Source organism: Lepisma saccharinum, chromosome 21 (genome assembly GCF_977018435.1).
Source record: "Lepisma saccharinum chromosome 21, izLepSacc3.1, whole genome shotgun sequence".
In the NCBI taxonomy this organism is placed as follows: Eukaryota; Metazoa; Arthropoda; class Insecta; order Zygentoma; family Lepismatidae; genus Lepisma; species Lepisma saccharinum.
Genome location: NC_139249.1, coordinates 42,910,568 through 42,982,656, shown reverse-complemented (window position 1 = coordinate 42,982,656; position 72,089 = coordinate 42,910,568). Strand labels below are relative to the sequence as shown.

Genomic DNA, 72,089 nt, shown 5'->3' with positions numbered 1-72,089 from the left:
ACGGGAAATGTTCAGAATGTACCGACAAATTTGCAATTCTCGATTTGTACATTCGATTTCTTTCTGCTGTAATTGTTTACGGATTGCTGACACTAAACTGCGACTCGAACGTTTCTGATACTAGCAATGTACACCACTCTATCTCATTCTTGCTCAATCAACACCTTCCCACTTTCAGCGTAATATCGGCGAAGTTAAAGTTTTCGCCACCGGAGCGCTGCTTTCGTGCCCTTCTACAGTACAAGGATCTCCCATGTTACACAGGCAAAATCTTCTTACAAAATCACACGAAACTTCGAGCACTGACCATATCAAATTTTCAGGTTTTCTACCCTGATCCATACAGGCGCTGGTGGATCCACGGGGAGGGCGAAAGGGGCCTCGCACCCTAAGGGCTTATTATTTTTTAAAAAAATGTAATAGGGGTGAGAAAAGTAAATGGAAAGGGCTAATTTTTTGTGGGCGATAGAACTACAACATTATGTTTTTAACCGGTTATAAATTCTAGTGAAACATTAGAATTTGAATGAATACATCAACTATTTAGTATTTTAAATAAACCGAGCAGTAGGCGTCTGATTTTAGAATACTCAGGAAGTCAAACAACAATGAAACGTTCTCTTACAGAAGTTCTCAAGCATATACACAATTTTTGACTTCAAATAATTTAGCGTTTCGAGAACATCGAGAAACATTATACACAGCAGAAACAACAGATAATTAAGGAAACTTCACGTATTTGGTGAAATTTCTTTCGAAATATGACCAATTATCACAAGAACATTTCAGACGTACACAATAAAATGAGATTCATAATAAATATTCACGTTCTGAAATTCAAAATGAACTGATACAGTTAAAGAGCAACGATGTCAAAATGGCTATATTAAAAAAAGTAGCCAGATATTTACTTTCTTTAAGTTCGAAACTTCTTTTACATTCTAGATTATTTTGAAAGTCAACGTGACCTAACTCAAAACAGCACAACAGTGTATAACATGCAACAGTTATTGTTTATTATTGAAGCTCGTTACAGTAGCTATGAAACTACATCCAAAAACTGACGAACAGACACGCATAAGAATTATATTGTACAAAATCTTCAGTTCCGGAATTCCATTGAAAAGTGGAGATATGCTGGCAGGATAGTACGTAAGTTTCTGAATTTTATTATTTTTCAGTCGCTTTTCTGTAATTTCTGGCTAAAAGGGACGATGCGAATTTAGTGATGGTGTGAATAAATTAAGGAAAAGGCACTTAATAAAGACACCCATGCCCAAATCGAGATTCGAATGCTCCATTAATTTGGATTATTTTACTTGGCTTTTCTGCCAATTTCGGCTACTCTCGAAGATGAAGACGATGGGACAGTCACAAAGAACACACATTCCCAGGCCGGCATTCGAGCCAGGGACCCGCTTTTTGTTTTCGTTTTTTTTTTTTTTTAATTAAAATCACTTTATAAGTTACGTTTCCACCCAATATCTCATGGATTCTTGTTATTCGGATGGCAAGAAAAACTGTAGGATCTCTCCCGACAAGGTTTTTCCCTACCGTTTGGTAGGAGACCACGTGGAAGTTCCACCTAGGACAATGGGCCTGCCTCTGCGTTGGTGGCCCTATACTAGGTGTGATAGTACCAGGCGCATCCAGAAAGTAAGTTTCCCTATTTTTTTTTTAAAAAAAAAACACCCCGTTTCAGGAAACCATTTATTGGCAACAGGTACAGCAAAGGTTCAGCTATTTTTCAACATAGCAACCACCAGAATTGAGACACTTGTCGTATCGTGGTATCAACTTTTGGATCCCACTGTCGTAGAACTCTGCCGCCTGTGAATGGAACCAGCGTGTGACAGACGTCTTCAGCTCTTCGTCGTTGCCAAAACGCTCACAGGAGGACAGGAATTTCTTGAGGTGCAAGAAAACGTGAAAATCGCTGGGAGCCAGATCAGGACTGTAATGTGGATGATCAAACAACTCCCAGCCAAATTCCGTCAAAACAGCTGCTGTGCGCCGAGCCGTATGTTGACTAGCATTGTCATGGAGGAGCACAACACCTGCAGTAAGCATGCCACGGCTCTTGTTTTGAATGGCACGTCGCAATTTCCTTAGTGTTTCACAGTAATGTTCAGCGTTCACCGTTTCACCTCTGGGGAGGAAGTCAATGAGCAAAATGCCCTTCCTGTCCCAAAACACGGTGCACATCACTTTCTGTACCGACAGCGTCTGTTTAAATTTCTTCTTGACCGGAGATCCACTATGCCGCCAATGCATTGACTGCTGCTTGGTTTCCAGGGTGAAGTGCGAAATCCACGTCTCATCGCCCGTGACGATCCTGTCGAGGAAATCATCGCCGTCATCATGGTACCGTTGCAGGAATGTCAGTGCTGCTCCTGAACGTTTCATTTTGTGTTCGGGTGTCAGGTTTTTCGGCACCCACCTGGCACACAATTTTTTGAACAGCAGGCGCTGCGTGACAATCTCATGCAACACGGATCGTGATATCTGCGGAAAAAGGCTACTCAACTCCGTAATCGTGAAGCGACGGTTCTCTACGATGCGCTGCCGCACCAGCTCAACCAGATCATCAGTGATGAGGAACGGACGCCCACTGCGCTCTTCATCATGGACACTTTGACAACCTTCCGAAAACTGCCGACACCAGCGACGCACCATCTGCTTACTCATAATGTTCGGCCCATAGACCTCACAGAGCTGACGATGAATGTCAATTGGCGCAATGCTTTGTGCATTCAGAAACTTTATCACCGACCGAACCTCGCATGCGGCGGGAGAAGGAATACGAGCTTCCACTTCGGACCACTGCTGCCTCGCTACTGGCGCCGGGCGGGATCTGTCCGCCTGGCATATGATTGATACGTCTTAGCTCTGCTGCGCATGCGCAATTTACACGGCTCATTATGTTTACTTTCACGGGAAAAAATAGGGAAACTTACTTTCTGGATGCGCCTCGTACATGAGGTTCTCCGAGCTAGTACGAGTTCGTCTGCTCTGGAATATCGCTGGGTCGGGAAGGTCCTATGTTTACTCAGCATCCATCCACTGTTGTTATACTGGGGTGAACTTGCCCAGGTTGCCACAGTACAATTTCAGTAATAACAGTAATCCCTGAGATTTTCCCATGTCACTTCAGGCAAATGTAGGTGTGTAATGAAATAAGTCTTGATAGACAGTGTGTGTGTGTGTGTAGGTATGCAAATAGTAGGTATGTAATGTAAGACCACTAACGGTTTTTTCTTTTGGGTCTACGAAGTAATTCCTAAATTTTGTAGGTTAGCTTCAGTGATAGGTATTTCAAGTGCTTTGTATAATTTTTATTACATTAGATTTATGTATGTCAGTATTTGCAAACTCAAAAGGAAGAATGGTGTATTACAAGAGATCGCTGTGAACATGAAAGCGAGATCTTGTTATGCACAGATGCAATCGACATTTATATCGAGAGAATTTTCCAAGCGCTATATCAAGTCGATTGCAGTTGGTTCTCCGGCGCAAGGCTGTAAGGTACAAATGGCCTTGCATCCCTCTTCCAACTGAAAAAAAGAGGCCCTCACAGATGGTAGAGACGTTGACGGCGTTGTGAGGCTTTGAACCGACATCTACCTGTACCCACAATAGTTGGCCTCATCTTTTCAGATCTTAAGAGACATAGATTGCCCAAGAACCACATCAGATGGAAAGCACATCAGACGTCTAACTTCACGGCCTGAAAATCAACAACGCAAGGATCCATTCCAGGTCCCGAATTGTGAAATCTAAACTTGGAGCCATCTCTCAAAAAAAATTAGGAAGTGTTTCGGAGATCAAAAGCACAATAGATTTTGCAGATCACGTAATAATTCTTATGGAAGGTAATTCAAGAACAGAGTTGGAAAGATAGACCAGCATTGCGATAAACTCTCCCGAGCACTTCTGTGATACGGCGAAATAAACGATTGCCACCCAGAAGACCCACTTTATAATCTTAAAGGGTAAGCTAAATGCAAATAAACACCCACAGATAAAACTCAGAGAAAAATCTTAGAAGAGTAAAGGAAGCCAAATATCTAGGTGTGAAATTACAAGAAATGCAACGATGACATGCATTACGTAACTTCAAAGCTGAGCCTGTAATAAATAAATTGGAAGCAACAGGTTCGAACACATTCAGACTCCCTATGTCGCTTACAAACCCATACATAATCATAATCTACAACGCGATAGTTTCTTCCGACGGACCAATCTGAAAATACTACCTAAAATATACAACATATGTAACAAAAATAACATCATCACAAATGAAGACCAAATAATCAAACACAGAACCGCCATATACTGGTGCAAGGAAGGCCAAGAAGAGAGAATTTACAAAGTAAATGGCAGATATGTCTCTACCATTGCAGAATTAACTTCCAGATCATCGAGGAGTGGAAGGAAGAATTGACTAACAGCCTCCACGGCAGGAGATTGTGCCAATTCTTCCCATGTATAACAGAGTCTGATAACGACAGATTGCTGTCGTTGACGTCTCCAACGATGTCACTTACTGTAAAAAGTCGACCGGATTCACAGTTTCCAAATTCCTCAGCACACAAAATAACTCATGTTTAAGTGCTGCATCATATGAGCGATGCTTCTATCTCTTCATTTTTACTGTCCGTTTGATGTGCACTTTGTGACCTCTCAGATGGCGCAGTGGTGGCGTCGTCGCCTTGTAATCAAGAGGTCCCGGGTTCGATACCCGGTGGAGGCACAAGTGGTTCGGATCCCACTCTAAACTGTAGGTCCAGTCCCGATTAGCCTTACTGTGCATAAAGTGGACTTAAAACACCAAATCAATCAATCACAATGATGTGCACTTTGCAAAAGCTGGATCACTGACCACCTATTTACAGGATGATCAGCATAAGAACAAATCACGGAGCTCACTACTAATAATAGACTGACTCAGTGTTGCGAAATGTTAATTGTTCTAACACAACAAATTTAAAGGAATCAAAATTTCGTTAAGGGTGATTTTTTTTACCAATACTTGTACTTCGGTAAAACATCGAGGAGAAAACTTGATTACTGAAATTTGCAAATACTTCTTTCTATATTACTCTAATGCCATGGTTTATTTACCAACAGGGTTAGAATTCAGGCGCCAACCCCTTTTCCTCCGGAGCACTGGCGTAATCAGGATTTTTTTTCGGAAGGGGGTGGGATTGTAACGGTGGCGGGTGCTTTCTGGGGTGGTTGCATATACAATACGATATTTCATATTTTTAGAATTTTCCTCGGGGTATTTTACGGGGGTATTTTAAGGAGGCTTTGCATTTGCCACTCTGGTTATTCACCCGAGTTCTTCACTACTTTTATTTGAAAGTGTTGATTTTCTCAAAATTTCGGAGGGGGTTGTAGCCCCTTCAGCGTACGCCAGTGCTCAGGAGCCAGCTCTTTTCTTTCATTTGCAAATATGGTCTAAGAAAGCCATGAATCCAACTATGATAAAGCTACACATTTTGAAATATGATCTTACAACATTTAATTCATTAATTTGAGTGGATTAGAAGTAATTAATTCTTGCACGAGAGTGCCCCTCCTCAAGAATTCTCAACTGGTAACAATATGAAAAACTATGCAATAATTCTAATATGGCCGACTCTACCATAGCGCCACAGATTTTAAAATTTGGCTAGCAACAGTGAAAATAATAGATATAATGGAATGTTTATTATTGTGATGTAATGTTACACTTGATACAGAAACCACACAAACATTAAAAAACATATACTGTTCTCCTTATTTTAAAAAAATGTAATGGAAATTTCAATAAGCGAACTAGAAATATTAAAAAAAAAACATTTTTTAGCACTGAATTTGAAAATTCAGGCGGCATGTGAAAATTTTCAGGAGTTCTTTATATTTCTACTCCTGATGAACACGCCATCGAATCCAAGGTTCATCTAAATTTTCAAGATCAAAGATCCGAGAAAAAGGTGCACCTGGAATTCGAAGAAATACGGCGGTATTTAAATTTCATAAAACCTTTGCTGACGTATGCCTGAAGATTTTGTGTCTGCAGTTAAGAACGGAACGGAACTTTGCATTCTGATCTCGCCCAGGCCCCGCAATATGTTGCTACGCCAATGAATAACAATGTACAGTACTATTCCGCCCTGGGCCCCTTACAAGAGCTAATCCATAGAACATAATCGTCTCCTGCTATTGTTCATATAAAACAGTGCAAGTGTAAGTTCGATGAGGTACCAGACTCTGAAATTCGCCCCTCCCAAAAGTAATTTCTGGATCCGCCACTGGATCCATATCACAAATGTTTAAATAGACACTCTCCTCTTAGATTTTAGAAGTATTTTGCCAGTTGTGTGGAGGGGTTGGATAAGACGTTCTGAAGTGCGTTTTAAATTATAGAGTGGGAAGTTTATCACACAAAATTGTTAAAATGATTCTTCTTGCTTCGGATAAATAACGGTAAACGTAATAATTTACATAAGTGTGCATAATTGCGACATAGCATAAAATACTTCAGCATATAGGATTCTATGTTTCTATTATAGCATACTCGTGCAGTGGGATCCATGAGTATTACCTTGCAAATTGTCCATCACCATGTTCGTGCAATTTATTTCACCCAATAAGAGCTTCAAGAATTAAAAGAAAACTCAAAACAAGCTGTTGAAAAGTTCTGCACCAGGACACATAAAAATCCATCCCTTAAAAACACATAGGATGTAAGAGAAAAATTAATGAAAATGGTCATGGACAATTTGCACGGTAATACTCATTGATCCCACTGTACCTACTTAATTTAATTCACGAATAACACAGGTTTTATTTTCATTTTTCTAGTTTTACTTCAGAAAGAGTAAGATAATTACTCGTTGTTTTAGTGTTTGTCTTAATAAATACGTCATTGTTTCCAGTCTTATCACTTTTTGTTGTTGCTACTCTTACTGTGGAGGCGTGTTTTAACGTGTTACGATGAGGGAATTTCTAGATTCGAATCATGGATACAATATGGATTTATGTATGTTTCTCACATTATATTTTCAATCAATTCATAATCAACATCGTTGTATTTAACTCAGAGAGGAAGAGCAAGGAGATAATGAAACTAAATTAGAAATAGAAGCTTTCGGTATTTGGCTCCCATTACTAAAACCCTGTGTACTGATTTTCGTGAAATTTGTTCTAAACGCACGGGCATGAAATTATGCGGGCGGGTGGCACAAGTTCGCTCTGTTGCCAAGTCTGAGCACAACCCCGTGTGTTCGGAGGTTTAAGACAATGAAAGATCTCATTGCAGAGTTGGTCTTCGTAATCCATATAATAGGGGAGAGTTGCCGAAATTGGACCGTTGCCTAAGTTAGACCGCCTTTGTTTTGCCTATAGACGAGTATTTTAAACAGGTGAGTTGGCACTACTGGTTGGCGTCAGTGCCATGTACAAATGACTGAATGGTCAGTGAACTAGAGACGTTCGACGAAGTAGGAGTGCTGTTATTGTGTTTCCATTGTTGGTGTTGCAATTATTGTGCTTCGTATCTTAAGCTCTTGTGTAGACTAGAGCTAAGTAAACAAATGTCCTGTAGTGTATTATAAAAGTGCCATTCATTAACCACTAACTACATGTGGTAAAACTATGGTTTAGTTACGTATGTTCGTGTAGCGTCGTATTTTTATTAACGGGGTATAATTGCCTAAGTTGGACCACCACGAGCTTCCCAAATTGGACCGGGGAAAGTATGCTCTGTAGACAGAGGTGGAATTGCAAATGGCTATAGCAGCATACAATAAGGGGGACTATGGCTTGAACGAGTATAGTAGAAGGTATGTTTTTTTTTTTTTGTTTTACAGCTGACCGAATATTCAACGTGGATGAGTCAGGTTTCACCACAGTCCAGAAACGCCCACAAAAAGTTGTAGCAAAGAAAGGAAATCACAGGTAGGTGCTGTTACAAGCGGCAGAACGTGGAGGAAATACCACAATGGTGTGTGCAGTGAGTGCTGCAGGTGTCTAGGTACCGTAGACATACATACGTACATGCCTTTTGTGAGCGGTCCAACCTAAGCAACCTGTGGTCCAAGTTAGAAAACCAGCTGCCTATAATGGACCAATGTCACTACTTTCGTTTATGTACAAATTGGCACTAACCAAAAATAGTGTATTTCAAGTGGTCACCTTGTGAGGCTACACAGCAATGAAATCTTTTTAATGAAGTTTAACATCACACGTTTCAAGACTCCTTCCACCCATCAGAAAATTCACACTTTGGAGCAGTGTTACATACCGTTCTTCAAATGATATGTACAGCTCCACTATACACGCAAATGATCGAAGACATTTTCCTATATCATTACATGTTTCAAAGTTCTTTATGATAAATATAGTTCTTAAGTCTTGATTTATGTATTGTTCTTTCTTTTGGCTGCCGGTTCGCCAAGTTGATATAAAGCTGAATATTCTGTTGTTGTTTTTTTTAATTATTGCACCAAAACTAATATGTTCAGTGATTTCCTACATTGAACTTCCTTTTCAGCCTTACACAGAGTTATTCGTTCGATGGCGCTGCACATGGACATTCCACACCGCGAGAGGCGTAAATAACATCCCCACAACCCCCGCGCCGCTGGGGGGGGGGGCGCAGTAAAAATGATAATTAACAAAGACCGATAGTTTACAAAAGTTTTCCTTTCGGTGTTAAAATATATTTTGAACCAAACATATCAAAATTTAATCTTAGACTGCTTGTCAAAGATGATCGTAACATCAAAGAAAAATGCGGAAATAGCCGAAGCATCTGCATTACGAAAGAAAATGTCTTCATTCCACTTTGTCTTAATGCTTGTATTCCAAAGTAAAATCTTGGAACATGTAAATGTTGTTTCCAATACTTTTCAAAATCCCAGCATATTCCTTGATGGGGCATGCAGCCTTCTACAAAAGTCTGTACGTGGTCTAAATGAGCATCGGAATATTTTTGGGATGTTAGAAAATGAAGCTAATGAAATGGCCAAAAGATGGCAAACGTCAATTTCTACCAAACGGAAAAGAAAAGCAAGAAACGTCTTCAACGAACTGACAGAAGATGGCTTTCTCGACCCATTGGTTTGTTTAAAAGTAAAGAGTATCTATATATTCTAGTAAATAAAGTAAACAATAGATTTCAGAGTATGAAACAAATCAAAGAAAGTTTCATCTTTTTAAGACCCACGGCCCTAACGAAACACACCGATAGTTAGTAAAATCCGCTACTAATTTCTGGGAGAAATATGAAGAAGATGTATGTTGCACTATAGGTACAGAAATTGTTTGTTTTCTGGATGTACTGTCAACTGAAATCAAAAAAATAAACACGTCGAGCATCAACGAAGTTGTAGAATTCCTCTTGATAGAAAACAAAAATTCTGGCTAGTGTCATTCCCGACGTATGCACTGCTTATATGCTGTATTTGACCCTACCTGTGTCGTGATCATCAGCTGAGAGGTCATTTTCCAAGCTGACATTGATCAAAAATTACTTGAGAAGCAAAATGACAAGAATGAGGTGTCGCTGTTTAGTATCGAAAGCGACCGGGCTCGAAAACTGGACTTGATCAAACTAGCACAAGAATGGTAATGGCCATTTAACAATACCGTAATTGTTGTATACAGTGTATTTTATAATATACCTACGTAAATATATTAAAATTACATGTATGTATTTTCATCTTTGTACATACATAACATAAATGAATTAATATTTTAGAAAAAGTTTGTTTTAAAAAAACGAGCAGAAGGTTGCGGGGACACAGAGCGTGTTAGTTACGTTACTGCACAGCGCAATAGGTACGATAGGATTACCCATGCACTGATGGAAGAAGTAATTGGAAAAAAAAAAACAGTTAGTTGTAAATTCACGGAAGACGCTTCAAGAGGGATCAACGTTTGTACGCTTCGTCTTGTCCGGCATTACAGGCTATTTCGCCCGCAGAGGGGGGCCATGAGGGGAACTTGCCCACCTGAGATATAAGGAAACAGTTAATGTAATTCGAATGGTGAAATTGTAAAGATATTTTCTAACAACAAAATATTGTTTTCTGTGACTTACAGGTCGTAAGTTACAGCAACCATTATTATTATCATCATCATCATCATTGTTATTATTAATTTTTGCAGTACTCTTCGGCACGTAAAAATATGGAGTAGAGGTACCATGAAGGACAGTAGATTAAGTGGTGTCTGACTCCGATTGATATCTGTGCATTGTGGAAAAGTACAAAAAGAAATAGAACTGTTCAGTAGCGTACGCAGGATTTCATCAAGGGGGGTGTTATTTCGAAAACTTTCTACAAATCACATTACCATTGTTTTATTATACTTTAATTAATAATAATAATAATAATAATAAATTAATTAATAATTCTTATAATTAGTTTAATTACTACTAATAATTACTACTAATGCAGCTGTTATTTATGAAAGAAATAGAACAAAATTACATTTCTTTTGTTTCAAAATAATTGTCTAGTCAACGGTTATTTGTATATGATAAGTGAGACATTTTAAGTGTGAAGAAAATCCATAAAAACAAGCAAATATATTAAATTTATTTAAATAATCGAAATATGAAACTCATTCAAGGAGCCGCGCTGGTCTAGTCTGACAACTTCGTGGGATATCCGGGTTCGATTCCCGGAATTGGTTGGAATTTACCCAGCCTTGTCTCCGCACCCAGCCTCATAGCAATGGGTACCTGAGAGCAACCTTGGCGGATGAAGGCTGCCGGAGCATGGTGCTGATCACATCACCTGCAAAATAGTTCGAGATCGAGAATCTTTGGGGACCACCACACCACTATGTGTGCCTTCATGGCACGGTGCTATATGCACGGGGGAATTTACATTACCTTTACCTATGGAACTCGCCCAGGATGATGATGAAGCGCGAGAATACATGTTGCTAAATTCCACTGAGTCTATGTTTTCGTTGAAAAGTAAGTTTATAGACATTCCAACATTATGTAATGATGTGGATGTAGACTCAGCATCACTTGAGAGTTCACAAGGGGATGCGAATTCAGTACCGGGAAGAACGATTGCAATAAGGTCGACACACTGCGACGAAGCAAGGAATTTTCACAATTCTCGCGAGAGTCACTGCGCGACTTTTTGCAAGAAAATTGCAAAATTGAATTTTGCGGTCGCTTAGATTGTGTTTGGAATGTTGTGTTTTTCTTCATGCTGCATGGGAATAATAATTCAAATTATTATTATTATTATTATTATTATTATTATTATTATTACTGTCGCAGATCTTTGACTGTGATAAATTAGACATTTTTAATTTTTTTCTACAGCATTTTCCATAATATTTCAAAAGCTCAAGGGGGGGGGTTAAACCCGGTAACCCCCCCCTTGCGTACGCCACTGGAACTGTTCATCAACAAAGTGATAGGCTAGATGTTTATATAAAAGAAGAAAAGCGAATCCACTTTCTGTCTAAATAGTAGACTCGAGTCTGAACTTGTATACAACGCCAAAGGAATTTCAATTCAATTTAAATTTTGTGATTTGTAAAGTAGTAGTAGTAGTGGTAACTAATAATAATTGTTATTGTTATTATTATAAGAATAGCAATAATAATAAAAATAATAAACGTTTCTATGACTGCTCCCCTGAGAAAAAATCCTGCGGGCACCCTTGATTACAGGATCAACAACTGTCACATTCTAACAAGTATCTAATTTCCGTGTCAACGTGGATCGTGTACTGTTTAGTAGAGGAAATATACAGTTTCGCCCGGAAATAATTGCAACACAAATGTTTCTTTGTGCCAGATTGTGCAGAATGGTACCTATAGTGAATAATATATTAAAAATCCGCTTTCCAAATGTTGGGGAAAATCCGCCATCTTGGAAAATGGCGGCAAAAATTGAACTTAGAAATTTTAAAAAATTAATATCTCGAAAACGGTACATTGTACACAAACAGTGAACATAACCAAAATGAAAGAACAGAACATTTGCTAAATTATGGTTTTTGTTTGATAGAGCTACCATAAATCTTAATTGAATTAGAAAGATTCAAATATTTTCCTTAATTTTTAGAATTAGCGTAAAAGTTGGTCTCTGACAAAACAAAAACATCAAATATGTAAGAAACTATGTAATTTACGTCCTACAGTCACTGAACCAAATTCATAGCTTATGATTTCCTCTAGAGATTGGATTTTGTTTGTGACTTTAGAGTCAGGGGTTGAGGAGATATGTAGTTTAATGCAGTCCTGTGTTTCCCTAAATTTACGTGTTCCATTTCCTATGATATTGGTTGATTGATTTGATTTTTTTACTTCACTTTTGTGTCACTTTTGGCTAATTTGCGAAGATGGAAATGAGTGATGATATGATGAAATTGATGAATGGACACACAAACATCCATGCCCAGGCCGGGATTCGAATCAGAGACTTCTGGCGTCGTAGCGCGATTAAGATATTGGTGAGAACGTAATGCATTGTTTTATGCAGTGTTTCGTTTACGTGGCGTTTGTTACTTACATGTTGCTTTTGTTGTTGAAAAATGTATGCACACAGTGGCGGCGATTAGGTGCCTTAACTGTGCGGGGAGGGTGCAAGGATAGTTTACTTTCTACTGACCGCAATTAGAGAGAAGCGTATTGAAAATGCAATTCGGACCATTATGTATGTAAATTCCATGGCACGTACTTACGTCGCAGTGTTAATCCCACCCCTCTTCAATTTCCCCTGCACTCGATTTTGCTTGTACGCACATTGCACGTACGCAATAACCGTTTTACTTTTATTGTGCGTATATCATCCTTGACGTAGATCTCTTCAAAGAGGGGAGGGAGAGAGAGAAAGCATGCAACACACACAAACAAAGTCACAGACAGATATTATCCTTCGTTCTTCGTGTGTTATCCTCAGTAAAGTAGTATATTTGATGTTAAAACTAGTTAAAACTATTATTATTATTATTATCTTGCTTATTTTTGTTGTTATGCCAAAAATTCTCCCCCTGGAAATATTTGGTGGGAATTTTTTTAGGACAAGATTGTTGGTGTGTGGAAATCCTCCTTGCCCCCCTTCCATGATTTCGCACAATCTCAACGAATGAAATAAATTTGGTCAGTATTACTGCTACAACTATTTTTCTTCAACCACCACAGATTATTACTACCACAAAAAAGTTACCAGCCAATGGGAATGCTTAAAACAGTTGTAGCACAGACTGTGGTTGTAGCAGCAAGCAAAATAAATATGGCAGTCGCCGGATGTTCCAATCTACGAAAATGCGTCTAGAATGTCCAATACTCTCTGGTGGTATGTAGAAATGTCTCAAGGTAGATAGAGATTAGGTAAAGCCATCCGAAGATTGCCGATCTTGCACGAACGCGTGACGTCACCAGAGAGGGAGTGAGCTCGGCTGAAGCAGACGGCCCCTAGCATTTATATGGGAGATTCAGAGAGCGAAAGTATATTATTACTTTTAGGAGGGGGAAAATATTAATTTTCATCCTCCAAGATGGTATTGAGGCATCCTTTTAATGATTAGTAACATAATTGAAAACGCGCTACATTTAAAAGGGGGCAAAGTACATGTGAAAAAATGTATTTTGAAAATCCATATTCCTGAAACTTTCTGACCGATGCGCTAGAAAGAAAGTTGCGTGTTCTCCTTTAGAATTTCGTCATTTTACAAATCGAATTAAATTTTAACAAAAACATGGAATTCTAAAGAAGAATTAAAGAGTTTAAAAAAATAATTGATTAATAGACTTAGTTTATTTTACTTCGCTTATCTGTCACATATGACTAATCGCAAAGATGAGGATGCGTGATGATATGATGAAATTGATGAAACCTGGGGGCCCTTGGCATCGTAAAGCGTTGTGCTAACCACTTCGCCACGGAGGTCAGCATTACAAGGAAATAAACAGAAAATGACAATCATATGGCACCTATGTTTTAATATGCGAGAAACATTTGCGAGGAGGTTATTGAAGTAACAAATAATTATTACTGGACGTTCTGATGAAAATTATTAATATATCTGAAATATCGAGAATTGACCTTGCAGTCTCTAAATGTACTTTTAGGGTTACGCAAAACCTTTACTCAAAATTGCTAGTGTAAATTTATAAGCTATTAAAATTTAAAACTTATTCCTGTTCGAAAAAAGAAACTGCCAAGTCAAATTTCGTATAAATACATATATTTTTCTTTCATGAGACCAGGACAGTATTTGGAGGGGACGGTGGCTTGGGAAGGCTATACCCCCGGATCTCGATCTGCAGGGACGTCGTTAGGGGGGGGGGGGCCTGGGGGGGCTTTGGCCCCGGCAGTTGTAACTCTGGCCCCCGCAAACAAAATTTTGATCGATTAAAAATTATCCTAAATTAATACTACATATTATTTTCTGGTAAATTTGTAGCAGAGTTGGAAACACTGTTCCGAAGAAAATCTTCGGAAGCAAATGTAGGACAGCAAAATTCCACCCTTTCCTTGCTTACCAGATTATAACCAAGGTCATAAAATCTGCCTGCTTCGAGGTTACTACCCTTGCCCTAAGTTCCTGGAAACCAGAGATCCGACCCTTTTGTTCCAATACAGATGGAATCAAAGACTCCGCCGTGGCCGAGCGGTCAACAGTAGGTGGTCGAGCGACATAGGCTATGGAGAGCGTTCTCCAGTACTGACATTGTTCTGAGATTTAAAATTGCTCTATGCTTCAGCTTCAGAGCCACAGATTAGCTTTGTGTTCTTGGTTGCGAGGAAGGTCTGCTATCGGGTTCCTACGGTCACTGTGTATTTGTTCGTGTGTGGGAAGAGTTCTAGCGTTGTTGTGCATTTCCATCTTGAATGGATAAATTTATCAAAACCGGATATTTTAAAACTATCTCAAAACATGTGGAAGATGACGGCAATGAAGAGGGTGTTGGTCCAAGTTCTGACGTTCCAAAGTTAGACAAAACAAGTGAATGTACTAATGTGAAAACAATTACTGATCTTGGGGTAGATATTCCTAGGCAACCACTTTTGCAAAACTATCCAAATACTACGTTCGGAAAGCGAAAGCGGTCATTTCAAAAACACTGGTTTGCATCTGCGCCGTGGCTAGAATATAGTGTGGAACTTGACACATGCTTTTGTTTTCCATGCCGTAAATTTGGCACAGATTTAGGATATGCAGAATCAAGTTTCAGGAAAATAGGGATTCGCAACTGGAAGAAACCATGTGAAAAGATTAAGAAAACGAGGAACGTCCTATCATCTAAAATGCATGGAACTGTGGGCGAATTACAAAGTGAGTACCAATCAGTTTTGTAAAACAATTATATGTGTGTGTGTGTGTGTGTTCGTAGTTTAACTTAAATAATGAAATATGTATATGTCTGTATATCGAGTGTTCAAATTGAAAAAATGCTGAGGAGAAAAGTCATATCAGCTTCCCTTTTCAAATTTTGAGATTTGTACCTAAAACATACGGACTGATGGTTCAAAGTAAATAACACAAATTTTCCAATTAATGTACAAGAGTTCAGTAATCACAGATGTCGTCTCAGTGGACTTTTATTTCATATCAGAATTATTTTTCTTAGAGGAAGGCAAATTAATCAGGAAATATTTTCTCATCAAATACATATTGTAATTTGCAAACCAACAACAGTATTAATTTTAATGTAAAATTCAGTACAGAAACTGACAATTTATATGCTGATATTAATGTAATATTTACTTGAAGTTGAAAGAAATGATTACGTCAAATTCTTAGCAATAGCAAAATATGATCGAGAATATTTAAGAGGAAAATTCTTTAGCTGGTCAGGAGTTAAATTAAAAATTTCAATTTGAACACTGGATGTACTTGGATTTTCGTTTCCTGATTTTACATTACTTTACTGACACTTCTAGCTAATGTCAAAGATATGCCTGGGTTCGATATCTAGTGGACGCACATAGTGGTTTGGATCCAACTTTAAACTGTACGTCCAGTCCCGATTGGCCTATCTGGTCATGAAGAGGACTTAACCCTTAATTGGCCGTTGTATCTTGTGGGATACACTTCATTCGATGCGTTCTTAAACGATCTCTGCGCTTGAGTTGAGCAAACGGGCAGTGTGGATCGTGAGATACGTGCGTTTTGATGATTCTAGTCGTGTGCCATCTGTTGGATGTTTGTAAAACTGCATGCACAGTTGCATGGAGAGGGACTTGGCGTCTTGCATTAGGAACTCCAACAATGGCGTGGTAAGTTTATTTCTTGTTGACCTATTTTTATTTTGTTTTGTAAGACGTGAGCATGAAATAAATGTGTATTGAAGTTATTAGAAAACTTCTAATAGTTACAATACTTGAAATTGTTACCAAGTACGTTGTGAGCCAGTTCTTTCTTTGTGTGTATCTACAGGGATACATTGCCCAAAAAAGGACAATTTTACCTTATCATATTCTATGCAAATACAGAAGGAAATACATGTAGGATGCATGTTCTCTTGAACATTCTTTGTACTCTATCATTGCTTTTACTCAGTATAAATGTCGTATTTTATGTTGTTGTAATTTGTAGGGTTATTTTCTAATATACAAATGTTCTTTTACATATAAAGATATGTAGAAATATAGTATCATTGTAAAATAAATTGCATCATCGTGTCTCGTTCTTTTTTCTCGCTTTAGTTTCTCAATATTTTCTTTTTCGTTTTTACTAGAATATTATGACAGCACTTACGTTGACTCCACTTTGAACAACATGAATAGTTACACCATTTCTAAAATAATAATTTCCAATAGAGTAAGTATGTGCATTTGAATGAAATGAAAAATGTTTTGTCTGCATTTTACATTTGTTTTCATACAACTGCCTCTTCTTTCACAGGGTATTACAATACCACCACGGAAGTTTTATGGCCACCATGGAATACTGGTTCCTCCTTGAAATCCTAATGTGTCAGATATTGGATCCTCATCTAGCGACAAGATTGATATTTCTTGCGATGACAATGACATTGATCCAGATTATGCTCCACCACCAGAACTGTCATCTCTTGGTGAGGAACAAAGTTCCAGTGAGGATGAACTAACATCACCCCCACAAAGCAACAAAACTGACCAAATCGGAAGAGGGAAGAAGAACGTAAAAGCATGGATTTGTGATAATTTCAGATAATGTCACATTTTATTTTCAAATTTGAAAATTGAAAACCAGTAAATGTATCATGTGAAGAGATACATCAATTTTGACACAGGATGACTTTAGTACATCTTGTATTTCTTTCAACGATTAGAAATTACAATTATCCAAAATAAATTCAAACAATAACATAATTTCTTATTTCAATTTCAATTCTTCGAAAATAAGAAAATCTTTATCTACGATGACTCAAGAATTTGTTTCCAGATTCAAGCCGTGTTTTCAGAGGTGTTCTGTACAATGCTATGAGCATAACTGTCAGATCCACACCACCCATGTGGACAGAATAAACTATGACTCTGGCTAGCTCTTGTATATCCAAGGATCGTCGTGATGTCGAAGCAACAGAAAAAAGTTTGAAAACATTGAAAACTTTCAGGATGGACATAGCTAATGGTCTCATTCACTCACATACGCTAAATCAAGGAAGACCATCTCAAACAGACTTACCACAGAAATAAGTAAAGCATCCAATAGCACCACGTCCACTTCAAGATATAAGATATGACAGTGTTGGGCATTGGCCAAAAATTACAGAGAAAGGTCGTTGCAGATTATGTGTGAATGGTCAAACTACTATTGCGTGTGAAAAATGTGACGTGAGATTATGTCTCGTGACAGGTTCAAAAACAAGGAACTGCTTTACAGCATTTCACCAAAAGTAGGTAGAAGATAAATAACAAGCATATGTCTGTAAAACGTTATGTAATCGGTGATTGTAGCACATTATTATAACATAAAAATACTTAATTTTACGTTTCTCTTCATTTTCTTAGTAAATATATTTTTGAATATTCATTATACTAACAAAGAAATTTGGAACGATTATATTTTATATGGTACGATTCTAAAAATGTAGGAGCACTGTTTACCTATGTATAATTACATGCATGTCTCAAATGGGCAATGTATCTCACAGGACACATTATGTATCTCATTATGTAATACATAAATATGTAAAAATAAAATATTTTTGACATAATTATACTGAAAACATAACATGTATCCTATTAATTAATTTTTTTGAACATGTCATAAATGTTTGCCCGTTTAAGGGTTAATACAAAAACTCACGGACTCGAACTTAGATTAATTTGGGACAAAATCGTAATTCGGTAGCTAACGTGCTCAGCCACTGAGGCGGCTAGAATTCAATAGGTTTTCATTTTGGCTATTTTACCTTTTTTCCTACCTCGTAGGTTAATTTTTTACAAGTCGATGTGGATGGATGAATGATGGACGGATGGAAAGGTGGTGGGAGCATAGACAAACAGAATGAATCACCAATGGCTGGTGGAGGTTTGAACATGGGATCTCTGATTCCGTAGCCCTTTACGCTTACCACTCCGCCACGAACACTGGAATAAATTACATAAGTAATGCCATTGTTTAGAATGGATGTCGGGGAGAGTGGAAGCCTAGCTAATAACAATGTACACTAATGCATTGTTGGCATTGCTAGCAGATGCTAACGGTCTACTGATACCTCACACAACGGAGAAATAATCTTTACCTATATTTGCATTGTTTTAAAAAATATATATAGCACTGACGAACGAAGGAACAAAGCTAATCTTGGTGGTGTAGAGCAGGAATTTCCAAACTTTTTCGTTTCGCCGCGCCATTAGTGTTTCAAGATTTTTTCACGGCGTCCAAATCAGAATGTAGGCCTATCTAATACTTGCTTTGATTGATTGATTGATTGAATTGATGTTTTAAGTCCATTTCATGCACAATAAGGCTAATCGGAACTGGACCTACAGTTTAAAGTGGGATCCTAACCACTATGTGCCTGCACCTGGTAACGAACCCGTGATCCCTTTATTACAAGGTGGTGACTCTAACACTACGCCACCGGGGAGGCCCTATCTCACACTTGTAACGCTCTGTTAGTGTGCATAGGTTGCTTTCCTTAAGTTAAAAAATAAACATATATTTCAAATTCCGAAACATTTTTTATGTAAAATGTTCTAAATAAGAACGTCTATTTGGAACAATCATATCAATGACTGAATTTCAGTGAAAATATTGGAACATCTTGCGGCGGCCCCGTACGCCTACCAGGGCGCCCCAGGGCACACTTTGGGAACCACTGGTCTAGAGATTACAATTTCTGTAAAACTGAGTCCGAGGTTTGAATCCTGAAGGAGATATTATTTTCTTTCACTATTACAATAACTGATCCCATTGTCGTCGTAATCAAAAATAGTTTAAAGTCCATTTTATGCTCAAATAGATTAATTGGAACTGGATTTATAATTTAAATTTAACTCCGACCCATTGTGCAATGCGTCTCCATCGGGACTTGAACCTGGCACTCTTTGGTTACAAGGCAACGTGGTAAACCACACCGAGGAGGTCCGCCGTGGTAAACGTGACGTTATAATAAATATGCAATATAAAGCAAGAACATGAATTTATTCTTAAGAATGTTAAAAAACAACAACAACAAGGAACAGAACATTTGAGTCGCCAATAATATTCTGCATATTACATGTCATAATTGTGATGGCGATTTGTGAGTTTTCCTTCATTAATTGCCATTCATGATCGTCAACATTGCGATTAACTAAAAGTAACAGAAAAGCGGCACAACATTTAAAAAAATATAATATACGTAGAATAAAAAAAAATAGGTGTGAAACTGAAAAAGAAAGGTAATAACAAGTTGATATTTACTACCTATTTTTTGTGCTTTTTGAAGTTGTCAAATTTTGACATTTTTGGCGCCAATTTACCTGTCTATTTAGCATGCTTTGTGGCTATTATAAACCCGCTCCCTACTGATAACACGAACTCAAGACAGAAATAAACAAAGTGTGAAAACACCTACTTCAGTGTCTTTGTGCATGATACTTGCACAAACCATCAACGTTGTTTTGGGAGAATGCAGGGTGCAAGTTAAGAGGTGCACAATTTTCGAAATCGCCGCAAAAAAAGTGGCACGCATCTATTTTTCCTACTACATCTCGAGGCACTGGTGTACACATGGGGGAGCTGATGCGGCTATAACTCTCCCGAAATTTCTGTCTTTGAACAACTTTCAAAAGGAAGCTTAAAAGTGGTTAATTATGAAATTTTGTCTCTCCCCCTCCCCTCTGAAAAAAACCCTGCACACGTTAGTGTCTAGAGGAGAGTTACAAATCACTCGCATAATTTAAAGTGCTGTTTGCGCTGGAATACTACTAAATGTGCTACAATTTAAATTTGACAATAATTTCAATGTTAAAAGCGTCATTATTATTATTAATGTTTTTATAACGTCCTATTATTGTTATAATTACGCCCCTGCCTAAATTCACAGCCAGAAATAAGATTGATTGATTGATTGAGTTGTTTTAAGTCCACTTTGTGCGCAGTAAGGTTAATCGGGACTGGACCTACAGTTTCAAGTGGGATCCGAACCACTATGTGCCTCCACCTGGTATCGAACCCGGGACCCCTTAATTACAAGGGAACGACGGTACCACTGCGCCATCGGGAAGGCCCAGAAATTAGAATAAAACGCGATCTTCTTTCTTCAGGAAAGCAACATCTTGACAGGCGGCCCTAAGACCAGCATAAAGCTTGAATGGAGACAATACAACAAGCTTGTTCAACATATGTTGGCGAGATGGTTGCGGACAACCAAAGGCGGCACTGCGTCCCAAATATACTCTCTGAACTGCCCGTCATAAAATGTTCCTGCGAGACCTATTTCTAATCTGTGGTCGTCACTGTATGACTAGACCCCTTTGTGTCGAACCTGACAAATTGCAGGGATCGGTCTTTCTTGCTTTAAGGGATTAAGGGAAGGAAATGGCATTCAAATGGCAGGGAAGACTTATCCCTGGGTTGAGTTATTGTACCCCTGCTGTTTCAGTGCACCTTTTCTGTAAGGCAATACGCAAATACGGTTAAATTTTCCCTTCCCCAGTAAACCTTTGTTTTCGATTCATTTTGTTCATTCTGCTAGATTTTGCTTCTATCCAGGGTGCCAAGTACCAGAACAGTCCAATGACCTCGCTGCCTTCGAGCAAGCAATAACTTTAGTGAGGAGGTAGGAGGGCTTGGGGAGGGAGGAGGGGCAGATGCAAGAGGACGAAGAAAATGTAGCAGTTTACTTACATGATGACTCGTGAAAGTATTTGTTATTGCCTGTTTGAAAGAATGAAAGGTATGAAATTAGTAATATTTTTCTTGTTCGCTTCGCTTTCAATATAAGCGTTTCTAATAAGTAACAAGTTATAATGGTTACCCCAAAAAACTGTGTATATGTGTGCGTGTGCGTGTATGTAATATGATTTGTTAATGGCGTACTGGATACCAAATAATGAAAAAAGTAAAGTAATGTGCTCCCCTGTGCTTTTCGCTATGCCATGAAAGCGTATAAGGATGTGTAGTTAGGGCTCCACACTTTCTTGATCACGGCCGAAGGTGGAGGTGATGTGATCAATCAGCACCACGTCCCTGGCCTCGTTTACCTGCCAGAGTTTCCTCCATGTACCCACTTTATACGTACGACGCTGGGTGGGCACCGGAGCCGCTCGAACAGGTGAAAAAAATCCCGGTATCCTCCAGAATGAATAGGAAAGATCCTACACAGAATAATTTATCAGTTTAGCACTTCCACAGAGGATATAGTTCCGATAAAAAAGAAGAGGTTGTCATTGAGACAAGCAGAAAGTAAAATACATTAAGGAAAACTGTAAAGTAATAGTTTAATAGTAATTACATAAATTGATTTGCTTACTGAAAATTGTTGAACTCTAATTTTTATTTGACCTCCCGTATTCACATATACGTATATTATATACACTTCTTAGTAGTTTAATATACCAATGCACTATATATGTAGCAATATTATAATGTAATATAATATTATATATATATATATATATATATATATATATATCTGTGGTGTGTGTACGTGTGTGTGTGTACATTACACACACAGAGTTTTTTACCTTTACTGTCTGGAAATATTTACATAGGAACAAATTGCAGATTTGGCCCCCCCGAACTGATCAACCTAGCTACATCCCTGTCGATCTGCAAAGGGGCTTCCAGTGGAAAAACATCGTCCAGAAGAAGGGGCGAAATGGTTCTTTTTAAATGGCTCAAGAATACAAAGATATAAGTGGACATTTGACAAGTTTGTCTAAAACTTACAACTGAAATTGTACATGTGTGTGTGGGGGGGGGGGGGAGTGGCTACGTGAGGTAACACAGTGGAATATGATTCACAATACTAAAATTAAAATAAATATGTGGGAACAATAGAAATCAAAATATGTTGTAGCTAGTGACGGCGCAATAGAAAAGATGCAGGGGTAAATCGTATTTTCCCGGAGCAATCATGTTTATTATTCCGTTACATACGACACAAAAATGCATATTTTGGCTAAAAGAGCATTCATTCGTTTATTTATTTAGTCGTTATACTGGGGGCAGATAAGAGAGAGAGAGAGAGAGAGAAATTGTTCTGCCCCCCCCCCCCCCCCCGTTGTGTGGTCACTGCCTATAGCTATGCTGGAGAAGAATGCACCAATTAATACGTTATTAAATAAAACAGATACTTTTAAAACTTTTAATCAAATTATTTGTGAACTATGATTTAAATTTAGAGAGAGCACATACCTGTTTAATTTAATTTGGATGAGTTAACTTCTGAAGCCTGCCATTTCCGAGGCTTCTTCCGGTGTAACTGCACTGCCCTTTGAGCCCTAGCTGCTGCGTTCAAGTGGCGGAACGAGCAGAATACTAATTAAAACAAATATGTGACAAATATATATATATATATAAAAAATACAACGTGTTGAAGCTATTGACGGCGCCAAAGAAAATACAAGAGAAACGTGGAGAGTGCAGTGATATTTTACGGGAAGCAGTCACGTTTATTACACCCTTACATTTACATGCAATATTAAAAAGTTCTGATTTTAGATCTCGCACAATGCCTTTTTCACAAAAATGGGCAATCCCGCATTTTTTATAACAATCTTGTCTTTTCGTTTACTTACGCAATTACCGACTGGAAAGGCTGTGATATTTTAGATTTTTTCCGTTAGTTTTCTGATAATAGTTTTCACAGCTTCCCATAGCATTTAGGCATGAATTCAGTTGACAAGAACAAAATAATCTTATTTTAAAACATACAGCAAAAAGAAATTCAACGCGCTTAAGTTAAAACTCCCTTATATTGGAAGCCTGTAGAACAAAACAGGGATCCTTCGTAACACGATTTCTTGAAAACCATTTTACACATTTGAATCAACTTTGTCATAAATTGATTAGAAAGGATGGATCTTAACAGTAAAAGTTGTAACTTTTCCCCTGCTACTATATTTTAGAAGATATTCGTTGTCAAATATCTCAATATTTGCATAAGGAACCAGTCTTTTCCGTGCCGAGCTTCTCGACGATGACGTCATGTATCCATGGAAAACTGCGCATACGATCTGCGCCGCCAAACGAGCACCCCCTGGAAATGTCTAATTCATGGCGTTGTACGAAACCGAATGTTGTTAAACTATTAAGTTATAATATCAAACAAATATTTATTTAATTACTCTTATTTTTGTTACGAAATAAGTAATTGAAACTTTATAGATTCCAGCGCTTCTTTACAAATAATAATTAAAATATGTCGACAAGTTATAGGAAGATAAGCAAACCCAGGGGGTGCTCGTTCGGCGGCGCAGATCGTATGAGCAGTTGTCCGTGGATGCATGACGTCACCATCGAAACACTCGGCACGGAAAAGGCTGGTTCCTTATGCAAATATTGAGAAATTTGACAACGAATATCTTCTAAAATATAGTAGCAAGGGAAAAGTTACAACTTTTACTGTTAAGATTCATCCTTTCTAATCAATTTATCAAAAAGTTGATTCAAATGTGTAAAATGGTTTTCAAGAAATCGTGTTACGAAGGAACCCCTGTTTTGTTCTCTACAGGCTTCCAATGGAAGGGAGTTTTAACTTAAGCTCGTTGGATTTCTTTTTGCTCTATGTTTTGAAATAAGATTATTTTGTTCTTGTCAACTGAAATCATGCCTAAATTCTATGGAAAGCTGTGAAAACTATGATCAGAAAACTAACGGAAGAAATCTAAAATATCACAGCTTGATTGATATAAAAAAATGCGAGATTACCCATTTTTGTGAAAAAGGCATTGTGCGAGATCTAAAAGCAGAACTTTATAATATTGTATGTAAATGTAAGGGTATAATAAACGTGACTGCTTCCCAGGCACGTATACAAGAAGGGCTTAGGGGGCTCAAGCCCCCCCCCCGAAAGTTTTCGGTTTACACTAGATAAAATGAGATTTTTTGTTTCTTGTGTCAAATAAAATAATGTGACGTTAATTTAAGGAGAGAAATAATTACGAGGAAAGACGGAGAATATTCTATAACCCTGTTATTGGTAACAGCTCGTATCCAAGGTGGGAATCAGGGGGCTCAAGCCCCTCCCCCTTCAGAAAATTTTCAGTTTACGCTAAATAAAATTAGGTTTTTGGCTTCTTGAATAATATGGTGATAAATTTGAGAGAGATAATTATCGAGACAAGACGGAGAATGTTCTATAACCCTGTTATTGTTAATAGTGCGTATCCAAGGTAGGCATCAGGTGTCTCGAGCCTCCTCCCCCTGGAAATTTTTCAGTTTGCACGAGATAAAATTAGGTTTTTGTCTTCTTCAATAATGTGACGATAATTTTAGGAGAGAAATACTTATCAAGGCAAGACGGAGAATGTTCTATAACCCTGTTGTTGATAATATTGCACGTAAACTTTTCTTACGCTTTCGGTGTTGTCGTAGCGAACTTGAACACTATGTAGAAGAGACTTGTCAGCATTTGGAAGCTGCACAACAAAGGTAGCGCCGCAGGTAGGGCGATTCGGATTCATTGTAATTTTTTAATCTCTCGAAAGCGCAAGAGGGAACGTTCTTTAAAAAGAGAAGGAGTCGAACTACTGGCAATATTTAAGAAACGTTTTATCAGCGAAACGTTCTAGAATATAATGAGGATATTAATACGCAGCTTCAATTTCCCGGTTGATCTGTACAACAGAATAGGTGGAGACTTCAGAGGTAAGTGTGACAATTCATACAGTCGATTAGTGATCAGTCAGTGTCCATTGGTTGCTTTATAAGATCTAGTGATTCGAAAATGAAATGGACTAAATACCGTAAAGTAACGAAGTCTACTACTAGTTCCAGTTCGGTCCCAAAGCTAAAGACATTGACGACAGCGGAACGTCGAGTACTGCTACGAGTAGTTCGGGTCGAAAGACGAAGAGATCGAAGGTCTCTCTCTCGAAAGTGAATATTTCGGCAATATCGGGCTGGGCATTGGAGCGATTTATTAAAAAGAAATAAGCTGCACAGATCAACTGAAAATCAAAGTTTTGAGTGATGATTTGGTTGTGCCAGGACCAAATTTTGTGTATGCAGTCCGAGAATTTCATGGCATAAAAAATACTTTTGTTTAAGGCTACTGGGTTCGACACACACTCAACAGACAATTTTGGACACTTGCGAGTGCTTAGGCATGAATATGAACAATTTGGTGGGTTTCGGCTTTTATAAGAGCTGCAAACATGGGAGGACAAGACACATTAGTGGTGTTCAGGCTCGAATGAGAGAGAAATATTCGTGAACTGTCTGATTCCAGTTCCCAGCACACAGTTTGAATCTTGTGTTGTCGAGTGGATTGTGCATTCCGTGCATGTGTAACACCTTCGTAAAAATACTTCTGGTACATAGATGTTTTGATGCCTGATGAGAAGAAATGGACAAACACACATACTGAGATGGTTCCGGCACACAATGTTAATGCATGGAAAGAGAGGAGTTCGAGTGGTAGAAAATGTCCCGATTTCACGTTCTGATTAAAATGACAGCCTTAAACAGTGGCGACGATTTAGGAGATAGTTGCTCCCCATTCTTTTGCCTCCACACTATCACACTATGGCCTCTTTATGCTTGTCTCCTTGTCCACCCCCCCCCCCCCCCCACCCCACATTTTGGAACCCAATTGCCACCACTGGCCTTAAACATACAATGGTGTTCAGCCGGATTTCCTAGATACGTGCCTGCTGCTTCCCGTAAAATATCACTGCACTCTCCACGTTCTTCTTCTTCTGTCTTTTCTTTGGAGCCGCCAATAGCTTCAACACGTTGTTTTTTTATATATATTTGTCACCTATTTGTTTTAATTAGTATTCTGCTCGTTCCGCCACTTTAACGCAGCAGCTACGGCTCAAAGGGCAGTGTAGTTACACCGGAAGAAGGCTTGGAAATGGCAGGCTTCAGAAGTTAACTCATCCAAATTAAATTAAACAGGTATGTGCTCTCTCTAAATTTAAATCATAGTTCACAAATAATTTGATTAAAAGTTTTAAAAGTATCTGTTTTATTTAATAGCGTATTAATTGGTGCATTCTTCTCCAGCATAGCCATAGGTAGTGACCACACTACGGGGGGGGGGGGGGGGAAGGAACGCCCCCCAATTGTCTCTTATCTGCCCCCAGTAAAACGACAAAATAAATAAATGGATGAATGCTCTTTTAGCCAAAATATGCATTTTTGTGTCGTATGTAACGGAATAATAAAAATGATTGCCCCGGGAAAATATGATTTACCCCTCCATCTTTACCATTGCGCTGTCACTAGCTACACCATATTTTGATTTCTATTGTTCCCACATATTTATTTTAATTTTAGTATTGTGAATCATATTCCACTGTGTTACCTCACGTAGCCACCCCACGCCCCCACACGTACGACTTCAGTTGTAAGTTTTAGACTAAGCTTGTCAAATATCCACTTATATCTTTGTATTCTTGAGCCATTTAAAAAAAATCATTTCGTCCCTTCTTCTGGACTATTTAATAGGAATTTTTTCCCACTGGAAGCCCCTTTGCAGATCGAGATCCGGGGCTATAGCCTTCCCAAGCCAGCGTCCCCTCCAAATACTCTCTTGGCCTCATGAAAGACAAATACATGTATTTCTACGAAATATTAATTTGACTTGGCAGTTTCTTTTTTCGAACAGGAATAAGTTTTAAATTTTAATAGCTTATAAATTTACACTAGCAATTTTGAGTAAAGGTTTTGCGTAACCCTAAAAGTACATTTAGAGACTGCAAGGTCAACTCTCGATATTTCAGATATATTAATAATTTTCATCACAACGTCTTGTAATAATTATTTGTTACTTCAATAACCTCCTCGCAAATGTTTCTCGCATATTAAAACATGAATGCCAATTTCTGTTTATTTCCTTGTAATGCTGATCTCCGTGGCGAAGTGGTTAGCACAACGCTTTACGATGCCAAGTGCCCCCAGGTTCGAATCCCCGCCCGGGCATGGGTCTACTTTCCTTTCTTCAATTTCATCATATCATCACGCATCCTCATCTTTGCGATTAGCCATTTGTGACAGATTGATATGATCCTCCCGAACCATATCAAAGATTCGGTCATATTTAATATTATTCTTAATTATTTTACTTTTTATATTCACTATGAAAACGTTATGAAAGATGATATATTTAATAGTTGAACTAATGACCTAATTCTGTCATTCGAGAAGTTTAGAATTTGTTATTTGCAAGCTTCTTGAAAGCAAAATCTTTCATTGTTGACAATTAGTCAAAAATATGTGTTCTCAGTTTTAGAATCAAACTATTATGAAAGCCATAAGAGCTAAATTTCAGTTGGAGTTATTAGTAATATAAGCCTTATGGACATTGGGAAGAAGTTTTTAAGAATGTGACAACTTTATAGTAGAGAATATTATAGAAACTTTAATGATCATAACTGTTGTTTTAGACATAGAAAAATGAACCTTATGGAACATACTGTTTAATTTTTAGAATATTGCCATTATACACAAATTAGTTCTGCATATCACAGCTGTAGCTATGTTTATCTTTTGTGTCACGGGAGGCGTTCTGCTTGACATGCGAGGATATAAATACAGCTTCGGCACCTAATTCTGGGGCATTTTCATCACCGACTCCGATGGATTAACATCTTAAATACTCAGCTCCCTTTATGGGAGGGTTCAAGAACTCAGTCTTCGTTCCCAAATTAGCTTAGAGACATAGTTATTCTGTCGTATGGGTAGGTTCGCCCTGTGGACATGCTAACATGTCACCATACGAAAGAATAAGTTCATTTCAACTTTATTTTGAAGTTTTCTGAAATTTTAAATAAAATCTTCACAAAATAATGTTAAATTTCGACTCAGAACTTACTGTTATTCTGACGCATGGGTAGGTTCGCCCTGTGGACATGCTAACATGTCACCATGCGTGAGAATAAGTTAATTTACGATTTCTTTCAACCTTTGTGATAGTTCAGTTTGATTTCTTCGAAACATATACGTAATATATTTTCAATTTTTGCATAAAGCAACAGGACTTAATGTTATTCTGCCGTATGAGTAGGTTCGCCCTGTGGGCATGCTAACATGCCATCATACGGAAGAATAAGTTCAGATTATTTCGTCTCCACGATTATTATTTATTGATCAGGTTATTCATTATTGATATCTGGCATGGTTAGGTTTCGCCCTGTGAACATGCTAACATGTTGCCATACCCGATATCAAGTCGATGTCTCTAATATTTTACGAATTATAGCCGTTTGTATTTCTGCATATATCTTGAAGCCAGACCATAATGTCCAATTTATATTAAGATCGGAGTCAATACTTAAAACCTTCGCCAGTCACGTCAAAGTCATGCTTCATTATGTCAAGGAGCGTTCATAAAGTTCGAAGCAAGCGCCTGGTCGTCTTTATATAACTGATATGACAGCTTGATCCATATTATGTAAATACACTGCAAAAGTCGTGTAGATTTAATTATAAGAAGGAAATCTGTTCTGTCCTTTATTTATGGAGATCTGTAACTAAGATGTAAATTTATAAAAGTATCTTGAAAATAAACCATCTTCAGGAAAATAATTGCCCATAAAGAAGCCTACTGAAGACGCAGACCTTTCTTCGGAAACAGATGTTATTCATTTATAAAATCTCCCTTTTCCATAGCCTGTCAAATGATTTAGTACACAACAGTCGAAGCTTCATATCCCACGTATTTCTACTACTATACCCGTACCTGAGAGGGGTCAGAGTATCCCATTAGCCCACTGAGTTTTAGCCGAGGTGAAGAAACAGATGACATAGGATATTGAAAGGTGATTGAAGGAAATAGGAAGGTAAAGATGAGGATGGACGCTTTGTCTCCGTGATTTTTTTTAATGTAATAGCTGCGATTGTATAGTTTTTCGAGGACGCTGACGACAGAGGGTGGCCTAAAGGTTCGAGAGAGGAACCGCCACGAAGCCTAGTTCAGTATGAGAGCAGCCTAAAGAGTCGCGATGTATGTTTCCGCTCACTTTCTTCGTCTCCTTCGAAGTTTAGAGCTGGCGATCGAGCGCAGGTCTCTCCCCAGCCATGCAGCTAAGCAATGATGATTTTAAAAGGATGGTATTTGTTTTATTTTGATTTTGAGCGTTTTCCCTCATCAGTTGTTATGTTTTCCTTGCGTAACGCTATGCGTCGCTCTTCATAGTCATTCACCTGTTGATATGTGCTGATAGGAATATTGGCAGCCCTGAAAGAACTCCCCAATGGAATTGGAGAAATTGAAGGAAATGAAGGGGGAGATAGATAGTGGTTGATCACGGCAACGGCACCTTACAAGATAAGCGAAGCAAAATAAACTAAGTCTATTAATCAATTATTTTTTAAAACTCTTTAATTCTTCTCTAGCATGCCACGTTTTTGTTAAAATTATATTACGATTTGTAAAATGACGAAATTCTAAAGGAGAACACGCAACTTTCTTTGTAGCGCATCGGTCAGAAAGTTTCAGGAATATGGATTTTCAAAATACATTTTTTCACGTGTACTTTGCCCCCATTTAAAAGTAGCGCTTTTCAATTATGTTACTAATCATTAAAAGGATGCCTCAATACCATCTTGGAGGATGACAATTATTATTTTCCCCCTCCTAAAAGTAATAATATACTTTCGCTCTCTGAATCTCCCATATAAATGCTAGGGGTCGTCTGCTTCAGCCGAGCTCACTGCTTCTCCGGTGACGTCACGCGTTCGTGCAAGATCGGCAATCTTCGGATGGCTTTACCTAATCTCTATATGGGCGAGTTAAGTCGTGACGTCACATCCGTTGCTAAGCATCCATTTTGTTTCTAAACATTTAGTTGCTAGGCAAAATCAGAGAGGGAAGCGTGGGGAAGCCGTGATAGTAAAACAGTATTGCAAAGAGTTGTTTGTGTTTGCGTGCTTAGAAGGTGTTAAGAGATGGCAATTAAATTCCATCGCATTGTGGAATTCTTTGGTGATGAACCAAAACTTGTGGAACGTGCGGAAAATGCAGTTGAATCCAAACATGTTACAGCGTTATCTTACGATGCTGAATTCTTGCATATGGAAGGCGAAGTTCAAGCTAGCATGAAGAACAAGGCATACAAAGTGAAGGTAAGTAGATAATGTAAATGTATGTGTGTGTGCGAGCGAAAGATAAAAGTTCACTCTAATGCACTAGAGACATTTTACGCTAATGTCAATTTAGACCACAGAAAAGAACAGTTCTTCCGGGAAATAGGCATCCTGTCCAAAGTGCTTGAAAACTGCTAGGACTACGACTGAATTGTTGCGTACTAACCATTGTTTTGAGTTTATATGTATTTCGGTAACTACTACTCAGTTTCCGTGAGTGTATTATGTTCCTTTTCAATTCTGAAGATTGGAAGAAAATGTTTCTACAGTATAGTTTCTTATTGTATGTTCCCCAGATTTCTTATATTATTGGCATATTTTAGAAATTTTGTAGTAAATTCCAAATTACACACTTATTTTGGAGCGATTTACAATATAGAGAAAGTCTCCAATTTTGTTAATTTTCGGTATACTAACTAATTTTGATCTCCTAATCACGAATCTGTTGAAAAAAACCGGGGGTCACGTTTGAAAATTTGAAAAAAAGCCGATTGAATTTTTTTTATATATAGGTGTATATGCGTAGTTTTACGAACAAAAATGTAATCTCCTGTCATTGTGTCCAACCACACCGTTGTTTTACAAGAAAATGATTTATGATGTTCAATTATAGTACGATCCCTATTTTTTCGATGAATGTAGGGGTGAAATGAGTGCTAATGGAACCTAACCTAACCTCGTGTGAATGGTTCGTGGGGCTACCCGTGGATGTTTTTTGGGCTAACGAGAATGGTTTGTGGGGCTACCCATGGATGGTTTTTGGGGCTAACGTCAGTGGTTTGTGGGGCTACCCGTGGATGGTTTTTGGTGCTAACAAACAATTTTGCATCAAAATGTACAATTTCCAGACGTGACCCCCGTTTTTTTACAACAGATTCGTGATTAGGAGGCCAAAATTAGTTAGTATACCAAAAATTAACGAAATTGAAGACTTTCTCTATATTGTAAATTCTTACCCTTATTTTAACTAACAAAATGCATGATTTCAATTTCATACTGTTTTACAGCAATAGTAATTTGCTTGTTTTATGATATTTTTTTTCAAATTCTCCTAGCAAGAAGACTAATTACCGTAGAATTTTGGCAATCATTGTCACACGAACTTTGAACTTTCCTTAAAGTAATTAGCACTGTTTGGATTTCGAAGAAAAAAAGTTACTTTTGTTGAAAAAAAAAACAACTTAAAAATGACCTTATGCAAATATACACGCTTCATATGGACAATGTATTTTCCGTTGACATGAGACTGCAAATATTGTAGACTACTGTGAATTAATTAATGTTGAACCTTAGTATAATGCATTTAGGAGCTTTATTTTAATGCCAAGAGAATGGAACCTGGCCTGCCTAACCTAACTACGAAAGCATATATTGAACAAAATCTTAAGTAATCGTTAAAAGTCTGTAGTATGTGTTAACAGAAGTAAATCGAAATCGAACCATGTAAAAATTGCATTCGTAACATGATGAAATTGCAATAAAACAAAAGGAACTTCGACCATGTGCTTTAATTACTCAGCTTTTGCACAGACTTGTGGTCAAAAGGAAACTATAAATAACATTTTGAGAAAAGATATCATTTTTCTCATCCACTGAACCATACTTCCATGCCCATTGTTGTATGATTGCAAAATATTCACTTGTGTAGGTTTATATCTGCACCTATTCATAGCTGTGTAAAAGATGCATTGATTTCTATAATAATGTAGCAAGTATGCCAAAGAAAATTCTATTAAGTGAAAATGTCTATATTACTTGCACTCTTTCACTTTGTAGAGATTGTTTATTATTGACAAACATTTTCTTTCTGTAGGTGGACTTCGATGGAAGTGGAAAAATTTTGAAAATGGAATGTGCATGCCCGCGTGGGACATTTCGGTGCCACCATGGTGCAGCACTACTTATATATGCCAGCAAAAACATCTCCACGACAGATAAAAGGTGTACCTGGAAAGCAAAAGGTGCAAGAAAGAAAGGTCCAAGGGAAGTGGTCACTGCAGATGAGCTCTTCCCATCAAACAAGAAATTCAGAGCTTCTGGGAGACCAGTTGGTAAGCCTGATGTTGATTGGCTGCATAGTGAATTAAGTTCACTGTGCTGCAATGTGGGATTCACATGGCTACTACAGCCAGATGTTCATGAAAGTGCATGTGCAGTTCCAACTGTTGATGACTACATCTGCAGTGAAAATTTTGTAAATGCCCAAAATAAGGTTTTATATCTTAAAGATGTGTTACAATTAACACCAGATGAAATATCCCACATAGCCAATGTGACAGTGGGGCAAGCTAATAATCCTTTGTGGTCAACGGCGAGGAAAAATCGCTTGACAGCAAGCAATTTTGGATATATATTGAAGGCATGTAATAGGAACAAGTTCCCTCCATCTTTGTTTAAGCAAATTACTGGCTTTTACACCTTGGATGGTGTAAAAGCAATTCAGTGGGGGAGAGAGCATGAAAAAAAAGCCATAGCTGACTTTGAGGCTGAGACAAATTATTGTGTCAAGCCCACAGGCATCTGGCTACATGAATCGGGTACTCTTGGTGCAAGTCCAGATGGTATTGTAGAAGAGGAATCTGCACTTATTGAGGTAAAGTGCCCATATAAATACCGAAATTCCTCAAATCTGACAGAGGATATAATTCAAGACAGGTCATATGTTGTGCGACATGAAGAGGGGCAAATTGTGTGGAATACAGACCATGCATATTACCACCAGATGCAAGGACAGATGTATCTCTGCAGTAAAGAAAAATGTTATCTCGTAATTTGGTCCCCAAACAGCAAAGTTATATACTTATGCATGAAGGACCCAGCCTGGGAACATAATTTACAAATTTTGGCAGATTTCTTTTTTAGAAAATACTTAGAGTTTCTAACTTCCTAAAATTTATGACTTAGTGTAAGTGATGGAAAGAGAAACAATTCCCATGCTGCTTCTATTAAGTATGATACTTGCCTGCCTTCAACTTTTAAAGATTAAAAAAAAACTGCCTGATGAAAAGCACTTTAGAAGTTATTCCAAGCTTTCGATTTCAGCTCAGAATCATCATTAGGGCTGGTCGATTGATTGACTTGGTGTTTTAAGTCCACTTTTGTACAGTAAGGCTAATCGGGACTGGACCTACAGTTTAAAGTGGGATCCGAACCACCATGTATCGAACCCAGGATCCCTTAATTACATCAGGGCTGGTTGAGAGACGACGAAGGGGATGAGGTTGAAGTTTCGCTGGCGCTGTGGCAGTAGTGCCAGCGCAACTTCTACCATATCCCCTTCGTTGTCTCTCAACCAGCCCTGATGATGATTCCGAGATGGAATTGAAAGCTTGGAAGAACTCCTAGAGGTTTTTTATCATGTAGTTTGTGTGTTTTTGTTATCTTTAACATGAATTTACATTGTTATATATCTGTACTGGGTTTTGACAACATTGAATATTTGTAAATCTAAAATTGTATTGAGTTGTGGTTAAAATTTTTCACTTAGTTTTGTTTCTTAAGAATTACATTCTTGTATGCATAAAGTTTTGTAAAAATAGTAACAAAACTAATGCGACCATTCCCCTTCCAGGATGAAGTCGGAAGCATTAATTTTTACATGCATTAATAATTAAAGCAAGTCTAAATCTCTTGTTCAAGTAGAGCTTCAGTTTCCATCTTAATTAGCCTTCGGTAGGTTTTTTTTCTTTCTAATTTCCAACTATACCTAAGTAGGGGGCGATTAAATAAATCTAAGGTCATGAAAAAGTCAAGAATTTTGGATTTGTTATTTTGGTAGACGCACTGGAATTAATAATTTTCAATGTGGAAAAGTAGCAATGTAAGTCATTAAAACATCAGGGAAACTCTGTTGAGCTCCCTTCCCCCTGCTTTGAATGTATGACTTTGATGTACACCAGAACATCAGTAGGGACAATGATTTGTGGTAAATAAAATTCATGAATTTCGCATTTAAAAAGTTACAATTTCGGTATATAAAAGCGGTAAAAAAAGATCATTTCGTTGGAAAAGCGGTAAATAAAATTCAAAGTTAAGTAGTCTGCACCTACCTTTTATCAGTTAAAGTGTACACTTAACATAAACTCTGCATTGCATGGTTTTAAGTTGTATCTCTGGTTGGTCATTATATTACAATAAGCTGAAAAAACACGCTCACAGTCAACATTACTTACAGAAAACCACAACACTTGCATAGCTAGTGATCTTTAAGTGCTAGCAGCATATTAATTAAATTCAAAGATACACCTGACTCCTTCACATCCCTCTTTACCATATCCTGAAAAGCTTTGTACCCTCTCAAAAAATTTAATTGTGAACATGCTCTTAGAATAGGCACATTCTTGCAAATGTCGTACAAATCTTCATTGACAATATTTCGTGCATACTAAATAAAACATTAACATTTAAAAAAATATATTTCCTGGATCTTCGCGGAGCAAGTCATTTAATTTTGTACAAGCCTTGTTGCCTCGAACTCTCGAGGACGTTCAAATACTGAAATAACGTTGGGCATTGTAATTCGCTAAAGAAACTATGAGCAAGCGCACAAGAAGCACGGACACGAAAATCCTTGAAACTCGTATTTTTGTGTGGCGCGTAATGGAGACACAGACTACACACGATCTTCTGTAGGCCTTTGATTGGAACTTTTTGGACCGCAAACTTTGACTGAAAAAAAATAGTCCTACAAAAACATAACATTAACAGCAAAAAACTAATTTCCGTATTTTCTGCATGACAGCAACGTATTTACGCATTACGTTGGAGCGAGATAGCCTGAGATGCAGGAAAGGAGAAATGAACGAACGGAGAAGAAAGAGGCTAAATACTTATCATTGACACCGTTTGCACTGTGCGACATTGCGCTTCTGATGACGTAAAACTACTTTACGCAGTCATTGTCACCTGTAATGAAATGTTGAACTTTCACGAGCAAAATAACATTCCAATGTTATGAAAGAAGGTAAATTAATGTGTTTTTTTTTTTTTTGTTTTGACAACTGAATTTCGGTGTTATTTCGTGAACTTCGACACTTTTCGTTTCATTTCGCATTTTGATTTGTATTTCGCGGAACTTCGTGAATAAATTGGAGCCGAAAATGGTCATAACTCTTATCCACTTGTCTCGAAACAAAATTATACACACTTTAAAATAATTTCGCGTTTAAAGCGTTCGCGAAATTTCAGTGTCCCTAAACATCAGTCCCAAAAACTTATAGTTCTTCTGCTTTTTATGTGCTTCACATTTTATTAGGTGATTTATTTATACTACAATATGTATTACATTTGTCATTTATATTATTAGTAATAATAGCATGAGTATGGGTGGTATTGTACATATTTGGGTTCACTCTTCTATGTGTAGTCTATTTACACTTGAAAGGATGGGGGGGGGGAAGGTAACTCAATTTTCTTTCATGAGCAAGGTGGTAGTGTCATATCCTGCCATGCTGATAGTGTGCTGGATATTACAACATGCTTTCTGTTGTTTCATACATTTCACACATCCATTTTGTTCCTTTTTATTTATGTCTAGTATCGTTTTGCAAGTAAAATTTCATTTTTCTTGAGTCCGACGAGCATTTTTTTTCCCGACTCTTCATTTGTGGGGTGTTGCTGTTTAGTTGTTTGTATGTTTATGTTAGGTATCACCTCCACTGCAATAATAGAGTTAACTAGTAAATTATCAAAAGTTTTGTGAAACCTGAAATGAAAGTACCAGAAATTACAATGACATAAAATGTTTGGTTTGGTTTGAGTTGGTGTTTTAAGTCCACTTTATGCACAGTAAGGCTAATTGGGACTGGACCTACAATTTAAAGTGGGATCCGAACCACTTGTGCCTCCACCGGGTATCGAACTCGGGACCCCTTGATGCCATGGGGGAGGCCCTGACATATAATGTTGATTGATTAGTGTGGGTATTCATGACCACTCTAATTAATTATCCTTTTTGTGATGGTGTTTGTATAAGTGATATTAAATAGAAATAGTATATCATTTGTAAGTTAATAATACATGAGAATATGGGTATATTGTGATTAGTGCATACATGATGTTAAGCAATCTTTAGAATGATATACAGAAAAGATATTGGTATTGTAATTTTTATTTATTATATGTTTATTATAAGTTGACTAGTTACATTTATTATTTCGGTACTAGTTAGATATAGCGAAAACACATTTAACTCGTTTATTTTCAAATTAATTTCATTTGTACTTACCTCATATGCATAGCGGAACATTTTTCAACTTGGGATTACTATTTTTCAATGGAAAAAAGCGTTATTTTTAACATTATAAGTATTTTGTTGCTAATTGGCAGCCAAATCTTGACTCACGTTGTCTATCGTCAGCAGATATGCAGTGTTACCAAACTTATGAACCGATAAATTCACAAAAGGTTTTTAAGCAAAAATTGATCCACAAACCATTCACGGAAGGTTAGGTTAGGCAAATATAGAAAATTAAATTGAAAAAAAAAAACAAAAAAAAAAACGCTGACACGTCATCTTGTAAACTACCGTGTGGTTGCTACACTAACAGGGGGTTACATAATCGAACGCACGGAACATTTGATTCACGTAGTCGACGGTAATGGTGGCACGAGCTATCGTGCAACGGAAATACATGAATGTCGAAAATTACATTATTTACCGGCCGAATAAATTGCACGAATGGAAAAAACACTATTCCCAGCTTCCAAAAATCTACAGGAACTCAATTCCGTAAGTACTTTCCTGTCTTTTCTCCTGTAAATTTGAAGAAATGTGTTTTCGCTATATGTAACTCTTACCATTATTTCTACATTTTATTAATATATTTATAGATGCATTGATTTGATTAATTTATTAAGAGAACTTTGTGCACAGATAAGCTTATCAGGACTGGACCTACAGTTTAAAGTGGGATCCAAAGCACTTCCTAACATCTGCAAGCTAATGTTATACAGGACAATTTTTAAAGGAAGGGTGTCTTTGGCTATAAATAAAGGGAGAAGGGCTGTCCTGCAGGAACCAAAACATACAGTCATCCTTATTCCAAATAATTTATTTTGTATTATGTGCCTAGGAAGTAAATTATCGATTGACAGTGGCATTGTAAGAAAAAATTAATTTGATGTAAACTAGACATGTTGCACTGGGTATTTTCATATCTTTTGGTACTCACATTGTGGATTTTTTTGTGTGTGTGTTTTCTGCCTAAGTTGTCTGGTACTTTTCATATATATCACCAATGTGAATTTGTTTTGTTTCAAGTTGTAAAAAACTTGATTTTTTTTCTTTATTTAAACAGTAGTTACAAATGAGCTATGTAGCTCGAAGAGGCAATTTAATAGATATCAGAAAAACAAAGAAAATTGTAGGTGTGCAACGCAGAAGCATATAGTTTGTTACTCTTTGTAGCCCAAATGCATTTGCTACCCTATCTTCAAGTATGTTTTGGTTGGTTTACCCCCAACATTAATAGAGGGCTGGCTACAGCTCTCATTTGTGAGCTGCTGAGCAAAATAAACAATGTGTTTGAGATGTCCGTAGGAAACTTTGATTTCTGATACATTACTAAATAAAAGCCTCTGAAAGCTAGGGAATCATTTCCACCTACAAAGGTATTGCCATGAAACTATTTCATGGCATAGATATCCATTACCTTTTAACTGTCGATATTATTTGTGTTAATCCTTTACCACTATGGACCATCTCTGAGCTTCACTGATTTTATCTTTTACTGTATTTTTCAAATCTTATTGAATTGTACTTCCACTAGCAGTCTGACAGATGTACCATAGTAGTTACGTTTTATTTTGTTATGTTGTGTTTCAAATGACGCAACTCATTTTGAATGTCAGTAATGGACAATTCCATGGTGACATGTGACTTCTGTACGAAAAATCTGACTAATTTGTTTCTAATTCATATATTTGCAAATAAAAAAGTTTGCTTGTTTTTCTCCTACATTATTTTGGAGTAAAAGACATGTACTGATTATGGTATATTCCAGCTCTTCTTCCTAGAGCAGGATTGTTGCATGGAAAATCAGTGTGTGATGCCTTTGTGCAGTGAAAAAATGTCTTGGATTTTTTGAAAAAGCAAACTCTGTGAAGTGACATGGTATTTTGCCCATATTTTTGTAATAAGTTTCAATTCCATGCAGATTTGGTTTTGATACACTTCCTTCTTTCCTTGTGACAAAATCATGAATTTTGTGATGTGTTACTTTCAAATGTTGCCAACTCTGATTAAGCAGAATAATTGAAATACAGCATGTGCAACACAAAATGATTTATTGACAAACTGGAAAGCATAAAAGTGGTACCTGCCACCCTCTGTGGCAGACCTCATGGCATGTTACGATGCCAGGGGTCCCAAATTTGAATCCTAGCCTGTTCATTGGTGGTCTCTATGGATGTCCCTTCCTCAATTTCATCATATCGCCACTCATCCTCATGTTGCAATTAGCTAAAAGTGGAAGGAAAGTGAAGTAAAATGAACCAAATCCATCATTAAATAAATGAGGTATCAACTGTTACATTGATGTGACATATGCTTTTTTTTTCATTCGTGGGTACATTGAGAAATATCATATTGGAGCATCTGGTACTCATATTTGTGCATAATGGTGAAATCTTTATTTTCCACTCTGATATCCACAACACTGACCAGCTATAAAATTCGGGCTGCTCTGCTCTTGTAACTCACAAGATGGAAACTGTTTCGGCAAAAGGCAACAAAAAAATCTTATTTGTAATGTTAACTCGGCAGAGAAAACTGTGGTAAAGCACTGATTCAATGCTTGCTTAGTGGAAACTACCATTTCCTGTTCTAGTAGTTACGTATCTTTTCCAGTCCATTACCTCATAGCAAACACAGACACGTCCTAACACCAAATGCAGCCAAAGCGAAGTGCAGACGACAGCACGAGCTGAACGACGACGTTACAACATGGCACAGGTGTGTTTTGCACGCAACGCTCTGCTCGGAAATTAGAAACTCTATATTTACCTAAAAATGAACGCACATAAACGTGTGGAATTGCAGGGGATATTTGTACAATGGCCATGAAGGGGTCTTTATCCGACTGAGAATCATGCACGACAACCTTTTTTTTATGTTACTAGCTGCACCTGCAAAGTATACAGAATAACAGAACAATAACATCAGTGTTTTTGATCATGACTGTCTGTCTCACCAGAGATTTTGCTAGTAATTTAGTATGATGTGGACTACCTCCAAATCGTATTCTGCCAAATACGATTCCCACTTATGGAACCTAACTCAATGCTTCATGTTTGCAAGGGGAATATAATTTAACACAGACAAATGAGGTTGTCCGTATAATACTAAAGTACCATTTTGCTCTTCCAACAATTCCATCTACTACTCGTTTTTCATGCAATATCAGAATATTTCAAGTTAACTCTTAAACTCTTTTAGTAAATTTACCATGAAAATGAACATGAAACAAAAGCTGAATTACAATGAAGAAATTCAACCAACATGGATAATACATTTTCCAGCTCTCACCATACTATAAATCTGTAACTCAAATAGATGCGGATGAAAGAAACTGTATAAGGGCTAAAAACTTAATTCACTGCATTCACTATCAGTGTTAGTAGTCTATTGTATCATAGTATACCCTTAATATCTATGTGCAAATTAACAAACAAATTCATATTCAGCAAATTCAGACCTTTAATTATTAAATTTCAATGGTTCGATATCTTGATAGGGAACTTTTTGTTGTATGGCTTCACTGACTGTGGGATCGCCTTAAATCTTACACATTACTTTGGCCTATGTCTCCTCAGACAACATAAAAATGTAGAAATTTCAAGAATTTGGACTTTCAAACAAATTTAGGACACATTGTTGTAATTTTTTATTGATTTCATTCCTCTTTGCATAAATTATGTTAGGTTTATTTAGGAAAACAATAATTGAAAAGGTGCTTTACGTTATTTTTCTATCACCATGTCAAGTTATGTAAAACACATCAGAAAAAAAAAAGGAAAGACGAACAAGTTCACAATTTGAAATCAAAACAGTGGTCCTACAAACCTCTCCCTACTAGTTATGTGATTATCAACATCCATAGTAGTTAAGAATTAAAGAGGATATGAACAAAATCTCTTAATGTTTGGTAACATTCATTAAATGGAGAAACATGTTCATCTTTCTTCTTGTAAGAATTATTCATCCATCTTCACAATAGAAAATTTTTAATAACTTGGACAATCCTATGCGAAAATTTAAATTATTTTATTTTTTTTAGAGGAAGAAATTACTAAAATATTTTAGTTTTATAAGCTTTATTTTAATTGGTTTATTTGATAATACAATTTTATCTTAAAAGACATACAAAGTTCCAAAATACAATGTCAAAAGTGAAACTTCTACCATTATAAGTTCTAGAAAACATTTCTCATCAAGTGTAGAGTGCAACTTGGTCAATATTATAATTGTAATACATTTCAAAGCTTGAACATTGTCTTTAGATCTTTAAAGGTATGTTTTTGTTATTTATTTCATCTACATGTTTTTGTAATATTGAAAGTATTGTAAATATTAACTTATGGGAAATAAATCTGTAGTTTGGTTTACATTTTATACGATATAGTTTAATTGTATGCTGTACCTTTTATTGTCTTAAATGTATTTGCAGTGTATCCATAATTAGTTGTGCAAATTACTCACTGATTTCAATTCAAAAAGTATTCTAAAATACAAAAACCTTTTGTACTTACAATTCATGAGTATCTGGTTTTCCAATGAACGAGGTTTCGAGAATAACTGTTCCGTTCTTCAGGTTCTTAAGTTACATAGGCTTTCCAAAATACACCATAGCCATGTCAATACTTTTCTCCCAAAATTCTTTAAACCCCTTACTATGGATTCCAAGTTTTCATATAATAATCTCCAAACTTATATCCTTGTTCCTGGAATTTTGGGAGAAAAGTATTGACGTGGCTATGGTATATTTTGGATAGCCTATGTAACTTAAGAACCTGAAGAAGGGAACAGTTGTTCTCGAAACGTCGTTCATTGGAAAACCAGATACTCACGAATCGTAAGTACAAAAAGTTTTTGTATTTTAGAATACTTTTTGAATTGCAGTGTATCTAAAGATATATGTTTTGTGGTTACGTGGAGATAGGTGATTTACTGCAAATTTTGTTCGCGATCGAATTTGCCATGACAGTACACACCTGGCGAATCCATCAGATAGGTCGTGAAATCGATTGCGAAGAAAATGTGCATGGAAAAATGAAAAGTAAAGTTACCAGAGTATTTCCAGTGTTATTGTGAAATTAAAGCAAATTCTTAATCACTAACAAGGGGTGACATTTCCAAATACACCCAAGTGTACACATTCCTTCCACACAGTACACCTTGGACTGTATTTTGCAGACTAGCTAGGGTCTGGCATCTGGACTCGCAGCCAGTACAATTCTTTGTTGTCCCCATATGCTTGTGATTTTCCCTTCGTCCATCTCACGACTATTCATCCTCATCTTCCCAATTAGCTTAAAGTAGCAGAAAGGCGGAGTAAAATAAACTGACTCAATTAATCCTACCAAAAATTACTCAGAAAAAAATTAAAACTGGTACCATGGTGTAAATTAAGCTTCCCAATTACAAGCACTGGATAGCTATGAAGTTATTTCCATACATATTAAAAAAGTATTAGCCCTAATTATTTGTGTCACAGAAATACTGTATTTCACCCCATAATTGTTGCACTATTTTTTTTTTTTTGCAGTCCAAAATTGGTTTATAGCCTTTTATTGCACAATCGGCACATTAGATAATGTAACCAATGATGGTGAGGCAGAATTTTCAGACACACAAGACTACATTTTGTAAGTCAGTACTTCACATGTAGTAAATTTTCTCAAGTGTAATGTACAAATCAATAACAACTATCCATGTTAATTAATTATTTTATCAGATAGGACAAATGTTTTCTAAACTGCTACGAAGAAATGATGTGTGTCGATTTGGATTATTAAATTTTAGCTGATATTCACAAATATTCTGTGCATCCTAACCTTGCACAAAAGCCGGTTTATTAATAAATGATTTTTACATAATATTGGAACAATTTCTTTAAAGCTTCACATGATGGCCACATCCTTCTTTCTTGGGAAATAATGGGCATAAAATCTCTAATGATTATGTGGTAAAATGCAAACAAATTCTATACTTCCAACTAAAAGCCACCCAGAAAAAAATAATAGTCATAACATTACATAGATTAATAGCTCCAAATTGAAAGAATCATAGACCAAATTGAAAGAATCATAGAAACTGGAAGTTATTTCCATCCACATCTCAAAAAGCTAAACCTTCATGTTTTATTTGAAAAGGTACTGATAGCTCTTTAACTGTTATGTAACATATTCATTCATTTATATTTTTCTGCCCTTGGGCAGGTCTTTCCTTGCAAACTGCATGCTGTTCGATGTTCAGTTGCACGTTTTCTAGGGAAAAATAGATGCGGTAGTTTCCCATTACTTTCCGCATCCCACTCTCTCTTTCGCATCTTAGATAGATCTAAGATCCCAGGGGGCCCCAGCAAGGAGGTGAGGAGAGTGGATTTAACTCATTGGGCCCTCCGGACTTCACCGAAATTCACCGCACCAAACGCAAAGGTTTAGATATAGGTTGAATATCAATTCCATCAGGGTTTTTGATCCATCTGAGAACAGAAAATCCCAATAAGTCTTCGCCCCCCGTATATACACGGCTAAATACCAAACAAACAAATTCTTACTACTTAAAAACTACTTACAACAATTAACAAAATTATTTACAGACAACAGTTACAATTAATGCATTACAGAAGTACAAAATTATTTACACAAAACAGTTAAAATCAATCCATTACAGAAGAACAAAATCATTTACACACTACAATTACATTAATGCATTACATGAAGACATAAGTTCCTTATAATCAAATATTGGTCATTACTACTGGTATTAATCCACATCCTTTGGCCTGTAGAAAATATCCATTTCTCTTATCAATGGATACTGAAAGTTTGTTAGGGCTGCACACACCTGCCACACTTTGCTAGCATGTGGGAGTAATGACTTTGGGATAAAATCCAATATAGTAAAGCCGTTTATTCGGCATATAGCCCTTTCCACATGAATTCTTGCCCTAGCTATACTCCTTGTTTGCATGACCTGTTCATTCGTGAATTGTGGTGTGGACAAAAAAGGAGGTATGTTTACGTGCACACCTGGAGGCAGAATGTCTGATATAAGAAAACCTTTGTCCGCCAAAATCAGATCACCTTCCTTTAATTGCTCCAGCAATCCACAATGTTGCGTAATTTCCTTGTCAGATGTGGACCCACCATACAGTTTGCTCGTGAATGTTACAACACCATTTGGTGCAACACCAACAAGCCCCTTCAGCGTGTTCCTGTTTTTGTAATGGCTGTAGGTCATCTGCTGCTTGGACATGGAATTTGGGACTGCTGTGTACACCTCAGTGCAATCAATCACCACCCGGCAATGGGTGAATGGAGAGAAGCAACTGGGCATGCATGTTTTGTTTTTCGAAAGAGAGGGAACTGTGGACATAAATCCCTCTACTAAAATCTCATGGAGAAAATATATCCATGTTAATACAACATTTGTCACTGTTGCCACACTACACCTGAACCGTACACTTAAATCAGCATGTGTTAGATTCTGCCTCAACTTCATTAGAGTCATAAACAATTGGTCCTCTTTCGAAAGTGACTGAACATTCCAGCCATAAAAGTATGTCATCTCAAATCGTGAGCACAAAGTTAACAGCACCTGAAATATGTCTTTATTGGGCAAACCAGTATACATTATGACAAGTTTCTCATCCCCTGAAATTTCCTTGAATGAGAAACATTGTTTTAGATGCTGGACTTCCTCTCTCAACTTCTCCACTTCCTGCCGTAAAAAGTAATTTTCTGCCTCTGCAACTACACTATTGTTCAGACTTGTTGAAGCCACATTTTCAGTGTTGTAATGAACTGCATGTTCTTGATGTTGTTCTTCACAAGGCTGTTGTTCTTCATCACAATCATCAGGTTCCGTAAGAAGCTTCCTAAAATAAAATGTACAATGTGGTTAACAATCAATTCCAATTAAATAATACACACTGCAATTCATGCAGGGGTCATTCCATACCAGATCATCCAACAGTGGCTGTATGGGCATTTTAGAAAATTATAGCATGATATCTGTAATTAAAAAAAATAATCCTCAGAAATGCATAATTTCTTTTCCAACATGACTGTGAAATTATTATAGTTTTTTTTAGAAGAGTACTCATGAAAAATCTGAAATTAGGCATTAAAGAAGCTCTGCATGTACCTCTCACAGTAAAAATCTCAACTGCTTTGGTCAATACGGGGTACCACATGCAGCTTTAAAATGAGTTATTTCTTCAGTGGTCAATCTTATACTAGTTTAAATTTAGTATGCCTAACCTATTACAGTAAAATTCTTGTTTCTGGAAAAGATAGGTAATGTGAATCTCATGATGGATATGTTGAAGAAACTAGTACAAGAAACTGCTATTTCAAAAATCTCCAAGTGCTTCTTCATTGCACAACCACTCTTTTCTGATGCCTATTGCACTGCTTCTTCAATTTACACAGTTTTCTTATAACTACCGTTCAAATAAAAAATTCCACGAACTGCAATGTTGGAGTTCATGCTGCAAACACGGTTGCGTTTCTAAGGAATTATTTTTTTGTATTTGCAGATATCCTGCACTTACATAAAAAAAAAATCAAGCCTCAGACTAAACTCTATAAGTAAAATATTCTGGCCTAAAAATTAAAATTTTAACAGTTGTTATAAAATTTCCACCTAAATTTTAGCAGTACAGAAGTGATTTTGAGTAAACCTACTCAAACATCTCACAAAGTATGCCTCAATAGATATAAAATTAATTTTATTTCAGGTCTCCATCTCTAATGGTTTCCGAGATATTAAGGTTTTCCATAAACAGCTATGCGAGCAAAAAATGATACCTGCCACGTTGGAAAACAGACATAGAACTAAAGGGATTTTTTTTTTTTACACTGGTTCCAAAATCTGAAAACATAAGCATGTACAAGCATATGTACTACAAATGAAAATTGTCTAAAATGGTCATGCAACTAATTATTTTTAAAATAGATGATTTTCAGAGATTGCATTTTTCGGTAACAGTTTCATACATTGGAGACACATTTCTTCATTTTTACAGAAGAAACTACTTACGGAAATTAGTTTCTCTAAGGTTTCCAACTTTAGTTGAGGTATTTTCTTTTATCGTGGTATCTATTTGCCCGGGAAATCATGCCAGTGTTTCCAACCCCCCTTTTTTCTAACTATGCTTGCCTAACCTAACCAAACCTAACATAACCTTATAGGAATGGTTCGTGGAGCTATCAGTCAGCTACCCGTGCATAATGGACAATTTGCACACGTGACGAACACGATAGTAGGTATTTTTCGGTGAAGAAGGTTGGAAAACACGGTACTAGTTTACTATCCTTCGGCCAGATTTCTTCATTTCTGTAGTATTGTCTAACATCGGGAAGGTGTTTTGTGTGAAATTCAGGTAAGTTTTTCGTATCCTGGAAACGGATTTCTTCAAATTTAAAAGTTTGGGGCACATTTGGGGGCAGGCGACTCCGGCCAATTTCTAACATGCCTTTAACAGGGAGTCTATAGAAAAAGCCGGGGAGCCGGAGCGGAGGCAGGGCCACGTTAGCAGTTGGGGGCGGTAGGTCAATTACCCCAGGGGCAGAGCCCGGAATCTTTGGGAAATTACGACTCAAAAATTTCAAACGACAATATTTTTTACTTTAAATTTCCCACCGATTTCGGGATGGATAGCCCCAAGAACCATTCATGGAATGTTCCGCAAAGCAGATAGGTAAGTACGAATGTCAAAAATTGACGAAACGAAGAATTTATAGGTGTCCGAAGGATAGTAAATATTGGTAACACTTTACTATACTGAAGATGGATTTCTTCAAATTTACAGGAGAAAGTACTTCCGCAATCATTTTCTGTAGCGTTGTTGATGTTCGGGAATGTAGTTTTGATCCATTTTAATGCGAATGCATGTGGTTTTCTACGAAAATCTATTTCCGACCCACTATTGCTGTTGCCGCCATTTGCTTTCTGCACGAGAGCACAATACGCTCTCGTATTGTCCGTATATGCTAAATTGAACGAAAGGAGTGCTAATGCAACCTAACCTAACAAGCCTAACCTAACCTAGTAGGCATACCTCGTTCCCGTGGTGGTTTGTGGGGCTATCGTGAATTTTCGGGCTAATGTCAATGGTTTTTGGGGCTATCCCTGGATGGTTTGTGGGAAATAAGGAACAACAGTAAGTACTCGTTAATGTAAGAAATAGACATTGTTTTCGTTAGAAATTCATTATTTCACCTAGAGAAACGTTCCACAATGCAGAATAGTACATTACCAATGTAAAAAATTGTGAAATAAATCATTGATAGGTGTCTCTGGTATAGTAAAGTAGTACCAAATTGAACCTGGTACCTCTTGATTGCACAACATTACTCACTCCTATGCCATTGGGTACAGACACAAGTTAGTAGCAAGAAACAATGGACAACATCTGTCTTTTGGATGTTACACCATGTAAAATTATTTAGCTAGTTGCAAAATCTGACATCACAAACTTCTAAGTCAAACAGAAACTGTAAGTGAAATAGATTAGCTGCAATTGGCAAAACACCAACTTTCCGTCTTTTCCAAAGAAAAAGCAGTTTTTTTGTAGGAAAAAAAATCGTTTTTGCTACTCTATATACACACATTCATAAATATATAGTAGCATATATGTGTATGTCTGAACGTACCTTTTAACTTTCCTTTTTTCCGGAGATTCGAATGTCATATACTTAGAAGCATTCCTTTTGAAAATTGTAGGTCCATTTTTTCTATTTTCCCCTACAAAATGGCAACTACAAATAAGGGAACTCCTTGAAGGTGTCCTGTCTGCTCTTCTGTAAAAAGATATAAAATGTATCAATGTACGTTAAACACTTCACTACAAAAACCAGAGAGAAGAATAAAACACCATGATAATTGCACCTAAACCTATTTTCTTGCGCATTTGAGGCCGATTGTATACACCATGCATCACGTAAAACAGTTGTTCTATTCACGTTTAACAAACTGGAAATTTTCATTTCTACTTAAGAATGGAGAATTTCAGCCATATGTCGTGTGGGCATATATTTAAAGTAACATTACTGGCCTCATTAAAGTTATCTAAGGCATTCTCTCACACACAATACACAATAAGAATTCAATACAAAGAAGTAAATAATAATTCGCACGTGAGAATTAAGGCAAACAAAACAAGATAAACGCAAATACAAATCTGCTTGTTAAAAATTATAGGTATATTTCTTACCTTATAGACTTAATCCACTTTTTCTTCAAACCTTCTTCTGTGGGAAATCTTAAGAATTTACATGTATTGCGTTCGCTATAGTGGTCGCAATCGGGAACAAAACACATTACCATCTTTCTCGCTGTAAGTACGCAAGTAGTTTAGAAACAAGATGGCGATTGCCATGGTAACGGTTTCCGGAAATACGTCACGCTTAACACGTCCATTCCTTGAAGCAAACCAGTGACGTAGTTTTTCATCGCTGTCGTCTCGTCTGGTGACGTGTTTTAAGTTGTCGTGGAATATAAAATTATTGGAAATGGAAGGCTTGTTATTGGTAAGTTTCAAAGTGAACCGAAAATTTATTGTGAAAATACATTAAAGTCGAAGATGGGAAGCTTGATTCACTAGAATCTTGGCCAAAATTACCAGCTTGCATTGAACTTGTACAGACTAATTTGCCTTGTACTAACTGTAACCGAAAGCAAGTACCAAAGTTACAAAAATTAAGTGAAACGTGAAGAAAGGAAAAAAGTGACAACTTCAGTTTTCAACCTCAAAGTATACGGCAATCAAAAAACATTACATTGAGGTATTGTAATCGGAAAAAAGTGACTTCATGGTACGCAGGCATTTTTTCATGGTTCGATTTCTATTTATCTTTGTTAACACATACTTAAAAGTTTATTAAATGTTAAGGTACTTGTTTACTATCCTTCGGACACATTTATTTATTTTTACAGAAGAAACTACTTACCGTAATAAGTTCCTGTAGCATTGTCGAACATCGGGAAGGTGTTTTGTGTGATGTGGGAATGTTTCATAGCTGAAATTCATGTTGTTTGTTGAAAATTAATTCTCCGACGGAGAATAGCTAGCCCCACGAACTATTGGCGCGTGGATAGGTTAGTTCTGTTAGGTTAGGAAACATAGTTAAAATTTGGTGTCGTGTTAGTATCAGGATCTAGAAATTGGAAATAATTGCGAACCATTGGCGCTAGCCCCACGAACCATTGGCACGTGGTTAGGTTAGGAAACATAGTTAAAATTTGGTGTCGTGTTAGTATCAGGATCTAGAAATTGGAAATAATTGTGAACCATTGGCACGTGGTTAGGTTAGTTCGTCTCAGGCAAGCGAAAAGACCTATCAGAAAGACGTACTGGTAATGTGAAAAATTGCAATTAATTTCATCAAAACAACGTTGATACACCTTCAGAAATGTTCCGCGAAGCCCATACAGGTAAAAAATTTACTATCCTTCGGACACCTCTAATTTTTTCGTTTCGTCAATTTTTGACATTCGTACTTACGTATCTGCTTCGCGGAACATTCCTGAAAGTGTAGAACATCTAGAAATTGCAAAAAAAGCGGAGCGATTTTACAATACAGGGAATTTCTCCATTTTGTTTGAAATTCGGCATACTCACTAATTTTGGCCCCCTAATCACGAATCTGCAGTCAAAATTTGGCGCTCACGTGTGGAAATAGCAAAATAATCGAAATTAAGTTCTTATTTCCACACCCTCGATTTCCGAATTTCCCGCCGGTTCCGGGCTCCGCCCCTGGGGTAATCGACCTACCGCCCCCAACCGCTATCGCGGCCCCGCCTCCGCTCCGCTCCGGCTTCCCGCCTATATCTATAGACTCCCTGTTAAGGGCATGTTAGAAAGTGGCCGGATTCACCTGCCCCAAATAAGCGCCAAATTTATACGTGAGTGCCAAATTTTAAGTGCAGATTCGTGATTAGGAGACCCAAATTAGTAAGTAACCGAAAATTCAAACAAATTGGAGAAATTCCCTGTATTGTTAAATTATACCCAAATATATATATTCCTGATACTACCACAACACCAAATTTTAACTATGTTTGCCTAACCTAACCACGTGCCAATGGTTCGTGGGGCTAGCGTCAATGGTTCGTGGGGCTAGCGTCAATGGTTCGTGAGGCTAGGGTCAATGGTTCGTGGGGCTAGCGCCAATGGTTTGTGGGGCTAGCGTCAATGGTTCTCACTTATTTCCAATTTCTAGATCCTGATACTAACACGACACCAAATTTTAACTACGTTTCCTAACCTAACAGAACTAACCTATCCACGCGCCAATGGTTCGTGGGGCTAGCTATTCTCCGTCGGAGAATTAATTTTCAACAAACAACATGAATTTCAGCTATGAAACATTCCCACATCACACAAAACACCTTCCCGATGTTCGACAATGCTACAGGAACTTTTTACAGTAAGTAGTTTCTTCTGTGAAAATAAATAAATGTGTCCGAAGGATAGTAAACTAGTACCAGCCTGACGAACCATTCACGGAAAGCTCCACGAACCATTCATAAATAGCCCCACGAACCATTCATAAATAGCCCCACAGTTACATGCACGTTCATTTACGTTATACTACTGTTACACAGTAGGGAAACCGCGTGTTTGGAAACACTGAGCGGTTGTTACGTCATCAAGCGCATGCAAAATTTGGTTCACGTAGTAGAAGGACATGAATGGAACAGGTTTTGTGCATCGGAGAGACATTAATGTTGAAAAATAGATGGTTTTCCATGAAAATTCATTCAGCGAGGGCAAAAAACACTTCCGAGACCTTCGTAGAGTATACAGAAGCTCTTTTCGGTAAGAACTTTCTCCTCTAAGATTGAAGAAATACGTTTCGGGGATACTTAAATTTTACCCAAAGTTTTAACGATTACGTATGCGTGTTCGCTTCCAGAATGATTTGTCGCTTCCGTATACTCCTATATGTAGTCTTGGTTATGGACTGTTGCTGCCATCTAGGTCACGTGTGTGATGCTAAGGTATTTTGTAGTTAAATTAGGCGAATCAGGTTTAAGGCTCTTAGTACACAAATAACATCTCTAAATGCCTTTGTGGTTAGGTAAGGCAGGCCAGGTATAGGAAAATTAACATTACAATAATTTCCCTAATGCTTTCAACAGCTGGTCTCAATCCTTTCGAGCCTCCTGTCATCTGTAGTCAGTAGAATACCTTGTTGATGTGAAGCTGGAATATTTGCATAAGATATCTTTTACATTTTCTTTTTGCCGATAAATAGAACTTCTTGGAACTGCAAACAGTGCTAATTACTTTCAGAAAACCTCAAATTTACTTTCACTATCATTTCCACTATTCTGCAGTACTTTCTCTTGGTAAGGATGTCGAATCAACCCTTCTTAATAGAAATATGTTTGATACATCATTGGAAAGGGAATGCATCAAGGATTCCAGAAATGTAAAATTGAAGGTGAGGAAACAATGGAAGTGGAAGAAAAAGTAGTATTAATTGCCCCCTGATTCCAGGCTCCGCCCCTGGGGTAATTGACCTACCGCTGCCCTGCCTTTTTCTGTAGAGTCCCTTTGAATGAAAACATGAAAAAATACGAATTAAAATATGATTTTGGAAAAGTTGAATTCTAGTGGAAATTTGCATATATAAGTTCGACCTGACAATACTGTGTGTTTACAACATGGATTAAGTTCAAGGAAACCAGCTATGACAAGTAATGTAGTAGTATTTTTTTTATTATTTTATAGAAATGTAACTTCAAATTAAGAAATGCACAGTGGCAATTCAAAGTGTTAAATACGTACTATTAGTGCACAATATTTTTTTTTTACTTTCAAACGGTAAAACACAAGGGTCGATTGTGCAGTGAACAAAAAATGCCTTGTAGATGGGAAGCGTGGATGCTTGCACAAGGTACTTTTCACACACCCCCTCCCCCCCACCATAAATTGCACTCTTCGGAAGTCCAAACAGTGGTAATTACTTTAACTAAGGTTCAGATATACTGTAGCAATCATTTATACAATTCTGCAATTCTTAGTCTTTCTCCTATGAAATTTTGAAAAAAATCATTAAACATTTGCTACCTTTACCGTCCTATTTAATACTGACTGCCTTCACCAGGAGGTGAGCCGGCCCAAGTTCCTTTTGTTATATTGCGATTTCATCATGCTATGAGTGCAATTTTTACATGGTTCGATTTTGATGTATGTCTGTTAACACATACTGCGGAGTTTTAGCGAATATTAAATATTGTGTTCAATATATGCTTTCGTGGTTAGGTTAGGTTTGGTTCCCTTAGTATTAACATAAAGTCCATAAATGCATTATACTAAGGTTCCAATTTACTTCTACATTCATTCCCATGCTTCTAGGATATTTACTGTCGCTTGTCGACTGAGAATATCTTGTCCATGAGAAGTGCGTAAGGTCATTTTCAAGTTGTTTTTTTCAACATAAATAACTTGTTTTCGAGTCCAAACAGTGCTCATTACTTTAAAGAAGGTTCAAATTTCGTGTGACAATTATTTCCAAAATTCAACAATAATTAGTCTTTGTGCTAGGAGAAATCATAAAACAATCAGAACCGTTACCGGTGACCCTAGCTCAGGGGCGATTTTCACTGCGTCTCATGACTCATCCGTGTCTGGGGATTTTGGTAACTTTTCTGTGTAATGATTTTTCACAGGTTGTATGAGTATTAGGAAGACCTTTAGAATAGTGGAAACGGTTGTGATAGTAAGTTCGAAATTTGGAGCAACTGATTAGTTAAAAGCTCCACTAAGTATTATTATAGGGGGAATTATGATTTGAAATGTAGCTAGCACAAGCAGGCGTTCTTGTTTCCGGTTGACTCAGACATGAGTTTTTGCATATATTCCTCTGAGGCTTACAAAAAAAAAATACATGATCAAGTGTTTAAAGCACTTAGGGACATTATTTTAATGCTGAACTCTAAACCTCACCCACCTAACCTAACGACAAGAGGGTTTAGGGATATTTTATTAATGCTAAGGGAGATTTCACACCCAAGAGACACGTGACATGCAATATGCAGCAAGTGACACTTGTTTCTTTGCTACTTTCGTATAATGATACTGATTTAATAATTTAATCAGTTTATTAGTCACCAGAAAAAATGTAAGAAGATACATTTTTGATGTAAATCATGTAAAATGTGTGCAAGTTATTAAAACTCAAGTGAGGCATTTTGTGTATGAAGAAATGGAGAAATCATTTGCACTGACCTCAAACTGTATACGCTATACTTTCCAGCGTGAATAAAGTGAATACCTAAACAACAAATTAGAGCTTCAAACATGTTGTAAGGCCTCTGGTTGGGCTCTCTTCTAGAGTTTAAATATGGCTCGTTAGAGTGAAGCACCACTGCTCATGCGCGAACATCAAACTGAGGCAACACCATGCACGGTATTGAGAAAACGGCCCAGTCCGAGAAACACAAGCGACATGTGCAGCTTGCCATGTCTCTTCGGTTCGAAAGGTTGCATTGATTACTGAGGGTTCGCTTCCAAGCGTGTTGTCTCTCTTCTCTTCTGTGTGCAGTCTCTCTAAGAACTCTATACCTGACCTACCTAACCTAACAAAGAAAGCATTTAGCAGCAAAATATCCCTTCACACCCCACGCACGTGAAGTACATGGCAGCAGCAGTGTGTATCCAAGACGACAATAAATGAATGGCTGTTGCAAACAAAGAATCACATAGGAGTATATGTAAGGGAAAAATCGTTCTCTAGAAAACATGCAGTAAGTGAACACTAAGTCTCTAAAGTATGTGTTAACAGACGTAATTGGAAATTGAACCCTGTAAAAATGCCTGTGTACTATGATAAATTTGGAATTATACAATCGGAACTTCAGCTGGGAGAACTATTATAAAACATATATGTTTTCTTGCAAGATATTTTTATTTTTGCACTGCTTGTTAAGTAATTAGGCTGTGTATCTTCAAACCATGCTGTATAGGTGAGGTAGCTAGGTTAACTGCTCTTTGTCTCCATTTTATCTTTGTGGTTAGTGCAAGTTCTTTAACTTAAACACACTGACAAAATGTTGAACATAATAGCATAGGCATCTTAATTGATTCATTTCCTTTATTTTACTTCACTTTTGGGTAATTGTGAAGATGAGTCTTGATAGAACAAAATTGATGAAGGGACACTCACAAACACCCAGGCCGGGATTCGAACTTGGGACCCCTGGCATCATAGCGCACTATGCTAACCACTTCGCCCAAGAGGCTGGAATATATAGTTACCTAATAAGTACTTTCACTGCTTTTTGTTAGTAAAAACTGATTGTATGCGCAATCAAATAGCTAAAGAACACTTGCAAAATATCACACCATCAAACATAGTGCTCCTGACTTAACAAAAATGTCAAAAATTGCTATCAGCACCAAACCTAACAGTCCTGTCCTAACGACTAAAAACCCGGTGGAGGCACATAGTGGTTTGGATCCCACTTTAAACTCTAGGTCCAGTCCCAATTAGCCTTACTGTGCATAAAGTGGACTTAAAACACCAACTCATTACTGACAACATAAAATTACAAACATCAATAAATCTAACACTCTTAACTATAATTTCACTTCTATTTTGGTTTCATAAGTTTTCAGTCCTTCGTGTTTGACTTTATTTTATAATACATTTATAAAACTATAGGCAATGCTGTTGTGGAATATTGTGTTGAGTGCTGTATTCACTTGTACGAAGCCTCGGGCTGTTCTGCTTCACACTAAGGCAACAGATGTACTTTACTTCACAATAACATATTTTTACGGGCTAAAAATAACTGAAAACGTTCATAAACCATGCAATATATTTCACTTTCTTGAGGAGGTACAGAGGGTCAAGGGTACCAAAGTACATACACATTCCATATAAAATATTATCCTCCTCTCATGTGTTATTTTTACAATTGCTGTTAAACCTACTTGTAATAATGCTTGCATGGTTAGATTATGAGGGCCAGGTTTATTGCTCTTATGCAATTTTCTATCCACAGCAAAACAGAATGTGTTTAATCTAATTTAAGTATAAATGCTGTATTGAGGTATACTGTCAAATTAAATTACAATGTCACACTTGTTTTTTTTCTTGCAGGAACCAACGTTATACACAATGAAAGGTATGGCCATCCTGGACAACGATGGGAATAGGATTTTGGCCAAATACTATGACAAAAATGTGTTCCCCACATCGAAGGAACAAAAGACATTTGAAAAGAACCTCTTTAATAAGACCCACAGAGCCAATGCCGAAATTATAATGTTGGATGGACTGACATGTGTGTATCGCAGCAACGTAGATCTCTTCTTCTATGTTATGGGGAGCTCACATGAAAATGAGGTTAGTACGGCTTTCTGGAGCTATTAGGGTTGAGTTTCAATGCTTTCATCAGGTACTCGAAGTGCTGATTTATTGGAAATATGTTATTCAGTTTCTTGCATTTTTATTTTAGTTGATACAATGGCTAATAAATCCTTTATGCTACATGATTTGAAATCTTACAAAATCAGGGTGAGAAAACTTGAAGAAAAATTAACTGCAATTTTCTCATAAATCATTACCTCTTAATTTTGTTTTCTTTCTATTTAGATTTGTCAGAATTTTTGTAAATTTATATTATGTGATTGTACAATTGGGTACATTAACTTTGATAAAGATTTAGTTGGGTTTCATTAATTTAGAAAGGGCTGTAGCCTAGCAAATTGGTTATCATTTAGCCTCGGAAGGTGATTACTAATTTTTATAAAGATGTCCACCTTAAAATCATTTTCAACTTAACATTTTTCAAAAAAGGACTCCAAAATTTACATTAGAGATCAAAATGTAAACTTAAATTTTTCATAAATGACAAAAGTGTCATATATAGTCATGCCAAGAAGAGTAAGACCACTGCCAACTCTCAAACGAAAGTGGAGATTGCTGTGTGGTTTTAAAGCACACACGTGAAAAATGGAAATATATATATATGTAAAAGTTTTAATGTTAACCTATAAATGCTCGTCAAGGGTATTCTGGTATCCAGAACTAAGTCTTTCCTATTAATTTATGAATGGTTTGGAATTTGATATAATGGAATATTGTAATATGGTTGTTGTTGTATCTAAAGATACCTGTTTGGCGGTTACGCGGAGATAGATAATTAACTGTGATAAACTTAGTTTTCATTTTTTCGCGATCGATTTCACCACCCATTTGGTGGCTTTGTTATGCATGTACTGCCTTGCTGCAGGTGGCATAAAAGCCCACGTGTGCATGCGAGAAGTGCCGCTCCACGAAAGCAGACAACGAGAGCGGGAACCTCCGCTTACAGTGCCAAAACCCCAAGGAAACATTATGCCCACACGGGAACGGCAGAAAGTGAAAGGACTGCATTAACTAGTGCAGTCACGAGCACAAGCGGAAGAAGAAGGAACCACGCCGCCTGCAGCAAGACAGTACACGCCTGACGAAGCCACCAGATGGGTGGCGAAATCGATCGCGAAAAAAACATTTACGCGGAGAAATGAAAAGTAAGTTGCAACGTCCACCCACGCAGTGCTCAGCACCACGGCGCAGGAGTACTGGTACTGGCTGCATTCAACGTGCTAAAAACTGCAGTTGGGTGGTTGGCAAAAGTTTACCCATATGTGCTAACTGATTCAGTCGTAGTACAAAGACTCAGAAATATCTCAGGGCTTGCTGGGTGTAAAGAAAGACTAAACCAGGTTTATATATAGATGTAACAGTTTATTATAATCATATCACAAGGATGTCCGTTAGCACACTTACACACGTGTCTTTACCTTTACCCTTACCACTCACGTGCATTTACCTGTACCACGTTTAGACTCGAAGAGATAAGGGGGGAGCAGGGAACATCCAATTCATTCCTCGCAGTGAGGCGCCAATGGGGAGTATGGGGACCTAATTTTATTTAGGGCCTGGTAGCCGCAGTCATCACGGTTTCCCCTGAAAGAGAGAGTAGGTTGTCTGGAAACCCAACGCCACACTTCTCTGGCGGGGTGCCGCAGGTTGATAGGGGAAGGAAACCTCTCGCAGCAAGCGGAGCGGGTCCTCTCACTCTAAAGTGGAGTTGTTCTCTCTCGCCAATAAGCAGAGTGGGGTATCTCTCACTCGGAAGTGGAGTGGGTTCTCTTGTCAAAGGCAGAGTTCAACCTCTCTCGCTGGAAGGCGGAGTGCGGCTTCTCTTGGGTGCTTGGCCTCTCGCAAGAGCGGAGTGATCCTTCTTCCAGGCGCATTGACAAGAGAGATCCTATTGTGAGCCGACCTGAAAGCAAACTGAACTCTGGGCCTCCCTGCGCTGGCTTTATACTCGCGGTGGCGCATGGGTGGTGAAAATAGTAACTACAAGTACGCGTTGCTAACTCATTTTTTTACATATTGCAACCGTCGTACTGAAAAACATCCAAGAAGTGACATTAAGAAAACACTAGTGGGAAAATCACTAGTTGCACGTGTCAATATAAACTAAAACTGTGTGCATTCAGACAATACAATTAATAATGAGCCTCGCAGGACTCTGCAATCCTAAACATCGAGTTGAACAGTGTAAATGACAATAAATGATAACATTTACCAAATTCAACGACCACGCAGGGTCTAATAATGAGCGAAGTTAATAAACGTAGAGGTGAACCCGTTAACATTTACAGAATACAGCGACCACGCAGGGTCAAATAATAATAAGCAAAACTAATAACCGTAGAGGTGGATCCGTTAAGACATTTAAACATTTAGCATGCATTCTTCATCCATACCTTCTTTTTTATAAAATACAATATTGCGACCTCGCAGGGTCGTTAAATGTGGCGACCACGCAGGGTCGTTACGAAGTTTATCAGAGTTAATTACGATGATTATTTGTTTATTTTTTTCCTTGAGGTTGTGGGTAGTCAATTAGAACAAAACCAGTGAGTATTGGAGAGTTTTTCTCCGGTAGTATTTCTGGTACTGGTAGAGCAGTATTTCAGAAAGTAGTTGATAATTTGACCCAACCAGAAATTTAGTGGTTTAATCTACTAAGGCTGAAAGAAAGGGGGCAGTTTAGTGCTATTGTATTTTTTAATTGAATTTCCTTTATCTGTTGATATCAACGACCAGTACTAAGAAAATGCCTTCTCCCTCTCTCCACTTAACCAAAATAAAAGATGATAGATGTAATTGTAGAATTTTTGGAGATGGGAAGCAAACACAACAAAAATGTTCAAAAACACTATAAAATGTCCTCTTCAAAGGACAAAAATACTAAATAAAAACAATATTTGCTGGTTCTACTCTGAGCTCTGACTACTGATATCCCCAGGGCTCACAAGACAGTGGTTTACTTAATCTGTAATACATTACAATATTGTATACTCCTTCCAAGTGATGAAACATGTATTTTTTTATTTCCAGCTGATCCTCATGAGCGTGCTGAATTGCTTGTATGATTCTGTGAGCCAGATTTTGAGGAAGAATGTTGAGAAGAGGGTACTGTTGGAGAATTTGGACATAGTCATGTTGGCATTGGATGAAATTTGTGATGGCGGGTAATTGATTTAGTTATTGTTAATTGATAGTAGCCGTTGTTTGCTTTATATTTCTTTTTTGTATTGTAATAACTGTGATTATTTTCCGTTATTACTATTATATCCATTCATCCAACGGCTTCACCTAACACCATACATAATTACCACCATTCACTTTAGTAATTATTACAGTCCAGATTTATAAGCATTAAAACTTGTAAAATAGGCACCAGAAGATGATGAAATTAAACATTTAAAAAGTCACCAAAATGCAAAGTGAATGTGAGTATGTATTAGTTTTCTTGGGGCCATTTACCCACTGTACCTCCTTGAGAATTATGTCGAATTTTCTTTTAATTGACAGATTTCAAAGTTTTATGCAATGTAAAAGTGGTTCCAGCTTTAGGAAAGCACAAATAACCGATATATTTTTATGCCAAAGAATGGCCAATGTAAGTTAAAACCGGCAATTTCAGAGTATTTTTGCCGCTTTTTGTTAGTAAAAACTGTTTGTATGCACACTGAAATAGCGAAAGAACGCGTCGAAAATAACTACCAGTACCAAACCTAACAATCCTAACCTTACTACGTAAAATTATAGCTGCTGTTGTGGAAAGTCGTTTTGGGTGCTATATTCACTTGTGCAAAGCCTTCGGGTTGTTCTGCTGCATGGTAAAGTAACACGCTAAGGTAACAGATGTACTTTACTTCACAAGAACACATTTCCGCGAGCTAAAGTCAACTGAAAACGTTCATGAACAACAAAGTCTTCATAAAACATTTCACATTCTCCAGGCGGTACAGAGGGTCAAGGGTATACCGTTTTCTTAGTCTCAGTTGCACACATATTGACTTGAATTTTATTTCATTGTATTCTGTTGTTTTGCTTATTTATGTGTTGTTACGGTTACCATTGCATTCGCGATGAAGTGGTAGAAATTCTTTAAGCAACACTCGCTAAAGAAGATGAAATGATGTACAAGGGGATACATTACAAATCCACACAGTGTGAAAACCATTTGAAATTTAGGTTGAGTGTTTATTCAGTAGATCACAGCATCAGTGAAGCAAAAGCAGCTCAAACGTGAGATCACTATCACTATATGCCAAGGTGAGTTAAATGGAGTCTGTTGAATGTGGGATGGGGGGAGGGTTGTGCTGTCTCTGTATGCAAAAGAATCAGCTACAGACGCAGAATAAAGGAATGGCTGTATAGTGTCTGACGTTAAAAGTCTTTGTCCTGGTCTTCCAAGGAAAGGTATCATTCTTCTTGGATGACAATGCCTGCCTGCACGCGGGCCAAACAAACTCACGTTTGTGGTGACATGTTTGGAGGGAACGTGTGGAACGTACGTACGCCTTTAACCCAGATTTAGCAACCAGCGATTTCCATCTCTTGGGGTTCCTCAAAAAAACACTAGCTGTCATCATGATGATCATGAAGCTGTTATCAATTAAGTTTTGCATTGAGCATCTAATCTTCATCATCCCTTCATCTAATCATTATTCATCTCCATTGTCATGATTAGCCAAAAGTGGTAGAGAAATATGATTTAAAATCCAGTGGAACATCGATTGTTTCCTGGTTTTACATTTTCTCACAATATACATTCAATATCATGATCCCATACAGCAAAATGTTCTAAAACTTTCCCAATTAACACATTTTCCTGTATTTTAAGTTTTAACATTGGTCTTGAAAAATATAAAATCGAGGTTTTACTGTAATAAGAATACAAGAAACAGATTGTAGTAGTTGAGTTAGGATGTGTTGAGATCAAGAGTGTGGTAAGAGTGGAAACTGGAGGAGTGAAATTATTGAAGGTTGTTTGATACCTTCAGAGGTTTGCAAGGGGCTTCTGGGTGGAGATAGCTTTATCAAGGAAGGTAATTTGCTTAATTTTATGACTCGCTGAATTTGAGCTTCCTCACGTGACCCTGCTGGAGAGACACCGTGGTTTGAATCCTATTTTAACCTTGAGTAGCAGGACGGGTCAAAACTGGTCAATATTTCGATTGCAGCACGTGGCAGCATTTAATGCACCATTTCTTGAAAACTACACATGATGTTTCAGTTCTGTGATTTTTGATCTTTAGTATAAATATGAAGATATGACATACTCCAATTACAAAGCAATATATCCATTGTTACTACATGTACTATTAACAAGTGAAGTTTTAAAAAGTCCTTATTTTCCCTTTGCCTTTGTTACCACCTTTTAATTATGGGATAGATTTATAAAAGTGGCTCCAACTTCCAAACTACTCTATCTTTTGGAAAACTTGAAATTCTACCATCAAGAATGAGTAAACACCAACATTTTAAGCAACATCCAACAATTATGGATTCAGAAGGGACACGGGTGGCAAAGGCCTGATTGTTGAAATTTGCCCCGACCAAGTGTTAGCAGGTGGCAGCAATTATTTAAGTAACATCCGAAAATTAAGGATCCAAGGGGGGGGGGGGGGGGGCAAGAAGGGGCAAAGGCCCAAAGTTCGAAATTTTCCGTAATTACGCAAAATTTCCAAACTCTGCATTTTTTTAAAAAAAATTTTAAGGTTGCAGCACGTGCATTACATATCTTTTGCCATGCTTCCCTCCGAATTTGGTCCATCCAGCATCCATAGGGCTGATGCTAAAAGCAAAATTCCTGACATTCTCCTGAAGCTGGCAACCTGCACTTTATATAATGTTATTATTTTTTCCTCAAGAAGTATCAGTATGATTTCAACAAAACTACACACATTTTTTAATTCGTTTTGGTCTATTGAGGGGAAGGGGCAAATTTAAAAGAAAAAATCAATTTTCTTCTATGCACCATGTATAAATTTTACCTCCGCCAAAATCCCTGTCTTGAAGAAAGAAAACAAAACGAATTTTATCTGTCTACGAAAATTAGTTCTCAGGTTTTTTTTGTACTTCGCGGCAAGTTTGAAAAGCACGCGCTTGAAAAGGCACCGGCTTAAACAAGAATACAGGCACACGAGACAGAGGTCCGACCTGTAGGTTCAGTCCGGAGCTTAAAATGAACTTCAAGGCAAACGTTATAACTTCTGATTCACTTCATGTATGTAACTGGAATGTGAAAGTGCTTACCTTCTGACCAGAAGAAGCATAGGAATTGGGCATCTAGGTACTTTTCTTTTACCTTATCCATGAAAATATTGTTGGCATTCCTTTCCTTTTAACTTGTGGTTTTTCTTCCATGTCTGTGCTGAATACTTATATAGTCTGAACTTTTGTGAGCAAAACAATTTTGACAAGTGTTTATTAAGTTATTAAGTACTTTTAGGTCTGATTTTCAGGAATCCTTAAAGATTCCTGATTAAGACTAGGTTCTAAATATTTCTGTGATACAAGAATGTAAAGGTGTCTGCATTTGCTTTCATATTTTATTTTGCAGGATTATTCTGGAAGCAGATCCTTCGTTAGTAGTGCAAAGAGTTGCCTTGAGGACGGATGACATTCCTCTTGGAGAGCAAACCGTGGCACAGGTAGGTTCTTTTCTTCTTCTTCTTCTTCAGTGCATAATTTCACGATACCAAAAGTCAGTGGTTTGTAGACAACAGTTATAAGTGAGACGATGCCTAACCACCATATATTGTATACCCTTCTTCTACTCTTTTGCTTTATGAAAATTTGATAACTTCCTAGATGTTGTAGGTGTGATGTGTAAAGAATACACAACTACATTTCTTGTGTACAAAATTTGTTTTGCATACAAATTCCTTGGTACGCAAGTGTTTTCCTTAAAGCTATCTGGACTTACAAGGAAGAAGACATTTTGACATTTTGAAGATAAAAATCGGAAGTTTTGAAACCAATATTTGATTCTGGAAGTATTTTGGATACTGATCACAGAAATGACATCCATTTTTACCCATCACGTCGGGATTTTTCACAATTTCACAATCAAAATTCTCATATTTGCCATTACATTATGTCTATTACGTAACGCAACAAAATAAATTTTTGCAATGGAAAATTCGGTTGTTTCCAAATCAATAAGTGATTCTGGATGTATTTTAAATACTGATCACTGAAATGACGTAAATTTCTTCCGATCATGTCAAGATTTTTCCTAGGTCAGAATTTTTCTCCACATCGCTAAGTTCAATCAACCCACCATATTATAACATTGAGTATTCTGTGAAGGAAACTTTTATGGGGGTTTTTGAAAATAAAACGCACACAATCAAAGTCCATACAATTTTCATGCCAATGTGTCATGTAAAGATGGATTAAATGCTTAAAATTCTATGTGCCTTTATAGTTCAAAATTGGAGGATTTGTATTGTAGAAAATCAATCAGCCACAGGCTGAACTTCGCCCATGACTAAAGAATTTCTAATCTAAATGGAGCCATCTATTGGGGAAATAATGGAACTACACATTTTATTGTGAAATTAAGGTAGTTAATATATTGCTGTTTTCTGGAGAAAAAAAATAGATGTGATGGGAAAAAGTTGATTTCATTTTTGGATTCTGCATTCTGAAATTATTCAGACAACAAACATCTTAGACATCAAAACCCATGTAATCTAACTAACCAGTGTAATCATTAGAAATTAATGACTTCATTGTTCAACAATCATTTTTTAAACTTATGTGATTGACATCACCTTTCTCATGGGTATCACTGTAATGTCAAAATGCCCTGTACAACAATGAAGGAATTAATGTGTATTGTTATTGTTTATTATTTTCCATATGCTTGTGTGTGGCAACATTTTTTTGTTGAAGGGGGTGCAATTATGTATTATATACTACGGGTAAAATCATGCTGGGCTGTTTCTGGTCCAGATGATTCCAGAGTTCTTGGGAATTCATTTTTGTTTTATCTATGTTCAAGCGGGGAGGGATGGTTGTGGATTAAACACTTTCTTCTTGTGTTCTTCCCTTCTGTGTAGGGAGACTTTTTATGTGATACCGCAGGGACTTGTTTTTATTGCAAATGGCTGAGAATAAGGGAGAGCATAAAGAGAACCAGCCAGATGCACGTCATTATAATAACTGCCACTTTTCTCCCTGTCCTATCAATCCAAACAAGAAAAATGAATGGAGTTTACATGAAATTGAAGAAGAGACTGAGTTTTTGGTGTAACTATAACACTTTAAAAAGTCTTGCAACATTTCAAAAACTTATTTCTTTGCATCCTCTGTGTCTAGAGCATCGTTTCTCAACCTATGAGGCATGACTTATGGGTCGCGAAGTTGGGCTCGAAAATTTATTTACTGTGTCTTAAAAATATGTTACATTTAAATTACCGAGATATATTGTTTTAACAGTTTAAATTCAAGCCGTGTTGTATGTAGTCTAAACTCTACATTTCTGTTATTTGCGCTCTACCATTGCTTATTACCGGCATCTCTCTGATGTTTAACTCAAGGGAATCAGATATCTGTTGATTCCGTTTCGGCCACAGCAATGAGTTCTTAATTATCTATTTGTCACGTGCATGTCTACTTAAGGGTTCGCTTGATATTTCCAACCACCTTTGTGGGTGTGTATGCTGTTGCCGAGAGGTGTCATCATTTCACATTGCTATTGAGACTTCTTGCATTACAAAGTTAACCGCATAAAAATAAATTGTTTTCAATTTCAGCATGTGTGTTTAGTTAGATATTAGACTAGAGAAAAAAAATAGTCTTAAATTATATATTTACTTTTTTAGAATGAAGTATGTGTAATTTGTTTAAGCAAGCATAAAGTACTCAATGTTAGGAAAAATTTGAAAACTGGGTGCACATGCTTATAGTCTCGTGTGGTGTAATATCCTTCAAGGTGGGTCTCAAGACTGAAAAAGGTTGAGAACCACTGGTCTAGAGAGAAGTTCACATGGAAAAAAAAGTTCCCGAATGTCACAAGACATTTTAAACTGTTATAATGCTAGCTGAGAATTATTTGGGAGTTAATAAAAGAATGTGATGTGATGAGTTTGTATGTCTTGATAACTAGCCTATGATATTTTAAACTGGTATTATGCAAGTATCGGTATTCAGTGGGAATTGGTGAGAGTATCAGCATAAGTTCAAAGCAGGGTTGCTAAAGGTCCAGCAATTTTAAATAGATTCAATTCCGGTCCAGGGGAGAAAATCAGTAAGCATAAATGGGTTCTGGACCATAAAGAACCTTTTTATCTGTGAAGTATTTTAATTTGGTCCAAGAACCTTTTTTTCCAGCTGAATTTAAATATGGGTCCAGGTCTCTGGATCATTTTAAATATGGTCCAGGAACCTTTTCTCCGGATCAGTTTAAATAGGGTCTAAGTTCTATATTGAAATGAAACAATAGGCAACTTGACCAAATTTAAATTGTATGAGAGAAAAAGGTTCTGGTCCTGTTACGGAACCCAATACAAGCCTTTAGAATGTATGGGTTCCTGGATATTTAAGAATCCCAGGGTTGTTAAAAGATCCAGTAATTCAAAATAAATTCAATTCCTGTCCAGGAGAGAAAATCAGCAAGTGTAAATGGGTTCTAGAACATAAAGAACCTTTTCATGTTTAAAATATTTCAGTTCGGTCCAGGAACCTTATTTCTGGCTGAATTTAAATAATCAATGTAAATATGGTAGAGGAACCTTTTTTCCGGATCAATTTAAATATGGTCCAGGAAAACAATATGCAACTTGTACCGAATTTAAATTGTGCAAGAAAAAAGGTTCCGGTCCTGCAGCGGAACCCAATATAACTCATTAGAATTTATGGCTTACTGAACCTTTGACAACACTGGTTCAAAGTGGTATCAGTATCAGTTTTTTGACGAAAAAACACATTGTAGTGTTAATTTTTCATGTTTTAGTGATGCATTTTGTGACCATGTTTTGTCACGAAATAATGCGAAATTAACTGCAAAAAGCGAAATTAACTCAAACACGAAATTTAGGGTTTATTCACCGACGCGACACCTTCTGAGGTCGGAATTATCCTGAGAGTTATGCAATTCCCAGAAAATTGATTAATTCTGCTGTTAAGGCGAGGAGGGACAATTTCCCCTAGGTCTTTCTCGCTGGGACAGCTGCTGATCATTGTTGCCAACTTCGCTCTTTTGAAGCCAGATCTGGCTCTTTCGTGCACTCGTTTGACTGTGAATTGTGGCACCCGCCCTCTGCCCCACTATGATGCCACCACTGGCTCCGGCCCATAAATACCAACTTTTGCCATGAGTGTACATTTTGCACATGACGTGATATTCGTATAGCTATAGGCTGCGTCACCCACCTCTTCTTTCCTCCCCATGTATTTTTATATATAGCGCTGTGGCTAAGATGAAGATGACAATTTTGTTATCCGGGAACCCTTTATTTTCGATTTTATATTAACATCATTGGATTATTGAGATGGGTGATGCCGCCAAATCTAGGCGGTGAAAACTAAGAATAAATTGCCATCACTTTAAAGCTAACGGTAATATAAGCACCCCCACCCCACCCCTCTGACAACTAAAATTACCCTAGTAGGCACTTTATGCAGCCTTCGTTAATCTAGCTCCTTGAAAGTCCTCTTTAGCTATGTTAATGGTGAAATTTAGCTCTATTATGCACATCAGGTTTGGCAACACTGCCAGGATGGCCGTAGGAGGCAAGGAGAAATGCACTAGGCTTATGGGACCATTATTTTATTCATTCTCTCGGGAATATAAAACATCCGATGACGTAGAAAAGTACATGGACGGAAAAAGGACACGTTGAACTATGTCATAGCAGTAGGAAAAGTCGAAACTCCCATTTGATGAGCCGTAACTTGAAGTTGAAGTTGATGTCCCATAAGGAATACATGGGATTCGGTAAATACTAATTCATCATATTTTTCAAAAATCGTATAAGGCTTGATAATGAACTTAGGAAACCGCTTCCACTTGCCACATGGGGAGAAATTCATACTCTTCATTTCTGGCGGAGATCTTTTTAGTAGCATTGCTCATTCCGACGATATTGGAATAAATGCATGCCTGGTGCGTAATTGTCCCTCTTCGCCTTAATATTGGAGAAGCAAAAATGGACTCCATTACACAGAAATAAACTTAATACTCTGATAACTACATAAATGTGCTATTAGAAGTGAAATGTTAATTCACTGGAATAAGTGTAGTTTTTAAATCAAATTTAGGATCATATTCACAATTTTAAAACCAAAATGTCTTTTTATATACCACTTGTCATCCAATTTTTCACCGCTATAACACCGATATTTTATTTTATTTACCACTTTTGAACCTGAAATTGACTCCGTTTTTGTACCGAAATTTTGCTTTTTTATTTACCAAAAGTATGTGCATCTAGGTATCAGCTCAGCCCTATTATACAACTAATTTAGTTTGTTGCCGTATCTTCTAAGCTTGGATGAGGTACAAGATTTTCTAGGTTGATTGGTTACATTTCATTGACGATAGATCGGAGAGTACAAATTTTTGGTTTGATTATGTTACCTTCTTCCCATTTGCCCCTGTATTTGGATCTCAACTCCCTGCACACCCTAACAAACCAGAAGTGTCTTCCCAGTATCCTTTTAGTGTTTGTGTTTTCCGCACTTCATTTCTATCTTGCCAATACTTCCCTCTTCCTCTCTCTAAATGTATGAAATAATTATGCATTTGTGTTCTTTTAGGTGCTGCAGTCGGCGAAGGAGCAGCTCAAATGGTCGCTGTTGAAGTGAAAAATCATTCCATTGGATGTTTTTGTTAATACATATGGTGTTTTCTGTATAATAAATTATCATATTTTGTAATTAAAATAATTGTATAAAAGTTACACTCTAGTCCTTTTAATTGTGTCTATGACATCCCACGAGTCTTTGTGGTTTCTTATTTGCCTAATTAGGGATATACGTGGGCTATCCAGAAAGTAACTTACGTTTTGGTGGCGAGGAGCAGGGCTAACACAGCCATCTTGGTGTCAGAGCATCCCCTCACTCAGTATGCATCCTGCTGTGGTAGCGTGCAGTTCGTGTTGCTTCTGCTGTATTCACTGTGAATGTTTAAAATGTGTGCTGCAATCGAAAATCCCGCAAGTTTGAAGGGCGGTCAGTGATTAGATTTTTGTTGGCGAAAAACCACAAAGCAATTGAAATTCATCGACAACTTTGTGAGGTGTACGGAAACGACGTAATGAGTGAAAGTGGAGTGAGGTAGTGGTGCAATATGTTTAAAAATGGCTGCACTAATGTGCACAATATAGAGTGAAGTGGCCGACTGAGCATTGTGACTGATGAACTGGTGGCAAAAATCAATTCAAAGATTCGAGAAAACTGCCGTTTCACAATTTCGTAGCTCCTGCTTGAGTTTCCTCAAATTTCACAAAGTTTGTTGCATGAGATTGTGACGCAAAAGCTAGGCTACCATAAGTTTTGTGCAAGATGGGTACCGAAATTCTGAGCTTCAACAACGATGCGGAACTGCAGGCAGGCGTGAATGAGTCTGTGAAGTCCCAGGTGGCAAAATTCTATGATGATGGAATTAATAAGCTGGTGCACCATTATGATAAGTGTCTCAATTTGTACAGAGACTATGTTGAAAAATAGTGTAAGAGCTTGACTTTCATATGTATTTAATAAAAAATGTTTCCCTTCACTTGGTTTTATTTATTCCAAAACGTAAGTTACTTTCTGGATAGCCCACGTAGTTCTTCTGTAACAGAACTGACAGTACTGGTTTTACATTGTAGAAATACTTTTCACTTATTCAAAACCTTTATTTTCAAAGCAGGAATTTAATCCCTTATACCAAATATGTATAATCTTAATTACTAGTTGATGTTTGATAATGGTGCCAATGTTATAATATTCAGCTCAGCTCTGGTAGATACTTGGTAATCACCAGTAATTCAAAGGGAACGGACCCTGTTACAGTATCACTGAAAGACTATTCTCACATGTGTAAAACAACAGAAACAAAAATCCAAGATACATGTACAGCTATGCCATGGTATTCCAGAGACCCAGGTTCAAGTCCTGTTTGAGCCTACATGGTAGTAATAGTAGTATGGAGTCGTGCACGTGCTGTAGAACTAGTCCTGCAAACTCTGTCCACGTCATCAAGACAACAAAAGCAGTAGGCCTTCCACATTAGCAGGTAAAGAATAGACGCATCTGGTATATTCTTGTGGTCTTCAGTAGGAGAGATTCAAGCTGGTGGGTCAACCCCCTGGAAACTGATGGCATCCATATATATATATAGCCAATAATTGTATACAGTTTACAGGGTGGCTACTCACCAGGAATTCCTTGAATTCTGGGAATTATGCATGAATTCTGCTTGAATTTTTCTCCGGAGATGTGAGAAATTGCACCTTTTATTACTCCAAATCCCATTGAATTTATACATATTTATTAATGCCCTGAAGCAAGTTTTTCAGTTTGTTTCATTATTATCGAAGAAGGCAAAGAAAGCTGCGTGGAAAATAAAACTGAATTCTCTCGATCCGTTTATTTTTTTAGTGTCCCTTGCAGAACAATCTATCTGACAGAAGGAAGATTATTGCAAGATAAGGTATCCTGAAGTTGAATTGGCAAATTTGAGTTTGAAATTCTTGTACAATTAACAATTTTTCGTAGATTAGTATATCCAGTAACATTTGAGACTTGTGTTTGAAGATGTATTTAGAGTCTGAATGTGAAATTGCAAATGTAAACTCTGCACCTTAAATTAAATATTTACCGTTTAATTGCAATGATTTAGACTTTTTGGATACATTGGAATTACACAAACCCTTTATATTGTTAATATATTTGTATGTGTGTGTGTGGGTGGGGGGGGGGGGGGGTGTGAAGGTCATAATACGTTGAGAGAAAACATCTGTTTGTACCCTCGAATTTTTGGAAAGTTTGCCCTACAGTGGCCACCCTGAGTTTAGTTAATTAGTATTCCAACACAATAACCAAAGGAAAATGAGTTTGCTCAAAATCTAGAGCATAAGATGCAGGAACTACGTTACTTCATCACAGATTTTACGCCAATATTTTTTTTTGCAAAGAAGAAAAAAACTGTGTTATGAAGCTTCTTTATTTTGTAAAGAAGTGTGCCAGTATTACCGGTTCTTAAAAATAATTTGTTACTAAGGTCTGGTACAAGATTAGTATGCATGGATTACTTGTGAATATACGAGGGGCGTACGATAAGTTTGTGCCCTGACCCACTTCCAGTAGTGGTATCTGGAAATTTCATCATCACTGTTCAACACAGTCCCATCCGAGTGCCAGACACTTACACAGTCTTTTTTTTAACACTGCAATTCTAGTAGAATAAAATGTTCTGTTTTGCTCCCGTAACCACACCTCCACAGTGTCCATGGCATCAGAATCATTTTGAAATTTCTTACCACGCAGCCATTAAGTTTAGGAAACGGGTAGTAGACCCTCAGAGCCCGATCTGGGGATTTAATGTGGATGTTGCAAGCTTTTCAAGTCACAGGATTGGATAGCTGCTGTGGTTACAAATGCAGTGTTTTTCAGCATCTGTCTACATTCAATGCACCCAACAACAATTTACTCTTTTTAATGCCAAGTGGTCAGTTAAAATGGTATGAATGCTACTGTTGATATGCCAACAATGTCAGCTAGTGTCCTAGTGGTGAGTCTCCTATCAGTGTTGATTAGTTGCTGCAAACGATCGATAGTTTCCTGGGTAATGGCTGTTGTTGGTCTTTCTGTATGTTGTTCATCTTCACATGACACGACCGCGGCTGAATTCCCTATGCCACTTCTTTACTATGGAATATGAAAGTTTCCTTATGCCCCAATGTCTGCACCATATTTTTGTGGACTTCTTGAGGTGATAGACCTTTCAACTATTTACTGACTGGCAAAGTTTGTGGACAAATACTGGCACTTAATGCGGTAGGCCTACTATTCTATAAACCATTTTTACAGGAATTGTACAGGAGTGGACATCAAGCGCCACTGACACTGCCTTGTTTACTGACTTCACCTTCATCCTCGGTAATCTATATTCTTACAAAATATCTTAATATGTCTAATATAATTCTGTAAAAGTGTAATGAAATTTGGAAACTATTTATTATGAAAGGAATAATTGTGAGTAAATATTATGTGCATACATGTATATAATACCAATTGATAAATTGTTAACTGGTGCATGGATTTTGTCCACAACCAATAAATATTTTATATATAAAAAAAACATAGATGCTTGATCACAGCTCGCAACTTTGAAGGTTTCATGCTTGAAACTTGTAACACATGCAAGAAAAGGATACGTTAGTGATGCTACAAAATTTGGTTCATCAGACACAACCGGAAATGGACAGGGCACAAAATTAAATGTTAAAAAAATTGAACACAGTCCAAATCGACACACACAATTTCTTTGTGACAGTTTAGCATACCTTTTTCCGATCTGAAAAAGAAGTTTGTATATTAGTTGTTATTACTTTGTGCATTACAGTCTAAATATTACACTTGAGAAAATTTACTAGCGTTGCGAAATATGGAGTTACAAAATGTGATCATCTGTGTCGAAGATTCTGTGCCAGTATGTGATTATGCGATGAAAGTTTATCAACCAATTTTTGGACTGAAAGAACCGGATGCAATGATTATGCCATGAAATACGGAAGTCCAGAACTTCCATGTTTTCGTATTCTACCACTTAATTCAAAAAATGATATTTTTGTGAGAGATGCTGCACAATGTAAACTTTGATTTTTCCTGAATGAGGGTTGTAAAAATAACAAAACAGAATAACTTTTCATTATGTTAACTGTATGAGATGTAAAAAAGAAATACAGTTTTGCTGGAAATGATTTATCTAGTAGATCTCCTATGGATATAATGTGCAATAAAATGCTACTTATTAGTTGCCAATAGAAAATTTATGATTATTTCTACTATCCAATTTTATGTCAGTGGTTTGACCCCATGGCAATGCCCACCAGCCTTCGTGGCAGAGTGGTTAGCACAGCATGTTATGACGCAAGGGGTCCTGGGTGTTTGTGAGTGTCCCTTCATCAATTTCATTTTATCAACACTCATCCTCACCTTTGCGATTAGCCAAAAGTGGCAGAAAAGCGAAGAAAAATAAACCCAATCAATCATGGCAATGCTCATGCCTCTTCCTCTTCTATCAAAAATGAATTTGAATCTCAAGAGAGATTTTCTATCAGGATACGAGTCAGTTTGAGATACGCTTCCAAAAACCGGGGTGCAGAGTTATTAGTTAATTTGGTTTATATTTGTATTTTCAGTTGTGTAAATTAGTACAAAAAGTAATGCATTACTGTTACAACAGTACAACAAAGTATGTTTTGTGAATAAATTTCCTAGAGCTGAGCTGATACCGATGCCAATACTCTTACCAATTTCCAGCAATACCGATACTTGAAAATTACAATAATTAAAATTGTTCAAAATATTGATCATGCATTGGTGTAAATAATATTCTCCAATTATATGCATCAATTTACAAAGAAATTTACTTTAGAATATTCAAGATATACATCAGAACATTAAAATAGATGTTATGAAATCACAAAAGACAGTTTTTTGTGCAAAATAAAAATAAAAGTTTGAATTTTGCATAATTTCCTGTATAATTAGACTCTGCGTAAGTGTCGTGAGGCATTTTTGTGGCTCCCGTGAATGAATAATATGCCGGAAAAG

The 72,089-nt window shown here is 37.2% G+C and overlaps 1 protein-coding gene across 2 annotated transcripts; it reads left to right on the top strand.

Annotated features, from left to right (window-relative positions):
• The first annotated feature begins 35,561 nt into the window (after positions 1–35,561).
• zetaCOP (COPI coat complex subunit zeta) lies at positions 35,562–67,225 on the top strand. 2 transcript variants are annotated; one of them, XM_083143265.1, is made up of 5 exons: positions 35,562–35,676; positions 55,059–55,304; positions 58,359–58,492; positions 61,876–61,966; positions 67,083–67,225. In XM_083143265.1, the coding sequence occupies exons 2-5, from the start codon at positions 55,077–55,079 to the stop codon at positions 67,128–67,130; spliced, it is 501 nt and encodes a 166-aa protein (XP_082999391.1). In that variant the 5' UTR covers positions 35,562–35,676; positions 55,059–55,076; the 3' UTR covers positions 67,131–67,225. The 2 variants fall into 2 exon arrangements, with proteins under 2 accessions (XP_082999391.1, XP_082999390.1); XM_083143264.1 differs by lacking the exon at positions 35,562–35,676 and adding an exon at positions 48,343–48,473.
• The last annotated feature ends 4,864 nt before the right edge of the window (positions 67,226–72,089 follow it).

Coding starts and splice junctions, on each gene's coding strand:
- zetaCOP (XM_083143264.1), top strand. Junction 55,305..58,358: donor GGAGCTCACATGAAAATGAG/GTTAGTACGGCT, acceptor TTTTATTTCCAG/CTGATCCTCATGAGCGTGCT. Junction 58,493..61,875: donor GATGAAATTTGTGATGGCGG/GTAATTGATTTA, acceptor TTTATTTTGCAG/GATTATTCTGGAAGCAGATC.